The 50,465-nt window shown below is 44.8% G+C and overlaps 2 protein-coding genes across 3 annotated transcripts in view; both read left to right on the top strand.

Annotated features, from left to right (window-relative positions):
• Window positions 1-1,657: 1,657 nt before the first annotated feature.
• LOC112555062 lies at window positions 1,658-19,699 on the top strand. The gene is made up of 11 exons (XM_025223223.1): window positions 1,658-2,203; window positions 9,778-9,983; window positions 10,274-10,467; window positions 10,869-10,942; window positions 11,353-11,398; window positions 11,706-11,777; window positions 12,095-12,213; window positions 12,460-12,699; window positions 13,370-13,467; window positions 13,968-14,400; window positions 15,778-19,699. The coding sequence occupies exons 1-10, from the start codon at window positions 2,068-2,070 to the stop codon at window positions 14,127-14,129; spliced, it is 1,347 nt and encodes a 448-aa protein (XP_025079008.1). The 5' UTR covers window positions 1,658-2,067; the 3' UTR covers window positions 14,130-14,400; window positions 15,778-19,699.
• Window positions 19,700-40,524: 20,825 nt separating this feature from the next.
• LOC112555734 overlaps window positions 40,525-50,465 on the top strand; it is a 14,418-nt gene continuing 4,477 nt past the window's right edge. Inside the window, exons 1-2 of one of the 2 annotated variants that reach the window (XM_025224226.1) lie at window positions 40,525-41,232; window positions 47,632-47,740. The gene's annotated coding sequence lies outside the window, so the exon portion shown is untranslated. The remainder of the gene's footprint in view (window positions 41,233-47,631; window positions 47,741-50,465) is intronic. The other variant, XM_025224227.1, reaches the window with a different exon arrangement.

Here is a 50,465-nt window from a genome sequence, read left to right as displayed (position 1 = left end):
GAAAAGTTCATCTTTATGTTAGCAATCATTTTTACATCGGGTTTTAGTTCTGGCTGTAACCATTGCATTATAATTAAAATCATAAAGTCAAGTTTGAAATATCTGGGTGGACATTTTGTGTTGGACAGGTATTGTGATGATTGCACACTGTTGAGAGTGGTAGCTGTCGTAGTGTCTTGAGATGATTTGTCATCACGACACATTGTGTGACCAGTGATGCAGTGTCTAGAGACGGGCTGTTATTACAGAACATCAGGTGTTATGAAGGTGTCTAAAAATGAGCAGTTTTCTACCTTCTAACACCTCTGTCAACACCTTACAGGTAGCAGGTCCTTGCGACCCTGCATAGCAAGCTATCGGCAGCACACAGACGTGCACCTACAGTATCTCACCTGGCACAGGTGGGTGTTAGCCTACCCCTTATTTTTTAATTTCTCTCTCTCTCACCACCCTTCATAGTCGGACGGCCGCTGAACGACTGTTGTCCCTGGCAACCATGTAAACAACCTTTCCGCGAGTGCTTGTGACGTAGTCTCGCACACCTTGGAAGTGGAGGGTGAAGGGTGGAGGTCGATTTTTTTTTTTTAATGAGGTCATTGGCAGTAATAGCGCGCCCTGCTATGCTCTTTCTAGTGACAGCGCGCTATACCCTCTCACCGGCCATTATCTGCTCTACCTGGGATGTTTAACACCGCCACGACTTGGGTTCCAGAGGAGCGCTGACAACTTGCCCAAGCAATGGCGACCCGGGGTATCTGGCATGGGAGAGACCTGTGGTGAGTGTAGGGCTGACGTGTGCAAGAGTGTGTATGTGTTGCAGTACTTGCCTGTATACTGGTCAGTCAGCACACCTGTGAGCTCACCTGTACTTCTCTCTACCTGCAGAAGACAGTGAGACAGGCGCGTGGCGTGTCGCTCGGGCTGGGACAGGACAACTCAGACGTTGCACAAGGTAATTACAGGTGTGTTTCTTGTTCAACTGCTAGCTGACTGCTACACTGACCAAGTTCACTTCCCTTCAGCACCAATGGCTTGAGTCCATCACCTGCCGACTGGGGCAGGTGTGGGCTTTGGACGCTGTCTTCATATTGTCATGTGAACAATATTTATTTATATACCACCATTATTTGTTAATGTTATGACTGACACAGCTTATACACAAAAGTCCTATAGTCTTATAGTCTCAGAAATAGTGAATTGTGAGTGGTTTACTGTGTCTACAGCAACGAAGACGGAGCTTAGCCTTCTTTCGCCACCTTTAGCCTGTAATGACGACAACACTGCAAATATATTGCGCAACATGTAAAAGAGGATATTATTTATTGAGCACAACATATCAATATATTACTTGATTAAACATCACATATTACATAAACAGAACACCAATGATCAGCTGTTGGGATGTACATGTGCGCTCGCGTGTGTGTATGGATAGCTTGCTTATCAAACAGTGTGTCTGGTCAACAAGTATACACCTGCCCCATCTCCTGTAGTCTTTCTTTCATTTCTCACCCATCTTCCCCCACACCCGACACATTCAAGCTTGGCAACCGATAGTGTTTTTCTTTGTTCAGATTTGCCCATGACTGCCACCACTACAAGATGGACTAGTACTGAGCAAAAATCTTTCTTTTTCATTGATGAAGATGTCACATCACTGCCGTATGGCTGGCTGGCTGGCTTGCCCTGTGATGGAAAGATTCCACCCGGTTCTGTAGGCAGGAGCTGATGTTGGATTGCCCAGAGTCTGTATCCTGTCATTGACGAAGTATAGCTTGAAGATTCCATGTGTTTCTGGACCGTCCAGAGCCTGAAGATTGCTGCTAATGTCGCATTGTCCAGTGCCTGCACAATGGACAGTAATGCTGGAATTTCCAGAGTATAAAGATTGCCGAACTATCCCGCTCTGTGACTTTGCATCCATTGATGTTCAGGTGATAACGGACACCCGTGCTGTTGCTGATGCACCAGTAGAACATCATCGTACCTGCTTACAGAGCGTGTGGCGATGTTTTCCATATGAAAGGTGCGTTTGGTGCATGAGAGCGAGGAGTTTCCGGCTTGAAAATGGACATGACACCGCGACGCACGCAGAGTGCCAAGAAGCCGAGGCTGAGGTTCGTCGACCTCTCGCTGGACGGCGCGGAGCTCGGCAAGAAAGCCGAGTCTGACAACGGGAAATTTCCACTGGGGGGTTATAAAAGTAAGTGAATCATCATCAATCATCATGGATGTGTGGTTGATCATTTTTGCATTGTTTTTCTGTTTATGACATGACAAGTTGTCTACACACCTCTAGGGTCTACCAAAGCTACTTCCGAGGTAGTCTTACCTCTACTTCTAGCTACAGCCTTAAGAATCGTACCTTTAGGATAACAAGCTAAGTATTCACATAAAATACTGTTGTCTTGGTGATTGATAGCTGTTACCCCCGATAACTTTAAGAGAAATGTGAAAGTACTGTCGAAATTCCTCCTTCAATCACAGAAGTGATATGTGATGTCACTGACACTGTCTGCACCTCAGGTGATTATCTGAGTTTGAGACACCCCACTGTCAGTTGTCCCTCCTGCTCTCTGCTCACCTGTCTGCCAGGTTGTTGTACCCCAAAAGCTGGCAGTGTCACTGGTGTGATAGATGTCATGTCACACACTCACATACTGTATGTGACGTGTACGCTTCAGACCCGAGTCCGTTACACAAAGTGCAAGTCACGGGGACACGGGGTACTTATCCAGAGAGTACAGGCAGACATTCCTTATCTCCAAGATACCTTTACCTTCACAGATAAGCGGTGGCGTTTGATACTGCGACACCCCGGGTACATGTAGCGCCAGGTAAAGCCTGAAACACTGGCAGTTATGGACTCGCAGTGGCAGAGACAGTGAACTTGCCTCACTCATTAGTCAAACTTCTTGTCTAACGTGTCACAAGCGAGACACAATAAACTGGTAGACAGAGACAGATGACAGAGAGAGACAGAGACAGCTGGCTGTCTTAGTCCAAACACGGAGTAAGAACACACAAAACATAAAGGTCAGAGGACGTGAGTCATGAAGACGTGAGAGAATAAAGGACAGACGAGATGAAATGAAGGGGTTTGAGACAAGAAGACATGAGGAAGAAAGACATGAGACGTGAGGCAAGGACGTGATTGTGAGACAGGAAGACACGACATGGGACACGGGATTGGATACAGGCAATGAGATGAAGAACATGACATGGCACACGAGGCTATGACAGGTCAGGTTATGACATGTAGCAAGACTTGATACACTAGGTGTGAGACCCGAGGACATGATACATCCGAGATCATGGGGCTCGAGACATGGCATGGCGATGTGTCAGGACACGAGCTTATCTTGTTTGTCTGCCCCCTGAAGATAGTGAGAGGAGGTCTGGCACAGCTGGAGATAGTGAGAGGAGGTCTGGTACAGCTAGTGAGAGGTCTGGCACAGCTGGAGATAGTGAGAGGAGGTCCGGCACTGCTGGAGATAGTGAGAGGAGGTCTGGCACAGCTGGAGACAGTGAGAGGAGGTCTGGCACAGCTGGAGACAGTGAGAGGAGGTCTGGTACAGCTGGAGACAGTGAGAGGTCTGGTACAGCTAGTGAGAGGTCTGGCACAGCTGGAGACAGTGAGAGGTCTGGCACAGCTGGAAATAGTGAGAGGTCTGGCACAGCTGGAGACAGTGAGAGGTCTGGCACAGCTGGAGAAAAATACCTGCTCTTCCTTCTGTTACTGTTATAAAGTCACACCTGGCATCTCAACTTCTCCAGCGGGTAGATTGGCAGGCGGGTGGTTGGAGGTGGTGCAGGTGTGGAGGGGAGGGTAGTGGAAGGCAGCGGGGTTTGGAGGAACTTCTGTGTCCTGCACGCACTGCCTCGCGGACTATTGTGCTCTTATTTGTCCCGAGGGCGGAGACTGGGTCATGGAGGTCAGGGGGATCGCTACTAATCTGTCGAAAGATAAAAAAAAAAGCGAGCGTGGAGCAGGTACCCGAGTTCTATAGAAGTCAACCCGTGTTAAGCGCCCTGACTAAGCGGGTACTGTGTGTGTCAACCAGTGCTCACACCCCACTCTTGTGTGCAAGTCTCGAATTAACCCGTGTTAACCCCTCGAGCAGACGAGAGACTTCACATCGTACAGAAAGCTGAAAATCGAACCGGATACTTAAAGATTTATTTGCCCTTGAACGTGTGCACTCCACGTTAAAATAAATGAATTCTGTGTACGTGTATGTGTATATTAGACTCTGTATATACTTGTAGATAATCCATCATAATGTGCGTATCTGTACATGTCGATCATGATGTGTGTATTTGCGTATGGCTTTCATAAACCAATGTCCATGGCTAACAAAGGGTTAAAGGTTAATCACTTGAGAGAGTCGGTGAAGCCGTTAGCAAAGCTAAGTTCTCAGACCTGTTTGCCTGGCACCATCACCACCAATGTTCCTTCTAACTAGACACTTGCTCCCTCGTTCCCCAAACCTTGCGATCGTTTGGCACTTTTCTTGGGGCCAGATTGTTGTGAGGGAGGTCCTGTCACCTTTCCTCTGACCAGCTTCCTGCCTTGTGAGGTTCACGTGACTGTCATTCCCCAGGTGGGTGAGATGGCAGCACGCCGCGCCATACGGGTATCGAACCGGGTAGTGTGGGCGCATCCTGCGTAGGAAACTATTGGTGTAGCCACCCTTAATGGATGAAGCAAATCAATGAAAAGAAGGATAGCATTACCATCCAACCGACCTTTTGTCTTGGAAACCAAAGGAGCTTCACTCCAGTGCCACAGACAGCTGCCGTTCGTCCCAGGTATCAATATTTTAGCGCCTGTCTAACCTGGGCACACCTCAACAGCTGGGTTCATTTGAGTGCATGTTTTGTTTTTGTTTTTGTTTCTTTTTGCCTTTGTCTCGTGGGCTTTTGTCTGTAAAGGTCTGTGTGAGCATTTGTATTGTGTTTGTGAGAGCCTTAGTTGTGTATACAATTTGCGTCACAAATAATTACAATAACAACAACAACAAACAACAACAACAACAAACAACAACAACAAGAAGGGGTAGAAGGCGGCAACTTGCTTTGTCAAAACCTGTCACGCACTCAAGGAAGAGAAAGGAAAAAATAACCAAACAAACAAGAAGGAAACAAATAAAAAAATAAATAGAAAATAGGGAGCAAACAAAGGTAACGTCAACAGCAACGAGAACAACAACAACGACAAGATTTCCTGTTTTATCAAGGAATATTAAAAAGTATTTTGAGCGAGCCGTCAACAAGTAAACTGCTCTGTGATTCAGTGAAATGTTTGCCACCACCAATGGAAAATCTGAGTTTGGTTTGAAGAACGTGTCTAATGACCTCCTGTGACCTGTCTGGGACGAGGGTGGCACAACGTGTCTAATGACTTCCTGTGACCGGTCTGCGACCCCTGCCCCACAGCAACTTGTTTACGGCTTCGCCCGCTTCGCCGAAGGAGAAGGAAATAAGATTGAAATTTAAGTTAATCATTATATCGTCTATATTTGATGTTCATTTCTCGCCATAAAATATTACAAAATATTGCACTTTGCCATTGAGAGACGGATTGTATTCTGGGTAAACCCTCCCTCCCTCTCTCTCTGTTGTATCTGGTGTGTGTATGTGTGTCCGCTTGTGTGTGCGTGGATGAGGTGAGTGTGTACGCGCTCGTTTGAGGGGAGTGAATTGGGGCAGTGTGTGCAGGTAATCTGTTGGGGCTAAGGGTGTAAGGGTTAATGTGTAGGGGCTAAGACTGAAAGCTTAGATGTAGGTGGTCATGTGACATATTTCTGGATATGTTGGACTTGGCACATTGAATATTCTGAAACTACAATTACTCGCCTTTAGCCAGCAGCCTATCAAAGAACATTTACCGGATTTTTTCTTCATGATCCACGGGGAAAGGAAAGGACATTCACTGAGTGACACTTTTATTTCTGTCACGGAGTCTTTGATTGTATTGACAAGCGGCGAAGGTGTGTGGGTACTAACCTATAAATTAAACAATTAACTAAACCATTCCATTATTCCCTCGTGCACGTCTCAGCTACGGAGGACTTCTTACACCAGCTGCAATGACTTCAAAAGGTTTGATGGGTGTTGGGGCATCATGTTTTGCCAGCTCAACACCCTGGGTGTTAAGAAATCCCACAGCCGCGTGGTACTAAAGGTTGTTTGACAAAAGCCGGCTGAGGTCCTTTTTCTCGTTTTGAGTGGCGGGTGGATCGTGAGAATGCGAGAACTCTCCTTGTGACCAACATAAGTGGTTTGTGTTGTATCAAGACAGCTGAAGTCACACTGTATATTGCAAATAACAAACATAATTTTACTCCAAATGCACGCGTTGCCACAGCGACGACATTGTTGGCGAAGATGTTCATCGCCAGACGAGTGTCAGAGCCACGTCCTCTTCTAAGGACGATCACCGTCGTGCATCTAACAACAACAACGATGCAAGTTATCGGCGCTTGGATAACTCTTTCAACTAGGAGCTGAGTTTAGATATCACAGGCGTGTGAGCCAAGTCCAGAAGTCCAAATTTTATTTGTTGCCAAATTTACGACCATCAGCCAAGAGTCCTTCCCTGGCTTCTCCACCGCAGTGGGCGCCGGTAAAAGATTGGAGAAATGTTTTATAGAGAATCTCTCGGGCTTGTGCACCTGACTTGTTGATGTTTGTGTTGTCTGCTGTTCATGTCTCCTATGGAAACACTTCATGTTCAGTTTCTGGAATAGTCTGCTTCTTTCAGCGGAAAGTTGATGGCCGCCATCTCACGGCCGCCAAGCGATGGACACACACGTCGGAGGGAAGGTTGTAATTCAAGACAGGAGTGGAGTGCAAACAAAGTTTGTATCAACAGACTGCTTGGGTGGAATTTTGTGGCTGCTGAGCCCTGGCCATATCCCCGACAGGCCACCAGTCACCTGCTACACCTTCACCAACGCAAATTGGGAGAATGAAAAATGAACAAAAATGAAAATGAACGATCACTTGCTCAGTAGCTGCTGAACGGGCTGCAAAATATTGTTTTGTGTCCTTTTGTAGCGGCTGGTGCAAGCAAAACTTCAAATTCTAACCTCGCCAATGATTTTGAGCATTCAAAGTGAATTTTTTTTTTCAAACATGACAATAAATACACTGCGCATCCATTCTTCTAACTGAACAGATACACAGAAGACAGATACCATCCATCATTGACAATAACAGATTTGCTAACCATTGGTTTCCAGGATGTTTTTGTGCTGCAAACAATAAATAGTCACAATGAATTAGTATTTGTGTGATATTTGCGGTCCAGCCCGGGTGATTCCAATCGATGCTGTAATAATTGTGTAACAGTTGTGTAATGGATGAAACATGTCCAACAGTGATGTGTTACCACGCATCGTCTCACACATTAATCTAATGTCGGCTTCATCCACATGTTTACTTTGCAGTTTCACTTGCATCCAATCAATACTCAAATATTTTTAGACTCGTACGGAGGAGAAGGGGGAGGAAACAGTTTGTCGATGAGATCAACGGCGGGACGACGTTTTGTCGCCGCTGTTCCACGTGAGGGTCGTACTGCGCATGCGTGCACTGCTAGAGCGTGTCGCTTGAATGCAATAAAGACGGCAAGGTCATAGGTCACAAAATCTTTCTAAAGCCAGAAAAATCGAAGCCTTCCTTTATGCATCTGTCATATTTTTTACTTCCTCGTTTCATTTCTTAGTTGTCAAAAAGTTTCTTTGCCAAGTCGTCCAGACCTTCCTGCGGACTTCTCCAAGCTACCTTTGACCTTTGGCCCCGTCGTTCCATTGGCTGAAGCTTAAATCGGCCACGACCACAACAAGTGACAAATGTTACATCTGGTGGGCAAAAGTTGGGGGTTGACAAGATTAAAAACAATTTTCTGTCGACTCTATGTATGAGATGTGACCTAATGAGTCTCGGTAAGACAAGACAGGGATTGGTTTGTTTATCACGTGGGACAAATTAAAAGTAAATATAAAGAGCGAAAAGGAAAATAAAGTTATCGTTAGAAAAAGACAAAATGAGTGATAACAATAGAATTCAGGCAAACTGCCAACACTTACAATATTTACAAAATGGCGTGTCAGCATTAGCAGGGAAATGTTTTGATGGATGTCAATGTTGACCAGCTTTAATAATGTCGGACATCGATGGATCGGCAGGAAATGGGGTCAAAGTTGTACAGAAATGCAAAACGATGTTCCCACAGAAAGACTAAACAGTGTTTTGAACATCGGTTTTGTGACATCTCTTTTCATCAGTCACCAATAATTTAAACAGGCATTGAAATAATTGCAAAAAAAGTTTGATGATATTACAAGAATAATAATTTGATCCACATTGGGGTATGTCGGTTCGAATCTAGGGACATTTCGTACAAATATCGTTTTATCTGCACACCTATGTTGTTATTTGTTGTTTGATACACCTTGTTTGTGATATCGGGGTACTTTCCATGAGAAAGAAGGGTGGAGGCTCAGGTAAGTGAGGCACGTGCTCAACCAGTGTACAGGTGGCCAGGTGGTTACTTGTGCAAATATTCCCTTTGCTGTGTCGCCAAACTTAGAACAGTGTTGGGTGGAAACAGTTTGACTGTTGTTGTAACTTGAACTCCTCTGACCTTCTTCCAAGGTTAGAATAATTATTTTATTTTCTTACCCTCTCTCTCTCTTCGTGTGGGTGGGTGGGTGTGCGTGTTTTCTTCTTGGCAATGGCTGTCAACCGCAGTCCAATGCAAGTTCTGATACCCACAAAGTGCATGGTGGTTTGGAGGGTTGCGAGCATTTCCAACCCTCAGACTGAGGTGTCTGAACACAAAGGTTACTGGGGCCAGTGAACTCTGCTCACCCCTTGTAATGCACGATTTGGTCTGCTTGGTTACTACAGTCTCGTATTGCTGTTTGTCGCACCCGGGTGCAGGGTACTCAACAATCACAATCATTATCTGTCTCGTGGCATGACAGACTCTCAATAGAACTGTGGGACAGGAGGCCTGCTTGTAACAAACAACTTACAAATATTTACCTCCCTGGCCGCTGCCTACCTGTGTGCAATAGCCAGGCCGTCCACAAGATTGCTATTCGATAAACGAAAAGACACTCTGATTTCTCACCTGCCGATGAACTACACAACCCTGCTACTCATACCTGGCGAACTGCAGCGACCCGTAACTAGGATACATCTCTGTAGTGGGGTGCAGGGGACAGGGACAGGGAACAGGGGGGGGGGAGACAATTAGTTTTACAACATGGAATCCATGCAACAAATTTTTCAGAACCTTAGGGACGCTCGGAGAGTGGCTGCTGGTTGTCAACTCTTCATGTAGTGCCATTCTCACACTTTTGTTCTTCCATTTTTTTGTTATTCACACATTGAGCTAAATATGACCCCTGATATCTCTCTCACACACACATACACTCTCTCTCTCCGTATGAAGAGTGGATTCATGCATCCAGTCTTTCTGTCTAAGAAGCCGACATTAAGACTACATCTGTGTCTATAATGATTGGATGAATGCGTGTTTTTGTCTCTTTGAATAATAGTGATACATCTAGTACTATTTATGATAATAAATCATAATATTTATTGTTATATAAGATATATCCACTGTTTGAGACAATGTTTGCGGTTTTGACTATATACCTCTCTGTGTATGTGTGTGCGCGCGTTCGCCTCCATTTCCACACATTGCCCAAGCTACAAACTTATATAATCTACATTCACGGGCAAATATTTTGTTGGCAGAAAGCAAGCGGTCGCCCATTGGCATCTACTCCTACGACAAGCCACGTGACTACCAACACCAGCTTCGCGAGGACATCGAGCGCCTGTTGGACTCGGAGGTGTTGGAGGTTCACGGGTCGCCCACGTGGACCCTTGAGGCTCACCGCCAACCCACACACTCGGGGGAATCGCCCCTACTTACCAACAAGTACCTGGCCTCTTCAAAGGTAAGTGGGGTTTGAAACTGGAACCAAAGCTAAGGTAATATTTGCTGGAAAGCTGTCACCAGTCCAGGTATACAGGTACATGTAACGAGAATTAACAATAATACATAAATAATAAAATATTGGCTTGCCAACAAGTTGTAGTAAGTCCAAAGCTAGATTTTGCCAACATGTGAAATGAGTTCAGACAGAGGTTTATTCTGAAAGTGTAATCAAGATAAGCAATACAGAACTAAGGCAGACAACTCTAGTGTGCAACTCTCTCCCTGTGCCACTCTCTCTCTCTCCACCAGCACGATGTCATCAACGGGACGGCCAAGTGGAGCAAAGAGTCTCTCAACCCTCGTCGCTGCTCCGCCCCACCCGTGTACCAGGGGGCGCTGTACTATCGGCCCAACAGAGCTCACCAGTACCTCTCCGCCACAGAGTTACGGGACGCTGCAGAGAACGACGTCATCGTTAAATATGGCCGCCCGACACGCACCACGTGAGTCACGAGGGAAGCAGTGAAATGAGAGAGACGGAATGTGAAATAACTAAAGTAGGAGGTAAAATAATGTTTCCATGTTGCTGACACCTCGTGACCTGCTGACACCTTTGTGACCTCCGCAGCTCTCGGTTCCTGGAAGCAGAAATACCTCTCAGACAAATGTAATCTGTTTTTAGCCGCGTCACCTGTATATCTAATGTTGGCAGTCCACTCCATACCTTGATGTTGACTGAGTTGACACGCAAGTTCATTGGCAATAATGAGCCAACAGGTAGCTAGCAGGCTGTTGACTTATGTTATCGCCTTTTTACTTGCAGGGATTGACAGGTTGGTTATTCCAGACTTTGTCCTGCAGGGTCTGACAGTTAAAGTTTCTACTCTCTGTGTTTGTCCTGCAGGTTACTGAGGGCCAGACAGCGATCCAAGACTGGTTCTTTCAACGCATACGAGATTCGCCGAGAGCTGGTGCAAAGTACCTATCAGACCTTCTTGTTCATTGGACTCCTTACCACGCCAAGCACTAGTCTATATACTCTTAAGTTTGGATGTACATTGAACTTATTAGAGACAGAAAGCGAGTATTATTCATGGAAACAACAACTTGCTTTCATTGTCTCGAATTAAAAATTCACAAACGGAAGTTTCCAGTAAAACACAACAGCTTCTGTAGAATTTAGTCGCAGGCTGGTTGAGCTCAAGAAATGTAAATACAATGTTTTGTAATAAGACAGTCACATCAGTAACACAAGGTGTCTGTGGGGAGCAAGTTGTTTTGAGGAAAGGAGCTATACGCAGACGGACTGATGACTGATGACTGATGACTGACATGTCAGCCTGTCACATAATGTCAGCATGTGATGTCCTGTCATTTTTTTCTGGCAGGGATGGAGGAGATCAAGAATGGCAGTATATTCAGCAACCCCAAAGAGTAGGCGACTTTCTCCAATGTCTTCCAGAACATTCAGTCGCAGTCACTCCAGTAGATAACAGTTTAAACTGTTTAAAATTAACGGCTTTGTGTTAGTTCATGAACACATATCTCAAAGTGTAATACACGAACCTACACAGAAATAGCATTACACATGGTCAAAAAACATTAAAAGAATGGAATCAGCAAAACTGTCTAACACCTTCATAGACAGAAGTGAGTGGCTAGCTGGATTACACTTAGGTCATGTCATCGCTGGAAATGTTCTTTGTTTTCACCAAATTCATTGCAACTTGTCTTTTTCCAGTTTTGCGCAGAATCACACGGACATAGATGGAGAACCCTTTCACTATTTTGTGACTGGTGCTCGCTACAACAGGTAGGTCAACATTCAGGATATTCTAAGCTATAAAACAACAGGTACAACAGGTAGGTTGCAAGAAAATGTAATGATATGACAACAGAGGAAGACAACACAACAGAAATGTTTACAATAAACAACATAAAGTTTGCTGGAGTGAAATCCAGGAGGTGATTAGAAAGTTGTCAGTCAACCAAACTGACAAAAGTAATACATCACACCTGGTGAAGTGTGACCTTATGACTCCGCAACCATGCACTAGGTGTCGCTAACATCACTTTGTGCTGTCAGGACCTGCTAGGTGTCGCTAACATCAGTCTGTGTTCACTGTTCAGAGCTCATTGTCTGGATGCCCGCAGCCTGACCCAGTACGGCGTCTACCTGCCGCGGTGCAACCCGCTGGGGTGGTTCGTGCTGGAGCAGCGACTGGCAGAGATGGCGGACGGGTCGCCAGGTAAATCGAACGCTTCTGGGAGTTCCTTAATATTATTTTATTCTATATATCCTCCACCTTTTCTTGCTTGTATCTGGCTCTTAAAGATAAGTAACATGTCCTTGTTAGCTGTTGCCTCCAAGCACCCCCACCAGGGATCTGTATGATGACATGTGATGGAAAGATATCAAATGACGTGCAGATGACTCTGTAATGACACATGGCTTGCCATAGAGATTGTGATGACCTGCGGAATTCCTGTTCCAGACTCGCCTCGTTCTGACGTGGACGAAGGTTCTGCTCCAGTGGTGGCACCATCACGCCCCACCACCGCCCCAGGTTTCGGGAGAAGGGTGGGTCCCGCTACCCCTTCTGCCCCCCGCCAGGCCTGGGGTGACGCTTCATCCTCCATGCACATCGTCGGCGCCGACAACAACACCAAGAAACACGACGAGCATGCGGTCGTCGAAGAAATCATCAAATGGCCACAGCGGGTCAGCGGCAAAGGTCAGGCGCTCTCCTCATCCACCCCTGAGCTAGCATTCTAACTGGGTGGCGGGTCTAAACGTGTAATATTACAATTACATGACACGATTCTATTTACAACTAGTACAACTCTCAAAGCAAGCAAAGGGTTAGAACTGTCACGTCACAACATCAGTCATCTACAACAGCATTAGTTCGTACCCGCCACAAAGCAACAACAGTCAGCAGTGACATCACATCCATACCGCCACACCAGACAGACCCTCAGTCAATTATAATTCCCACTCGCATTTAATCACAAGTTATTCATTCATGCTGACGTTGACTAGTCGCACGGCGGACACAACAAAGGACAGCCTCAGTAGCTGGCTCTGTATGCAGACCAAATGACGGCCCGACGGGACAGAGGGACATGACTGTTTTGAAAATGTCTGCCTAATGTACAGTCTGAAGTACAAAGCGTATTTGTAATAATTTGATAGAATTTCAAACTACAAACACTTCAAATGAGGCTATTTTTAGTCAAAATAACAAAGAAACATTTTGAAACTATTTTGTGACTTGAAACCAAGCATTTTTGCAGATTTCTGTTAAAGAAAATTCATCTGGAGAGGGTTTGTTGGTGAAGATGCAAAGTAAGTAACAGCAGCAGGAAGTCGCTATTAACATTTTTTTCTCTCCATTGGAACAGGAAGTCGTCAGTCACTGGGTTCTAGCAGGGGAGACAACAGCAAGTTGGATTCCAGGCTTCCAAGCGTGCAAGGAACGTCTCTCTCTAAAGTACACAGGGTGAGCTCAACATACTCGGGGTGGAGTAATGTTCTGCATGTAGCATGATACAGAATATAAAGTTTATACTCCGTGGTCAGAAAGTACCCGGGGTGATGTCATTGTAGAATAACCCTCAGTTATTAGCTGACTGCCAGCTTGTCATTCGAAACTACTTTATCTTCACGACCACACATGTGATGTGAGTGTCACAGTGGAAGAACAGCATCATGGTGAGTTTTTGCTCTCGATCCATTGTTACCTCTCAGGTCCAGATTTTAGTTCTATAGCTACAGTCTAGTTCTGTCTATGAAAGAGATGTCAGTCCCGTAGTCAGTTTTGTCTGTGAGGTCTTGTCTTGTCTGTGAAGTCCAACCCCCCTGTTTCCGTCTAGACAGAGAAATATAAGCAGCAAAGATACTCTAGGCCTTAGGGTTGTCGGGTTACTTATCTGCTCCATATTTGATAAGTTTACCGCCGGGTCATCCGAGATATACCTCAGCCTAAACATGTTTTTCCAGATGCAAGGTCCGCAGACGAGAGCCCCTATGACTCCCAGCAGCCTCCTCCTTCTCCTGTGGTGCCGTCAGTCAAAAGTGACTCCGCCCTTCCCGCTGTCAAACCGGAAGTGGACGCTGAGCGGAATGCTGAACCTGATCCACCCGGACCCGAACCCGAGGTGAAGCTGACGTCAGCACCCAAGCGAAGGCCGATACTCGTGGACAGGTCCGTCAACGTGCCCTCCGTCGTGGGCTCCTACCTTGCCGCAGAGGATGACGGGAACGCACAGGAAAGCCAGAACGAGGCTCACAAGCCTGACGTTTCTGTCGCTGATGAAAGCACTGGTGATGGAGAAGGACAAGCGACAACTGGCGACAGGAAAGACGAGAGAGACACTGGGGGTGAAGACAGGGAGGGGAGGCGGTTACCGTGACAGACGGGGCATCAATGGAGGTTAGTCTGTGTGTCTGTGAGTCTGACTGTGTGTGTGGAGAGAGAGAGAGGTGAGGGGGTGAGCGCGCCTGTACTCGTTTGCGAGATCGCAAAATACAGGAAAGTAAGGCTTCTGTCGCATTACTAAGTGGAAGCAACTCCGTCGTTACTGTGTGACAAGCTTTCCTATAGTTGTCTCCCTTCTGTCATATTTTTCTCATGCAAGTTTTGTTTATAGTTACGACTAGCTGTTCCCGCACCTATCGCTCTCGGTAGTCTAATAATTAAAACACTCGCTTATCACCACTACAGTGACATGCACAGGGTTCAAATCTCCTCTCGGGACATTCTCTAAATAATTTTTTTTACGGGTATTCCAGTTTCCTTCCTTCTTTCTTTCACCAGCAGTACGAAATCACTTTTTCTATTAAACCAGCCAAACCAGTTCACACATCTTGTTTATTACAAGAGCAAATAGTCTGTCTTGTAATAACAATAATAATAGAAATCAAAGCAGCAAATGCACACCGCTGTTCCATTTTTAGAGCACATGGTGTAGGGACCAAACATTTTTGCTGCCCATAAAGTTAGTTTGTGGAATGTCTCATTGAAAAGTCATCTTGACTTGACAAACCACAGGAAAGGGAATGACTGCCGATACCCCGACATGACACCAACGTGTCATCATCCTGCGTGTGTCCTCATCCATCGATAGTTCAACATCGACGTAGAGACGAGTGTCAAGGGCACGGAACTCACCACAGGCTGTCGTGCAGAGTTAGCTCCCTTCACGCTGGCAAGCCGAGGGCTATCACTCCAATGATAATATAATAAGCCTGGGGTTTATATAGCGCGTGGTCACGCTCGTGGAGGAGCACGAACGAGACATGGGACAGAATAGAAAGGACGGAAGGATAAACAGCCGTGCAGACAAGTAATAAAATACAAACAGAAGACATAAAGAGGGATCGGCAAACAAACAGTAAAGATCCAGAGTTCGGACATCTACTGAGGAAGACGAGCAGGGGAACAGTTAATGGATGACAAGAAGTGAGAGAAAAAGTTAAAGGATGGACTAGCAATAGGAGTGTGTGTGGGGGTGTGTGCGCATGTATAGTGGAGTAAATATCTAAAATCGTTTTCTATTCTGCTTTAGCAATTAAAGACTCCAAACGAATGATTTCAGTTTATTTTTCTTGAGGATTCGCATAATGATTTCATTGATTAATCCGTTTTCTTTACCTTTCTCTAAATTCAGAATCTTGAACTAAATTCGTTTTATTTATTTATCTATTCACTTCTCTTCTACTTTCTTTCACTTCTCACTATCTCAACCCCTATATTGATCCACCGAGGTTGAAGATAAATGAATAAACTGTTGTTGTCGTCTGCCTCCAGACGAGTGACCAGCTGGTGTCTACGTCCAGCCTCCACAGACCCGCAGACAACGGCAGTGAACACGCCTCACGAGAGGACAGGAGGAGAGTGAAGCCGCTGAAAGACCCGTTAGCCTGACCATTCTACAAGACCAGGGGATGACGTCAGAGGGAGGCACAGGTCAGGAGGTCGTAGGTCAGGAAGACGGGATGAGTGATGGAGAAAGTAAGTTTTTCTTAACTCAGCGTGAGTCTGGTCAAGAGGCAGATGAAGGTGTTTCGACTGTCGTCACTGATGGCCAGGAGGAGAGTCGTGACAGTCCCTGTCACACTACATGTCTGAAGCAGGCTCCAAAAGTTCCAGAAGTCAGAGCAGAAATCGTATGAAGACAGTTACTTTCAGTGACGTGGACATCACGGAGCCGCCTGCAGCCCTCGACAACGACACTCCGTTACATCCGGGTGCTCTGAAGACTGACGAAACTGATGAGGTCACATCGCAATCCGACCAAACCGAGATTAATGAGGAAAACGAGGCCGACGACCTTGAACCTGTTGAAGAAGAGGCCGAGCCCTTGAAGGTGATTGTGATTCACAAGACAGCAAGTCTGTGAAGGAGTCACCGGTGGACATTAGAGACGAAAGGAAGGTGTCAGAGAGAACAGGAGATGAAAGCAACGATGACAGTCAACAAGAAGTTGGTGAGGGACATGAGGGAAAGTTATGATCGTGTGATCATGTTGAGCGTGGTGAACTCTTCACTGTTATTGTGAAATGCAGTGAAATGCAGGTCATGTGTGATGAACTCTTACCTATAATTCAGTGAAAAAGTAAACTCGACTAATGTGTTGTTGCCCACGTGTTGTCTCTGCACATAGTGTCTTCTAATTGTCCACTCACTGGTAAGACTGAGAGTCATTGTCATCATAAAATAAATCCTTAGAGTTGTTTTTGTAACTTCATCATCAGTGTGAAAACTGATTATTGCCCTGTTGACGGACTGAGACCTGACACAGCTGGGAAAAGAAGGGCAGAGAAGGCGAGATGGACACTATCCTTACAAGAAAAATAAAGGCCTCGACCTTCCCCTGCAGTCTCGAGAGACCCCTTTGCACTCCAAGCAATCAAAAGTAGCGGGACTGTGAATTTCCGGTCAAATCTTTCATTGACTTGTGACGGGAAAGTCGGTTAGTGAGCCAGAGATAGACTGCAGTTTGTTCCTTCAGACATCCCCACTGGGGCCGAGTAGACATGTCCTCTGAGTCTGAGCAGCCAAAGGACAGAGAGAAAACAAAACATAACTTCTTATGTCCAGTCGAGCGTCTGGCAGACCAGACGGTGGCAGACGAGAAAGACAAATGTACGAACCTCGCAGAAAACCTAGTTTCTGAGAAAGTCTTGTTTGCCGCCTCGGGAATCGTGAATAGAAAGGAAATGTAGTAGGGAACAGGTTCCTGTAGAACTAGATAAATTCTGGAAATGAAATTATTTCACCTGTAGGTGGGAAAATGCAGCCCATGCAGGCTGTCACGTGGTGTGCGCATGTCACTTGGGTTTTGCGGTCAGCAACTTCCGCTACAGCAAGGTTCGTGCACCTGAAAGGTGCTAAGACAGAACAACCTCCACTTCAACATTCTACCTGCCGTGTCACATCCTGTGTGTCATCTTGCCAGCTGTGTCACAATGTTGTGTGTCACCTTGTGTCATCACACCAGCTGTATCACCCGACTAACTGACATCTACCCAGCCACCGTACTTTCTTCTGATCAGCACTTTCTCTACCCGAGTTACAATAAATTGATTTTTCCCTTGTGATTGCCGCTAGAGGGCGCGCCACTCGACTAAACTCGTGATTTCCGTTTCTTCCCGATTTTAGTGGCGGGGCTGACTTTAGAGAATCTCTATGCCTGGGTCTCAGGCGCTGTAGTCGATATTCCTGATGTAGTTGGGGAAGTTGTAGACATAATGATGCAGTTATGAATTAGCAATGTGCTTTTACGACTCACCAATGCAAGCTCCATTAATTTTTGTGTTGCATTACATCTCCTTCGGAAAAGATAACAGACCGTAAAGGTCAAACGGAAGCTGAGTTCAAGACTGAAAGCGGTAATAATTATACAAAAAGTCGGACTGACTTGAAGGGCTGAGTCATCATGTTTTAAGACTGTACCGATCTTATTCAGGGTGGCTTTGTGGCTGTTGGGAGGTTGTGCAAGCCTTTTGATCTTAGAACAATACAGGATACATTAATATCGACTCCTTCGGAAACATTTTACTTTGGGCGTTGTGACCTTTTAACGGCTTTGGGTGACACGGTGAACTTTTGCAATGGCGGAGAGTGACAGAAGAGTGAGTGTGCAAAAGAACGAGCGATAGTTAGAGTGAAAACAACTCACACTGACCATTGCTGGCCCGACTGACTGTTTGCATAAACAAATTTTTGTTTAATCTGCAACGAGCTACCTTTTTTTTTTTTACTTTAAAAAAGCTTGTTTCTCGACATTTTTCTTCGAGGAGATAAAGTAGTTGCTGTTGTTAAATAAATATATCTCTGTTTCACGCATCTTTATAATTGAACAAAGGAAACAACTTGTCTTTGCTGAGGACAGCGTGGTCGTTGTCACATGGGAACAAACAGGACAACACACTGAAACCTGCGCATGCGCAGAGATTGCATTGTAAGTTTAGTTTGCAAAGAATGTTCTCGATAATCGGCCTTTCATCGCTGACTCGCTGATGAGTTCATTAAAGAGTTGAGAGTGATGACAGTATGTGTGGAGAGCAGAAATCAATGACCGTTGACCGTGTCACATGGTGTCTTCTGCAGTCGTCAACTGACAAATACGAAAAGGCTCACGTGGCGAACTAACCAATGGGAAGACGAAATCTGCGGCAAACTCACCAACGGGAACGCGAGCTGTCAGGAAAAATAAACTGAAAACAGGTTTTTTTTTTTTTAAAAAGTATTGAAGACCTAAGTTTCATTTGTCCATTTTTGTCGAATTTCGCGTGGTGGGAAGGCAGGTGTCTCAGGTCAAGTGTCTCTGCTTACTTTCGGACTTGTACCCGTGGCTGCCTGCTCAAGTCTTTGCGGTCACGTGACGTGAAAAGGGCGGGGAGTGGCCGTAGTGTTGCTCAATGTTTGGATCGGGTAACACGTGCTCCCTGTGCCAGAAGAAAGTCTTGAGTGACAGACGAGAGTTACGGAGGTACAGACCTGACAGACGACTGTCGCAGTTCTAATGTCAAGGCTCGCATCTCGCTCCCCTCGCTCCTCTAGCAATGGCTCGACATCGTCCTGCGTCACGTGGTCTTTATCCACCACCAGCACCACCACCACGTCCTTGCAGACAGCCTACGACATGCACAGCTGTTCGTGATCTGGCATTATTAGTCTGGCCTCCTCCTGCTGGGGTTACATGCAGGGGTCACGTGCATGCATTCACCTCGTGCACTCGGCAACCGTCCTGTGTCCGTGTGACCCGGTGCAACATCTTTCACAGACGATGGAAGGTCTTGACGATGAATTCAATGCAAAACTGCAGAGATTACCGCTGATATTGCAAACACCGCCATTGAACACTTCCCATAAACCTTTGCTAAAGTATGTTCAAACATCTTCTAACAGACAACTTGTAACAGCTTGTAACTCTCAGATAAGACAAACTTTATTTGTTCAAACTGTCTGTGCACTTTCCTCTCGTGCACTTTTGTCAGTATTCGAAGAGCCACGTGGTGTATCTACCATTCACAGTATTGAACACTGTATACAGTATGTGTGTGTGTGTGTGTTAATGTATTCAAAGCTGTACAAAGCATGTGAACAGCAAGGTGAACATGTAAATAATCCTAATGTCACATTCTGATCACGTGTTTGCAAAAATATCTCCTGCTGACCTTGTGTTGACTGTTTTAATAAAATCCGTGAAAATCTTGCTGAAAAAATGTTTTGTCTCGACACAGAATTTAACGTGCTTTTTTGTGTGATTATTCGAGTAGAAAGACTTTTCTCTTTGCGCCGTAGTGCATGTCGGTCTGTGAACGAATCTGTTTTAAAGAGCAGATAACTCTGAACGTGTGCAGCAAGTATAGATTATCTCCCTTCTTACGGCTCGCGTGGCAAGACAGCTCCTGATAATTGCATGTATAATATTTTCCACATTTGTTATAATTAGAAAGTAGATCAATAAATTTTCCGCACGGCCGTTAAATACTGTTTGAGAACATTTTAAAGACTGCAAGTGTGTTTGGTTTGATCAAACAAATTATGCCCTTCACAGGGTAAACAGCTCAAAGAAACATGAGAATACAAACAGCTCAAGGTGCCACATACAAACAATTATTAAGGAGCTGCTTCTTGTCACATGTGATGCGAGGAAAAAATAATAAAAGAAGACAGACAGAATGACAAATGAAAAATCTTTGTTTACGAGGGGAACAGAATAATCAAAATGTCTGGTTTTCTACATCTAGTCCTCTAAGAAGAAGAAATTTAAACATTATCTTATTAAAATAAACAAAGACATCAAAATCACAAAAGAGAAAAACGAGGAGAAATACAAAGATGGAGGCTGATGTCAGTATTGACGGATTAAAAATGTTGTATATCATCCAAACGTAGTGTCCATGGTGTAGTCTTTCATCATACAGATATGTTCAGCAAAGAAAGTTATCCTTCAAATTATTAAAATGTTAAGAAAAAGTACTTAGGAACTGGACAGTTGAACAAAATAAAGATAAAGTATCTGACCCACCACAGGTATGTTGGTCTCTCCATCCATCTTAAACATCTTCCAGTACTGTCGATCCAGTCTACCAGCATCCCTCGCCACAATACACATTTGTCTGCTTGTCTCGCAGGTTTTTCTTGTGCACAAACATTTATTTTCCTGAGTAATACATGCGTGATGTCAGGCCTGGACATGCAGTGCGAGGGGCAGCTATATTCTCATTGTAGTCCAGCCTGCTGGCTGTCTCCACAGCTTTCCTCCCACTTCTTCCCTCTATGGACAGTCCTTGCTTGTTGCCACCCACCCACACACCCGCCCACACCCACACATGTATAGATAAAGAGATAAACATAAATTTCTAACGCATGCACTGATTTAAAATATGTTTGCATGCATAATTTTCTTTTTTTACAGTCAATTAATAAATATTAAACTGCTTCAAACTCAGAGAACAAGCACCGACATTTATCAGGGTGGCCTAGACGCACATACCCGCATAACGAGAGGCATGCAGTCGGCCCCACCAGCACAGGGACTGTCGTGCCGTCGGCCCCATCAGCCGTTATCGACGTCATCAACGCAGGTGGGACAGGTGCGCACCGCCGGTGACGTGGACGATCAGAAAGACGAGAAGCAATCAGCCCTGCACTGCAGCTCCACTGAAGATCAAAGACACTCAGCAGCGCTTACCTCGGCCCACCCACTTTATTCAGAAAAAGCCAACAGAAAATCAGCTCTGATGTTTTTGAGATTGTCCGCACGAGGCGTTGTACCTGTACATGTCACGTGACATTTCATGTCACCATTTCCTCTTTCATTCACGTGCCAAACGCAAGTCACGAGTCGGTGTACCTTTGAGTTCACACCTGTAGTATGCAGGTAAAGGTCACATTCCTGACTCCATTCTTTGACAATCGTTGGATGACATGTTCATCTTTTACAGGGTTTTCAAGGAAGTCAATGAAGAACAGTCGGTTCATTAAGTTAAAAAGTTGTCTTTAAATCCAAGTGTACAGTAAATAGTAATGTAAATAAAGAAAATAAATAGCAATATACATTAGAGCACAGTAGATAAAACAATAATAAAACACTGCTAAATTCAAGTCCCCCCAAGAATTACAGATTAGAGAGAGCTAAGGAAATTTGATATATTTCGGGGTTTATTTTTTTTTTAATCCTAAAGTACACAAAGAAAAATATTAATTAAAATATCTGTAAAACTGCTCATTTTTATGCCTGAAAAATATTAATCAGGTGGTTCAGACGTAGGTATTTTACTTTAATAATTTTATATTAATTCTCATCATTTTAAAGTTTGCCTCTAATATACATATGAGAGGAATGATAAAGATTAAGAAAATAGGTTTTTTTTTTCAACAACCAGAGACCGAGGTGTGGCGAGGTGTGGCGAGGTCTGATTTCAATGACGAGCACAAAGCCACGGCCGGCGTTTTAAGACCTGCCCCGCGTTTTCTTGTGACTTGTTTACACAGGGACGGTTCTCACAAGACTAATTTTTCTCCAATCAGAGCAGGTAGCCATGAAGCTTGGCAAGCGCTAAATTTAACGGCAACAAGCGGCAGCCTGCCAGCTCTGACCGGAAGTGTGAAGGGCGCATGCGCTGTTTTTGTTCCTTCAATCAGGGCCCGGATGAAGCGACTCTCCGCTTCCTTTGCAAATCAATCAAAGGTAGGAGCGGGGTGAATACTTGCTCCTGGAGAACGGGCAGATGCAAATGTTGCCTAACGAATGACCGTGGCCAGAATATTCCCCATCTCCAAATATGGACAACCACCGGCTGCTGCTGTTGTTGTGTGGATCCGTCACGACGGCACCTGATAAAGGTATTCACCCGGATTGGAAGAAATAGTATCTTGCACCAAGCTTTACCTCACTATTAAAAAAGAAATGTTCTCATTATTAGTCTTTATTTACCGAGGACTGACGACTCTCATAGACACAAAAAGTCAGTACTCTGCAAATGAAGTGTTGGGGGGACCCGGGGTTGTTGACGTCTGAGATGTTGCTGCCGTTAGGAAATACTCAATGAAGGTGATTGCTTCACATGAGCCACAGACAAGACGATGAGTCTACCAACAGACATAACAGTCGTCTGGCCTCGACAGTAAACACCTCGCATCAACAGCTCCACCCTTGACAGTCAGAACTGTGGCTGGTTAATTGGTGGTCATCCCGTGAAAACATCATCAACAACATCAGCATCATCAACAGTGCGGTGTCACACTTAAAAATGCAAAGAAACACGAGGATCACCTCATTTTCCTCCTTCTCTCCCTCCTTCACTGAGACAGACGGCGTAGTTCTTCCAAAAAGTCTTTAACATTTTAAGGCAGCTGAGATGTGCTTTGAAAAAAACCTGAACAGCTTCACGGCATCTGGTTGGCTCCTTGTCTGCAATCTATAACTTATAATTATTTTTACAATTATTACCACATTTTAAAAACATCAAAGAAACTGTTTCTGCTTGGTTTCTGCACACTCATAATTTAAACTTTTCCGGTTTTTTTTTTTTTTTTTTTTTTTTAATCTCTTCACCTTCTCTTCCCTCCCAACATGTTGAAGGGTCTATGACCTTATCGCTATGTTCAACCTGTCTTGGAAGCAAAAATAGTTGAAGAGACGAAATCGTTGATGACAAAGTGGAAATAATGATTATCGTGTTGTCGCTGAAAGTCAAAGACATAAGCAGCTTAATTGTTGCCAGGAAACCCATCGACAAAGCTGTTTGTTTGCCTATTATGGCCAAAGTGTCCTCTTAATGAACCGTTGGCGAGTCGTCTCCCCTTGTGGTGGATGCAGATGTTGGGGAGGGGATGTGCACACGTGACCAGTGCAGCATGCAGATAAGAGTAAGGGCCCCTGCAGCCAAGTAGGTCAATAAGGGGGAGACAGTAACGACTCGCACACAAGATTTAAGCGGCCTGCGATTGGTCAATTAAAGGGAAATGTTTCCGCGCGCGGTCATCGTGTGAAGGAGGCGGTCGATGGTTGTCGGCCTTTTGTTGACGTTTTCTGCTCCTCCCTTCCCCCTCCACGATTTCCTCCCGCCTCGTGAGACTGTAACAACCTGGCAGCTTCCGCCACCAGACGCCGGTCAGCACCAGTCATCATCCCACTGGCTGGGGAGGGAATCATTGTAATCAGCCGATAGGTTACAGATGCCAGAAAAAAGTATTTGTGCTTCTGCAAGTGTTTTGTACGACTGACACAAGAAATGTTTGTTTACGACTGACACAAGAAATGTTTTGTGTACGACTGACACAAGATGTGTTTATGCGTTACCTTATGCGGTCTACGTGAGACAACAAGGGTGGACTTGATCCTCTGACCTCTTGTCTACCATCCTGCATCCTGCTTCATTCAGTTTCCTTACTACCACTGTGTCGAGGCGACCTCTGTGACACTACTAGTACGACTGATAGAAGGAATAGTTTGGTAGTGGTAGTGAGTTGTGGTCACTGCATCTTTCCCCTTCTCAACATGAGCAGCTACACTAACCATGAAGACGATTGACCCTATATATTTTTGAGACATTATTTCTATTATCTGTCTATCTATTTTGTTAAGCGCTTTGTGCTGGCATATAAATTATTATTAGGTGAAGTGGGATGATGTGTGTGGTGTGGAATGATGTGGATGGTGTGGAATGAAGTGGGATGGTGGTGTGGAATGTGTCGCAACAACTTCGATCCTTCCCGCTTTCTTTAAACTCTCGCAAAGTTGTTGCTAATTTGAGTACAGAAAGCAGAGAAGAGAAAGATGGGCGAGGGAGTGAGGGGTGGGGTGTGGTTTCAAACCACTCCACTCGTCTCTGTTCGCGTGACTGCTCTCCCCTGCAACAATATGTCCGCCAAGAAGCCAGCGACCAGCAGACCTTGCAGTCGTGACCTCCTGACTCCCGGGCAGCTGCGCAACCATCGAGAATTTCTGAGATGCTTGCTTCTGCGCAAATGTTGAGGCGACTTCGCGTGCGCGGCTGTCAACGTGCACGTGCATCACGTGACGCAGGCTGGCACGCCCTTACATCAACCTGCTCGTCCAGCGTTTGTCTGTCTGCTCGGCTGAACATGCTTGTTTGCATGTGCTTGTACTCTTGGTCTTTGTTCATTAACCAAACTTGGCGAGAAGTGCTTCGTGACGATTCCACTGACCCCAGCATCCGGTACCTTGGTCTCGTGCTTGGACGCAGTTGTCTCCCCTTGACGTAGCGATACCTGATTCGCATTTTGTCCGTTTTAACGTCCTCTTGAGTTTATTTCGCCATATTTCCAGAATCGAACAATTCGATTTTGACCTGGGAAACTTGGAAAGTCTTGTTTGAACTTTGTCTCCAACGGTCAGAAGTGCTCTCAGCTTAAAATTGTCTTTTTTCTGTTGGACAGAACACAGATGGGCGGCTATTCAAGACATCTTTAATGTCGTACACACATCAACAGAGTGACAGCTAATGATGCCAGAACATACAAACAACATCTATGAACCACAAAATTGACGGCCTGATGTCTAATTAAGTCAGAAGATACAGCCAAAAAATAGTAATTAAAAAATCATAAAGGAGAAAGGAGACTGGAGAGTTAACTGACCTCTAACCTTAAGCCTCGTCAGTAAGTTAATAAGTAACCCTGGAAATTAATGACATGGTTAACAAAAAGAATTCTTCGCCCAGGGACAATGAACACCGTGGATTCTGCTATCCTGAGATCAGTTTTCTTCCTTCACCTCTCTTTCATTCATTATTAGTGAAATGTCGCAGACCTATACATCCTCCTCCGCATGATATCTTATCTCATCATGGCAATTCACATTGTGTCATATCAGTATACTGTGCATTACATACATTACATTCGTCACCACATGGTCATCAAAGCGAAGTAAGCAGACATAAATGTAAACAACAGTAGGGACATTTTTCATCTCCTTACAAGAGGAAAGCTGTTGCCTCGAGACCAAGGAGAGGAGGCTGCTGGATTATGTTCAACTCTCTTTGATGCCGATGGCTTTTCTGTTGATTGTTTTGTTCGATTTCCTTCTGTTACTGGTGTTGACTCCTGTGTGATTGCGACTGTTGACAAACCTCGCCGGCTGTTTGACACCTTGCGTGCTTGCCGTGTGCTTGGTGACGTCAGCCAGGTGTGCTGCACCTGTCGTCGCGAGACCGAGGACTGTCGCTGGAAACCTGCGCCTGACAGGAGGAGTGATTCTGGATATCATTTCAAATCATCACATTTTTAACAATTATCTGAGACTGAATGTGTCCTGTGACGTGTGAAGACATATCACATCAGCTAATATCATCAAATATCACATGATATCACAACTACATTTTCTTTCCATCTTCACACGTGAGAGGACAGACCCGCCCACCTAAAGGGAGGTCTTTGTGGCTGTCGTCTGCTCTTTCCGCCTTCTGACCTCTCATTCTGTGAGTCCTTTCATCTCCCGCCACACAACACGAGCGTGAAACGAGGCGCGATACCCACCCGCCATCTTGACGAAGTACAGACCACCCCGAACTGTCCTCCTCTCAATGAGATTTCACCCTAAAACGATTTATTTAACATGATATTGCAGGCTGCTTGATAGTTTACTAAGGAATTTGGTTTCTTCTGGGGAAAAAAACTAAGCAGCTTGGAGAAGATGGAAACCTCAGATGCAGCGATGGACAGTGTGACGTAGCAAAGCGAATCCCTCACACACCCAGCGATCAGTTCCAAGACCTGCCGTGAGGTTTGTCAGTCAGTGTAGTGAGTAAGGCTTTAAAAAAATACAGACGGTATTTGTCACCAACATAGACACCAGAGAACCTCTCGATTATCAGACTGTGGAGAACCAACCCCTCCTGCTCATCATCCCCACCCTGACGTCCAGCAGGGGAGCTAAGCAGCTAAACTGAAGGCTCAAGAGTGGGATGAGGGGTACATCAGAGACTTACATGTAATTGATGGAAAGACGAAATTAGAAATCCAGAAATATTACACGTGTTACACATTTTAACAACAGAGGATTCTGAAATAAATCAATCATACCCAGGAAAAGAAAAAAAAAACCTGATGTTGCTGAATCCTTGTGACAGGGTAAACAACTCCGTGTTGTTCTTCCTCCTTTGATTTTGTCCTACAACAGCAGTTTATAAACAAACATTGGAATGTCGAATAACCGTGTAAACGATGATCAGATCCATAATCTTGCGTATGTGTGTCTTTGTTTGGTTGTTTGTTGTTGTTTTTTTTTTGTCCATGTCTACATTAGTATGAAATTTTCCGTGCACGAGGTGCAGCATCATCGACGACTCGCTCTTGTAACGGTCATTTAACGGTCGGAAAAGCCTGTGTGCCATGCTTCATTAGCTCAGCACCGGTGCCAGACCTTGTTTGTTGCGAGTGATAAGAGACAATTAGCACTAAAGTGGTTTGATGGACTCGTGCACACCACTCGTGTGTCATCCATCTGACAGTAAGTGTGTTCATCTCTGTTTTACAAAGGTTCCGCTGTAAACAACATCTTCTCATTTCTGGCTGCTTCAAAGTATCCAAGCTGCTTTGTGGTTTTTGTTCGCATGCTTCATTATGAGCCTGTTGTACATGTCAGTCCGTCCTCGTACAGTTTTCATCAATATTTATCAGCTGGACTTGTGTTTATTTGTTTATCACATTGCTGTATATTTACAGGGCTTTAACATGTTCATATGTTGATGCAATTTTGTTGCCATCAGCTTAATGAACATGTTCAGATTTTTGAATGATTTTGGTTTAGATTATGTACAAGTGTTTATTCTCCGACTGCACTAGAATGTGATTGTTGTTGTTGTCTCCCCGCTAAACCCTCCCACGCTAAGCCCTCAACACATCTCACACTCACAGAAGATAATCTATTATCGTCAACTTTTTTTCCCACAAGACAAAACAAATCGAGCAAATTTATATCTCCCTTTTCCACTAGAGAACTCCCCGCTGACCATCAGATAGGCGGATGGAATTAAGACAAATCGGAGTTTAAAAAAAAAAAAAAAAGGTTACTTGGTGCTTTCTAAATTAAAAATAAAAACCGGCAGATGTAAACTCGAAGCAAAAAAAAAAAAAAAAAACCAAAAACAAAAAAAACAAATAAAAAACAAAAAAAAAAAAAACCCAAAGAGACAAACAAATGCCAAGGCGGAAAAGTGGTGGCGAGTAGCACACGTGACCTGTAGGAGTAGCGCCCCTTGTGGTGACGTCACCGGCACGACATTTGGCGGCGCTCAGACCTCTCAGACCTCGCTCACATCCTCGTCTTCCCTTTGTGTTTGAGTATCGACGCGCGTGCTGAACTGCTGGCACCAGGAAAGGCTGAAGGTGACAGGACGCTAGGAGAAATGTCATCACGTGTGGTGTTCACAGCCACACACCTTCTGGCACCAAAAATGAATGAAGAAAATAAATAAACGAATGAACGACTAAACACAAGAATGATTGACGGACTTAATCCTTGGCTTCATTAAGGGACTGTTGTTCGTTAATTAATCTTAATTCTTCGGTTAATTAATAGTAAGTCTTGAGTTGATTAATCGTTGGTTAAATAATCTGAGGTCTTTGATTAATTTTAAAAGTCTAATGAGTAATTTTTTTTAATGTTTGAGAAAAGCTAAGAGCAAGACACTTGCGGGCTCGTCTTTATGCCCAATAAAATTTTCTCTTCCGGCTTGTCTGACATGTTTGATATTTGACTTGCGGGATTGTTGTTATTATGATCATTATAAATTCAACGACCTCATTATGCAGTCTCTGATTGTAATACCTACTTCCTCGTCTCATCCTCCAATGATCTGCTCCCCATATCACTTTTTTCGTGAAGGCGATGCTCTCTCTGTGGGTTATTTCTTTCATCAGCCATCTATGATATCAGAGACTCATTGCAAAGAGCATCAGCCCTCGATAAGACGAAACATCAAACACTCGTTTCTTTATGGCGTCTACCTTCAGACCAGGTAGCGCGGACTGGCGTTTAAAGTCGTTGGTATAAAGTTCCAGCCTCATCAGACACGGGAATTACAATCCCGGTTTTTTCTCCTGGCTTTGTTTTCGATCCCTTGAGCAGAAGACATTGAACCCAGGGTGCCTGGTGGTGGTGGTGGTGGTGGCTATGGAGGCTGGTGGGAGAGACTCAAGCCCAGCTGACTAAGTGGTTGTTGTAATCAGCGAGTACGTCTCACTGAGCAGACGGCGCAGCAGAAGACCGAACTTTTTTTTTTTTTCTTCCTTCCTGCCATCCCTTGGTGCGTTCCGGTCATTACTGCAGTGAGGGGCTGGAGAAGACAAAAGAATTTCAACTACCAGACAATTGAAACACATCGCAAGGAAAGTAAATTATCCTTACAGTTCTTAACTATTCGGTTCTGTCTAGGTAAAGACATTTAAAAGAAGGAAAGAAAAAAAAAGCGATTGGAAGAAAAAGTCTCAGACCATCCTTCAAGGTTTTTGACATCGACAGAAGGAAGAAATGGCCGGCAAATATGTGTGAATAGACCTTAAGCCATCCTTAAACGGACAAACATGGAGGAGCTTTTTCTCGAGTTTCAAAGTTTTACATGGCGGTTGTATAAAACACACACACACGGGAGAGAGAGAAAGGAAAAATAATATTCATTTGGCAAAAGACCGGAGCAAACGAGAGAGCGCAAGTGCACTTGTGTGTGTGTGAATGTGTGTGTGTGTGAATGTGTGTGTGTGAATGTGTGTGTTTTCTGACAAACAAGATGTAAAAAAGTTTTCTAATAAATTTAATAGTGTCCGCCATTTGGAGAAAATGTCTGTGAAGACAGGAATGGCTGGAGGTTGATTACCGCCCAAAGCAGGAGTCCTCCCAGCTTTTGCTGATCCCACTTTCCCAAACTTTCGACCGGAAGTGTAATCTATCGAGCCCTCGCGCGCCCCCTGGCGGCCAGAGAGGAAACGAGGGCCGGGAGCTGAAGTCTGGCAGGTGTGACGTCATTATGTCCAGGCTCCGGCCCTCGTTCTACACAAATACACGAACCTACGCACGAGACTAAGGCGCATGGTAATGGACCAATCAAAACACGCCTTTGCTGGGGAGAGAAAACATGGCGTCCGACTCGTGATCAGATTACTGAGCGAACCTTTAGGCCATCCGAGGGCAGAGACAAGGTTAAGGATTAGAGAATTATGGCCCCTGCCTAGTCAATGTGCCCTTTATTCTTTCTATTATCTCTTCTTTTCTTCTTCTTTCGTTCTGCATTTTCTCTCTCTCTTGTCATTTATTTATCTCTCTCAGTTGTGAAAACAGTGGGACTATATTATTTTGACTATGACTGTCGAATCAAGCTCTGTGAAATAAAATAAATGTTGCAGAAGCTACGATCGCTCAATGGCGCTCTTTGTTGTCAGGTTGAACCACTCAATGTTGTGACATTTGTGGTGCTGACTATTGGCTGACATGTTTCCTGCCACCGATTGTTTGTCGATCCTGTGTCTACAAGTGGTTAGCACTCAACAGGAGGATGTGTGTGGTACCAGAAGCTCCAGGGTGCACCGGACTAAATGACTAAATCGTTGTAGCATCGGCAAAATCGCTTTGCTCAGTTCGTTTCCAAGGAGATGCTACTGTTTCCGGAAATAAACAAAGAAACCTCAAAGGTAGAAGATGTTGATCGTCGCCACAACTACAAAATAATCCGTATGACAAACAAGGAAATCGTATCAAGAACTGAGAGACCGATGGTTATGATACCGGAGACATGGAAAAATCATTGACTGCATGTTGTCATTGGGAGTGTGACAGTGGGTGTGACGGGATACGACCTCAGTGGTTTGTGTTTTTATGTCAGCTCAGGTCACACCGCGCACTCACACACACACACATACATACTACACTCACAAGCTAACATTCACTCAATTTATCAATTACCAGCACAAAAAATACGGACAGAGGCTTAGAATGAATACGACGACGACGACGATGATGATGATGATGATGATCATCCTCACCTTCAACGCTTCCTTCGCTCTATCTCAGTGACGTGTGTATTCACGTGGTCTCCTCCCCCTTTTATCCCCCTCAGCTCCATTCACCTTTACGCTCAGCCGCACGAGAAGTTTCTAGAAGCTGCTTGCCACAGTCTGAATGCTCTGCTGCCTTTCAGCCACAGACTGTTTGTTCCACTCACAGACTGTTCTAACGTTGGCGGCCATTTAAATGGTGACGTCACGAGGAAAAGCGAAGAGGGAAAAGAAAAAATGGAAGAGAGAAAAAAAATTGAGAGTGCAGTAGAGACGGAAAGAGAAAAAGAGAGGACAGGAGAGGGACAGAGAGAAGTGAGGCGTGTGACGCAGAATGGTGTGACGTAACAGGATAACGTGATACAGTCAGAAACGTAACAAGGTTGTGACGTCGATAAACGGTCAAATGTAACAGGATAACAAAGATACTCGGACAGATGTAACACGCAAGATCTACAGACGTCACTTCACACTAACACTAACTAGAATGTGTGTGTGTCTGTGTGTTGTGTGTGTGTGTGTGAATATACACAAATAGTTCGTTCACTTATATGTGACATGAGTGACATCACACACTTAGCCACACCACCACAGACGTCTGCTACTTTGCCAAGAATGAAGATAGTGTTCGTCATGCACACAGAGTTACCTCCTCCAACTCTCAGTTTCCTCACCACGATTCTCTTCTCTTTCTCCGACTTCGTCTACTACACCATCTGTTTTTCTTTCATTCATCGCTCAACCCTTTTCATTTTATTCTTCTATCTCTTATCTTTGCTTTCCCTTCTCTTTTTTTAGGGTATGTGCTTCCTGTCCATCTGTCTGCACCCTTAGCTGTCTGCCTCTCCTCTGGTCTTCCTGTCTTTGATTGGCAAGTCTGGCTCTCACACCCCTTGGCCCTCCACCACCACTCCTCTTGTTGCACCTGTCCCTTCTGCTTTTTACTGTTTAGTTGCTTCGGCGATCTTTGTTTCCTCGTAACCAGCTCAGACTAAGGACAACTAGGTGGCGACAGCGTAAATCGCACAGGGGTGGGGTGGATGTGTGGATGTGTGGAGCGGGTGAATAAACAAACCATTGTCCTGGACAAACAGTCGTTAAGTCTTGACCCTCTCCACGTAACCTCCGCTTCTTTCCTCCACTCATGTGCTAAAGTCGCTCTTGCACTGCCCTCTGCCGGCAGACAGGCTCGTTGTATTTTTGCTGTCAGGGGGCGACCACTCCAGGAGTCCGGGGCGAGTTAAATCTCTCTCCATGAGCAAGACAGGAGGACGTCACAGCGCCATCTGCCTGCTGGTGGCCAGCGGGTCCTCACACCAGTTAACCTTTTACAGGCTGGTGAGGCAATCTATCAACTGCTGACACCGGCAAAATAAAGAACCCTCCACGGGCAACTTTTTTATGTTTCTGGCCAAAAAAGCTGATTATTGTTGTCATAAACGTTCCTGGCGGATGCTTGTTTCTAATTTAATTTCGCACGACAGATTTTATGATGTTTAATTTGTCTCGAGAGAACAAAAAATATTTCGACTTCTTGTTTGTAGCAGATGACGACGGACAAGTTTCTAAATGCTTAACCTGCCTGAGGTTTATTCAATCACCTGTCCAGGATGTCTCACAGTGGGATGGCATGAAGATGATTGAAAGGTAGCATCCATGACATGCGCGTGGACATGTGAGGCCTGGGGTCAGCACGCGCACCACACCCTTGTCCAGTTGAACAACAAGATGATGTCAATAAGCTGCTTACTGTTAGTGTTTACTTACTGTTAGTGTTTATAAAATACTATCTGGATACATGACAATTGGAGATGTCAATGAGATATAATCACAGACCGCGAAGGACCAATAATCCAATAATAAATAATCCAGGCACATTAATTCCATTACAGACAGCCATGATGACTGGTGGAGGATGTGCGGTGGATGATGGGATTTGAGAAATTCGTATCTTACTTCATCGTCCTTCGCTTGCACCATCCTGCCACACAAAACAATTTTCTTCAATTAGTCTTGCTATTCCTGTTTCCTATTTTGTCTTGAAGTGTTTCTTGAGCATTTTTTCCTGATGTAGTCGTCGGATCGCACGGTACCCGGCCTCGTACTCACATTTATTTACTGGCGGTGGAACTCAATCTCTGATGCACCCGTTCACCCCTAATAAAGGCGACAGTTTACTTCACGGTGACTTATTTGGTCTATTTTTCACCCAAGATGATGCTGGTGGTTGTGGTGGTGGTGTTATTGTTGTTGGTGATGGTGGCAGCGGTGCTCTGAGAACCTTTGATCAACTTCCTGCTGCAAGAAACTAAACTAAACTTACTTCCATTACCAGCCAAATCTCACGGCGGAGACAAAAATTGCAACCCATCTTTTTTTTCCTGCCATCTAATGGACTAGCACATGGAGAGAGAATTGAAGTCTTTATCAGCTTCTGCATCCAGACACAGGGACCACCAGCCGGACATGAGCATTGTTGAGGAGACGAAACTGTACGATTTGAATTCTCATTAAACCCTCCAAACGCTCGGTTCTTCCTGAGCGAAACTAAAAATAAAATTTTTTCTTGATGTCCAAGTGACTTGGGTGACTGTGGTGATCTTATCGTCACCTGGCGAACTTCTACACCATCCACGTCCTCCCACAAAGCAGGAGCCAGTAGGTCTTTAAACCGTCCTGCTGGCAAATAAAACGTTACTTAAAAAGGACGAGACCGCAGTCTTGGCAAACCCAGACCCCAAGTTGAGGTAATGGGATTAGGTTTGAGTCAGCCACGACGGTCTGGAAGTGTGCAAACAACTGAACGGCTTCACGCTGTCAGACAGAACATCACAGATGAGGATTGAACGAACACATAAGGAAAAATAAGTAGAGAAAGAGAGCGACTAGACGGTTGGACAGTAACTACGTCACTCAGAATGAGAGACAAACATAAAACGAACTAAACTCTAAAGAAGGACGACTTGCAATGAAGTATGGACAGACAGGAAATGTTGGCATGGTTTGGCGCATGCGCGATGACCCGGTCCGACAATAGGTAGAAACTCTAGTCATGTCTTCACGTACGTACCCGACACTTAACGGCAATCTTTGACAATCAGGAATGTGGACTAAGGATTCCGGGAATCAGCAGTCTTGAAGAGCTCTTCACCAGCACCTCGACTATCGATGTTACGTCACGAGGGAAGTGCTCTCCTTGTGACATCATGTGTGCAGGCAGTGCAAGGTGTGTTGGAGACCTCGGCTGCACTCCACACCAGAGTGGCATTGTAGACAGGTGTAGAGAGGTGTAGACAAGGTGTAGACAGGTGTAGACAGGTGTAGAGAGATGTAGACAGGTGTAGAGAGGTGTAGACAAGGTGTAGAGAGATGTAGACAGGTGTAGACAGGTGTAGACAGGTGTAGACAGGTGTAGAGCAAACAAACACACGTGGAGGTGGCCTCGTCACTCTATCCGCAATCATTAGCCGATCTTTCCTTCCGCGTGTCCCCGGACAAGCAAACTCGAAGATTCTAGAGGACCTTGCAGGATCTCTTCAACTCCTGGCAGCGCGTGCATTATTCATCCTCTTGTTTGTCTCTCACCTCTACCGTGTGTATGTTTGCTTACTTGACTGCGCATGCGCCTGCAGGACACTGTGTGCACGTGTGTTTGTGTCACGAGGAGCTGTCCTTTGACCTGTTGTGACGTCACGGATGGTTGGCGGCGTGGTCATTTAGATAAACACAACCTGATAACACACTGGGGAGGGAAGTATAAAAAAAGTTTTGAAAATAAAAACTGTAAATCTGTGTCGAGCATTTACCCAGTCTTCTGTAGATTTAACTTTCTAAATGTTTGGAAAGTTATTAAAAAGTTGTCGACTTTATGTCCATTTAAATACAGAAGAAATAGTTGCAGAGTAAGTGTAAGTAATACTACAGCTGTATGCGGAAGACAATCGATGAAGACATTTTGGAAGAAATGCACTTTGGACGAGAACATCATCCGCGTGGATATGGTATTCTTATTTAAGATCATGTCCTGGCTTTGTCTACTTCCGGTCCGGCGCAGACGAAGGGACTGCCCGGATGACAGGTTTGACGACATGAGTAGACCTGTCGACGATGTCTGCCCCACATTGTGTGTGAAGAGGGGCTCGGGGCTACCCCTCACCCGACAACAAAGCCCTCCAGACAGCCGCAGGTCCACTTCACCCTCCATTTCAGGCAAACTGCAGATGCACGCAGTCTCTGGGATGTGAACACCGCGGCTCTGTAATCCCGATAGGGATGCAGATGGCGCTCCAAGGAAAAAAGGAACTTGAAGGTGATTATAAAATCTTGAATAAAAAATTCCGGTCCAGGTTTGATGACTTTCCTACACGACATCTTGATTGATTCCAGCAACACGACAGGAGGGTCTGTGCCGCGTGCTGGAGGAACCTCGTCAGTGGAGGAGCTGCTGTTAGATGAACATCAAGGGTATCGGTTACACCAGTAGATAAGCACAGACTCTCCAATCACCTCGCGGATAGTTTCTGCCACAAAACAAGACAAAGGAAGTTCTGTAGGTCACAGACGCGGTCATTTCCGGTGCTAGTCTCGAGATGGATGACATGCTATTTTAGAGAGACATTAGCTTATCAGATGAGTGAATGGAGAAAGAAAGAAAAAGGGAGGTGACGTGTAGGTTTTGATTGTCCAGTCATCGTCAAGGAGCAGTTCCTTCTTCTCTCATTAGCGTCTTTCGATGACATCGCTTCTGGGTTATCTGCCCTCAGACACTGGTCCCATTCCTTTCCTCAAGAACATCTACAGTCAAACTATCCCCATGGCTCGACCAAAAGCTATTTTTTTTTTTGTCAGTTTTGTTTTCTTTTCTCAATAATCTTTTTAGTAATACTATCCTGCTGCTGTCGCACCCTACGGAGCTGCAACTACATCAGAATGTTCTCGCTCTGTCGTCACGATCTTCCAGTCGGGTTTCTTGCATACCTCCTGTTGTCTGACATCACTTTACTCACATCTACTGGTCCGGTGAGATCAGCTCACTATTTTATTCATTCCATATCATTATTTTCCCTGTACCCAACTGTTGACTATGTGTTCCGTCCACACTGCTGTCTTACGAGAAGAGAAGTGGGTGGGTTGGTTGGGTTGGGTTAGGGTTTGGGTAGTTGGAGTTGGTTTGGTGGGTTTGTGGGTTGGTTTTTTAGTAGTAAAGGGCTTCCCCCTTGAAGTAATTTCTCACTACTGGGGGACAGGAGGGGAGAATAGACCGGAGTACCTCGACGCCCAGCCATACGAACAGGTGTCACATACAGTGTCCCACACCCTCTCACTACATTGTGACCAGCGAGTTTATTAATTAACACACAGACACACAGACATTGCACGAATACACAGCCATCCCTCAACTAATCATCAATGACAGGAGAGACCACACCCCACGTGACCAGTGACAACCCTAGCCACGCCTCACGAGATACCGTCTCTCACCTGTCCAGCCAGGTGTAACAAGCTCTCGGGTGTGTCCTCTGTCCCGCCGCCAGACGTCACCGTTGTACCTCCACGACAGTCACCACCACCACCCCGGGGGCTAATATCCCTCGCCTCTCTTTGACCACTTGAGGCTCGTCCACCCTACATAATGTTCCCTAAAAGCCTGTACACAAAACTCTTGTAAGTACTTGAGTGGTGGCCGGCTGGGGTCACGTGATCAACCGTAGTCTGTACTTTACTTGTGGGCGATTTTCACCACATGACAGTCTACAACCTTCAGCGTATACCTACCCGTATCCCTCACAGTGTGAAATCACACTTTTCTCTCCTAAAATAAACATCTACAGCATCAGACTTTGAGTCTACCCCCAGGGTGCACTAGTACACACACACACGGTACTCTGCTGGATGCAGAGGTTCAGAAGACACGCAGACAAACATTCTTGCTGAAATATGCAAATTTTATTGATGAGAACATCTGTGGTGGTTTTCTTTGGCGACTTCTGCTCTTCAAAATTCTTTCTACATCGTCTGTGAGAGCACTGTGGAGAGGTAACCACTGCTCAGTGTGGGATGATGCTTTGCTTCTAAGTATTTATTTTATCATTGTTTGTGTGTGTGCTTGTGTGTGTGCTTGTGTGTGTGTTTGTGTGTGTGTGAGTGTGCAGCGTACAGAGCTGCATGTCAAATGAGAGAATCATTCAGCTTTATAAATAATTTATTATGATTAATATTAAGTGAAAAAACAAAAGAAGGAGCAGACGACAGCTAAAAGAAAAAAATGTGTGAACATCGGTAGAGGAAATAAAGAAAGACAGATCCAAGAAACCCAAATGAAGAAGAAAAATACAACAGAAACGCCAGGTATTTGTTGGGTCACATGACTGTCATAAAGGTCGTTTCACTGAAAAGAAGGCGAGCAGGAAGAACAATAATGAAAGCAATATTTCTTGCTACGTTCTCCCTTTCACCTGGTCAATAGCCGCACTCAACACGTCCTCACCGCCATGACACGTCACGTGTCCTCTCTTCTCATAACTTCGTCTTCTTGTTGATGCAACCCTTGCTCACAAGTTTTGTTTTTATAAACATTTACATTGTTTACACAGTAATGTGGTGGTCAGTGATTATGCAGGCGAGCCTCTGAGACGTCACAGTACTACACACTGGGTGAGAGACGTCACACTGGGTGGGAGGTCACATCAGTACACGCCATCAAGATGTTGGACACGTCCAGCACCACTGCCGCGTGTGACAGGCTCAAATGGCGTGTGACCCCAGTACCCCCCTCGCCATCACTACCCCCTCACTGTCGTCACTACCCCCCCCCGCCATCACTACCCCCTCGTGTCGACAGCCAGCACCCTGAGACCCTCCCCACCATCCATTGATCGCCTGACTCCAGCTCAGGGAACCTTCACGTCGTTAAAATAAACCCTCGGTTGCGGTGTTTGGTGTTTTGGTCTCGTAGTTCGATTCCCACAAATGACAAATGGCAAGCAAGCCACTCGCAGAGTCAGCGCTCGGCCATCTTATTGTCACGAGTTCCTGTCGCAGGTTTGTGGACTGTCCGGACTGTCGGCAGGACGCTGAGCACGGGTCAGTCTGTGACATCATCTTTCACCTCCTGCCATGATCTGCAACACGACACACGATCATGTTGTGCTAGGTTGTGATGGCGACAGGAAGTGGGATTCCCTACAGACTGTAGCCAATGAGAATGTCGGGTGCATTGCAAGACCAGGGATTACCCAGTCTAAAAATATCACAAGACCAGCGATTTCATTCCTGTAAATAAATACACAAATGCACATTCTTTTGAAACGTGGAGTTTACCTACGGGTTTTGTTGTTATTGTTGTTGTTGTTGATTTTATTTATTTATTTTTGCCTCTCGTTGTTGTTTATCATTTATAAAGCTTGCATTTATTTCTAGCTTTTCATCAGTGTCCCCGTCTTCCCACCTTTTATCTTGAATCCACCGCACGTGCGTTTCGTGTACTCGGTGTTTATATTCCGTTCACTCTGTCCCAGCGCCACCTATCACATCAATCAAAACAACAAACTTCATTCAGGAACAGAAAATAAAACAATAATGAAAACTTCGTTAGAATATGAGATGGTCTGAGGAAAACTCACAACAACAACGATCTTCACTTTTTAAAACCCGCTGACAATAAATAAATTTAACATCGGCGACAGCGGGACAACTGAGCATGTCATCAGGTGATAATGAGGCACTGATGACGTATGCGAACGAGGCTGGCGGCGGTTTGCCGAGAAAATTGATAAATTGTTTCCGCTGGCAACTGCCTGCTGCGAAGGTAACTCCACCTCGGGTGGCTTCAAGTGCTTTGTACTGATTCATCGGATCTTCTTTCGCAGACAAAATCATTTGGGATCAGCACTGAGGACCTGTGGAGAGCGATTGTGGCAATCAGTGATTATTGATGTCTGCTTATAGGACCTTCTCTCTCTCTTTGCTCTCTCCATCTCTCTCTCTTTCATTCGGGGTGTGTGTGTGTGCTTGTGGTATCAAAAACAATTGGCAGAAGCTCTCATGTTTCTCAGTCGATCAGCCTACCCAAGACGACTGTGTGATGCAGACATCAGGTACCCTGAACAGAGACAATAACTTTGCATAGTTCTCTCCCCTCGCAGAGAGCGTTTGCTTGGGCGCTGACGTCACTGTCTCCGAGTGACCTCCCCTATCAACACTCCTTACACTCCATTGGGCTCAGTGACCCGCAGTGACCTGGCAGGGTCAGCCCGCCGGAAGCCAGAAGCTTGTTGTAGCGTGACTGTGTATTAGCGCCACCTAGCCTGATGTTATTGTCATTGATGGTAAAACATACAGAACGAGAGATCTCATGAGGAGGAACAATGAAAGAGAGAAGAAAGCAGTTAAAAGCTAGAACATAAATAAATAATTGAATAAGACTAGCAACAGGTTCGTTTGTTCACAGAAGTTAAAGAATGACTCTGAACTTGAGGATTATCTACAAACAAGTTCCTTCCTCGCGGTATTGAGGGCACTGGGACACCAGCAAGTGTCCAAGATGTTAATCTGATTATACAGATGAAAACAGATGAGTACCTGTCTGCACTCTGAGTCTCTTCATTGCCATTTTCCAAAGTTCAGAGTTCAAGTTCTTGGTTCAGACACATCCGTTGTGGTGTTCGCGTGTACAGAAGCCAAAGTGTCTGAAGGAAACGAACGTGTCGATGGAATTCCGCTGTGGAAGTCAGGCTTTGTTCTGCAGCAGAAAATTTATAAGAAATGTTAGAATGAAAGGATGTATTTGTATCCACAGCTAGATTTGTAGCCATTGCCAATGCGCAGGCGCAACCGGAAACGCCTAACGTTAACGTCGAGACTCGTTGCATCACGTGACCTGATTCCTTGGGTGTCACGTGTTTTGTTTTATACACTCTGTGCCTTCTGAGTTGTACACACGACCATCTCTATCAGCATCCGGCTTTCTGTGGCATCGCATTTTGACTGCTGATGGCCGTGTGTCACGTGACAGGGAAGTGCTTCTACTTCATGACACTGTCGTGGCACACTTGGTAGTCATAATAGCACACACGACACACACAGTTCTGACACTAAGCTTCTGCCAGTCCCACTAAGTCAAGGATGAAGGGATAGATTGCGACAGATAACCCATCATCAGTTTCAGAAGGATGACTTCACTGTGACCCTGTCCTGACCCTCGGCAAACTGTTGGATTATTATTAATATACTGTCATTACCGCAGCACATGACACTAAAGAGTGACTATGAAATTATTTTTAATCTTTAATGTTGTAGAAGAAAGTGAATTTCTGATTGATTGATTGATTGATTGATTGACAATGATGAGGCGACAAAATGAAAGACTATAGCTCATATTCTAGAGGGTTTATCAGCGGGGAAGGGAGAGGAGATGATGAGAAGGTTCAGGAACCTCCCGACGTTGACGACGAAGGTTTCGTGTACACCAACATACTGACTGGATGATAAGGCTAGGGCAGGACGCCATCTTGCGATTCGAACTCTGTTCACTAGGGACACCTCTACCGTGCGATTGAATCAGCAGCATCGACGACAGCATCAACAACAGCATCGACAAAGACATCGACGACAAGTACATAATTACAATGAGATGTGAGTAGAGAGTCAATTCCATCTACATTCATCTCTTATTTCTCCTACTGGAAAATTAAAAACAAACAGCCCTCGTCCCGTTAGATGTTGCTGGACTATTACAGTAACAAGAGTGTAGGCGGCTATAAATAGACAGCAAGTGGTCATCATCAGCTCGTGTGCACGTGATGGTGGTGGATGGGACAGAAGGACTCAGAGCGTGGACGAGACAGTAAGCCGGGTGGAGTAAAACATTGTGTTTACCGGTTAGTCTACCTACTCCTCCAGCCCCGGCGACACGCAATCCAGCAACAATCGGCTAACGATTTGTCTGAGCAGTAAGCTGGCGCGAGGTGCACCACCACCACCACGACGACCGCGGGCCGCTCGGGGGGTTTGGGGGACCGGGGGCGTCGGGGCTGGGGCTCGGGGGGCGTGCTCGGCTCCTGGGAGGATGAGGAGAGGATGGGGTTGGCGGACGGCCCGCGTGTGTTGCCTGTCTCTCACACAAACGTCAGCAGCGTCAGCCCCTGGCGCCAGCAGGTGTCAGCACAGGAGCGAGGCTGGCGTCTTGGGGCCGCTCTCACCTTGCTGGGCAGTGGACGTCGCTTTCAGCCAATCAGATGGCGCTTTGGAAAGCACGTGAGAGTAAGCGCGGCATAAGAACAATAATAGATCATCTCCCCACCCGCCCACCCAAGTCACCTTCCACCCCACTCCTCTTTCTCGTGTTTATTCTCTCCCCATTTTATTACCTCCCCTCCTTTGCCCAAGTGTGTGGGAGAAATCAAAGACATATATATATGTGGTTGCTTCCCCTCAGCTGCTCATTTCACCAGCACTACGGCCTCCACCACCACGTAGTGCTGAGTTACGGGACTAGCGCTCAGTGCAGCCACAGTCCGTGGTTCCACCCGGGGTCAGCAGTGCTCCACAGCCATCACATGATTCTAAACAACGGTCCAGAGGCTGTCGTTGATCAGGCGTGACTATTTCTCAGCAACATTTCTCGTCAACATTTGTTCTCTCACCCGGGAGGACTCCATCAGTTTCAGGTTTTTTGGGGGGACACCACTCACTCCGCCCTCACCTTTGTTCGTTGCCTCCGACACCTGCTGAGCGGTAAGTAAAGATGTCCAGAGGAAATCTGGGTCTAGTTACATCTTTGTACAAATGAAAAATATTTTAAAACAAGGCTTGTACATATATGCTTAGAGAGTTATGTAAGTAATTGTTGTGACTGAGACGAAGTTGCTGGTGGTTTGATATTGCATGTACATTGAGACATACACACTGACATCATGGAGACTGAAAGGTCGGAAACACACAAACATCATTTCTATAGAATAGAAAAGGTTAATCCCATGTTGAAAATATCTTCTGATTCCCAAATATCTACTTTCCATTCTCTTTTTATTCACTGTATATTTAGCTTCATTTGACTAATGATCTAATTTTAGAAATAAACTAAGGAAAAGCAAAAAGCCGCGATGACAAGTTGGTGGCTCTGACTTCTATGTGTAACAACTTTGTACAGCTGCATTTTAAGCACTGTTAAAACACATTTAAACACAATTAAAACACGTTTTAAAAACAATTGAAACACGTTTTAAAAACAATTAAAACACATTTTAAAAACAATTGAAACACTTTTTAAAAACAATTGAAACACGTTTTAAAAACAATTGAAACACATTTTAAAAACAACTAAAACACGTTTTAAAAACAACTAAAACCACATTCCGTGTAACACGTTAGTGATGACTGGCTCCTGTACAGTTTTTTTTTTTCATTCTTATACGAGCTAGTCTAAATATTGTACCTGTAAATGGTTTTATTTCTGTATATTTATGAAACATTTAATTATTGCCAAAGACATTTGTACCTAGTGGCAAGGTGAGCAGCAACAGTGATCATCGCCTCCGTCGTTACAAGCTTCGTTAGATGGAATGTTTCCTGGGTTTCACGCCTTTTAACTGAAAGAAAACAACAGTCTGTGCACGGAGCAGGCACAAGAACCGAACCTGTCGCGTTTAGACTAAACAGGTTAGAACGACAGTCTTGTGTTTGGTCTTCCTCCCGAAGTCAGGTGTTACAGACAGATGATGTCCCATGTTGCTATTTCTCTTTCTTTTTATAAGAGATATTTCCTCTGTCTTTTTAAGAGACATAAATATTATTTATTTGCACCTACAACATTTCTCTGTCACTGTAACTCTTTTTTCATCGCATCCGTTCTCTGTAACGATCTGTAACACTTTTACAACTGTAACACCTCTATGACGGAAACTAATAGCCACCAGTCTGCTACTTGTACCACAATTCGTGAATTGTGCCAGTAAATATTTTAAAACTATTTATCTGTTCTGTAATGGACCAGTAACTCGTGTATAACTCGTTTGTGGCTAATGACTCTGTGTAATGGTGTCTGGGGCTCATGACAGAAGCCCTCGAGATGAACTCGTAGAGAGGCTGGCGGCCGGTGAAATGACCGGGAAGCGGTAGAAACTGTGAGTTCAACCAGGGTTAGTGCTGACCTCTGCTCCACTCAGGACGAGGCTGGTGTCTGTTAGAAGTCTTCAGCACCCGCTAACGACATTAGAGACAGTCGCCCCCAGTCGCTGTTTGCGCTCTCGTCAACTCCGTCATCTCGGAGGTCAAGACTCTCAAAGGTCAGGTTCAGATGTACAGCAGAGGGCGCTATACACAAATTTGCTAACGAAAAAGTAAAGACCACGTGAATAGATGACTTCTGTCACACGTGGGACATGTTTGTACAAATGGTTCCCTACCCGACGAGGACGAGTCACGTGACAACATTAGTCTTACGTTCCGAGGGCGGGTTTCTCGGGTCTTGACTTGCTGTGTGAACTCCCGATCCTCCTCCCCTTAGAACAGGACAAGTCTGTTCAGGGGTTGGACTGGTCAGTTGACTTTGTGCCGGTGTTAAATAAGGTGGATTGTCTTGTTTACTCGTGTGTGGCGAGGGCAGGGAGTGAAGAGAGGGTGAGATGTTGTCCTTTCTTATCTAATCATTCCTGTTGTTTACTCTGTAAGGTGCTGCCATTACACAGTCTTGTTGTGTAATGTAGTCATTGTATCTCAGCAGTGGTCGGCATTGCTATAAAATCACTTTCTGTTATTTATGCTATTGCGTGGCTTGCACACGGGAGGGACAAGTGTTCACCCAGACATACATGTGTCAGGGAAGAGAAGTCATCCTTTCCAATCCCCTTCTGTCTCTCCCATCCCATCCCCACCCTACGTTCGCTCGTCTTTTAATTTCGCAGAAGATGTCAACCGGAAGTATGTCTATCACATACGTCACCAACATGCAACGGACCTCATTGAGAATTCATGAAAAAGGCCGACATGACCACTGACCCGTGGAGGCTAATGACACACAATCAGCTCCGCCACAGCCACGTCATCTGCTAATCGCTGGCCAATCAGCTGTGAGAGTGCGTGTGCGCGCGCAGTCGGCACATTCTAGTCACGCGCATCTCTGGTTGGAATCCCCCCACACACACACATCCCTCCGCCTGTCCCAGGCAAGTCAACAGGCAAAGTAGCAAACAAACAACAAACAACAAAATAACAAACGAAAATCGACGAAGAAAAAATTAATCACAGAAAAGCAAGAACAGATGAAGATAAAAATTAGCATGAGAGACATAAGGACGGACAGGACATACAGACAGACATAAAGTACAAAGAGGATTGAGTGAGTGAAAGCACGGTAAGTACGCGTGCTGCCCGCGATTTGCATGACAACCGGAGTGCACAAAGGTCACCCAGTCTGCTTTTCGTCTTCAGAGCTGAAGAACCTGTAAACAGGAATGATTTCTGTGGAATTAGTCACGACTGCTTATTACCACAATTTTAGAAATTATTTGCAATAAGCGGGGCCCAGTCTCAGGTGCGTGTAGGTCAGGTGAATTTGTGTATTGTGTGAGGTTGTTGTTGTTGTTGTTGTTGCTGCTGTTGTATTTTACTGAAGCATAAAAACTGGCGTGTATTCTGCAGAATATTGTATTGTATTACAATGGTGGCAGTGTATTATATTGTTATGCCGTCTTCTGAATTCTATTTTGCATGAAGAGGTCATGTGACAAAAGAGATGAAATGTAGGCAAGATAAGGACAGTCAGCAGAACTGTTTAGATAATCAAGAGACAAAGTTATTAGCAGAACTGTTCTCGAACCTGACAGGCAGACTTATCCACGGAGTTGTACAGAGACTGACTGTAGTCCGGCAATGTCCACAGCTGTGGGTACTGAGCGGAGGTAAAACAAACTCGAGTTTGTTCTTTGTGAAAGAAAATTTGTGTAAATCCTAAAACTGAAAGGGATGAAAAGCAGAGTTAGTCGAGATGTTTTTAGTAAAACAATAAAACTGTATCAAGTGTAATTAGTAGAAGTTTGAATCACAGCAATGACAAACGGAACTTCGGCTTTCAGTCTGCAAAGGGAATTCACTTTAACTTCTGAAGAGAGGAAGAAGAGTGTGTGTAGCCCGTTAGTGTGAAGAGTAAACCTGTTGCCGAGATCGAACCAACGGCAAATAATCACAGAAAAAATCGACTGGGTAGACACGCACACAAAGTGTAGGACCAACTACCATCGACAAGACCACGTGATCAGTGCAAACAGAAAATGAACAGAGCTGTCAGCCTCACGTGCTGGCTGAGCTGGGATACCTCCTTCTCTCTCTCTTTCTCTCTTTTGTCTCCGCTCTGTATCCTCTATGTATCCTCTCTATATCCTGTCTGTACCCGCTTTGCAACGTCACAGTTCAGACTGTGGCGCAGTAACGGCCCTTGACGCACAACAGCGCCCCCCAGTAACTGAATCCTTGGGACAAGGGGCAAGGGGCTGAGAACTACTTCTCTCGGTGCTAATCTGGTTTCACTGGGCTGTCGACTCGCAGTCAGTCCCTACAAGGGTCTCTTGGGCGGTAATCACAAGACTCGAACCTCAATCTGATCAGACTAACACACAGCCCCATTCTCTTCTCCACCCCTACCCTCGATGCCGCAGCCCCACTCACACATTAGACTTGAGACGGTCAGGCCTTATTAACATCAACCAGTGGCATCTTTTTTTCTTCCTTTTTCGTGTTTTGTTTCCTTTTTTTTCTTTTCTTTTTTTTTGTTTCCTTTTTTTTCTTTTGTTTATTTGTTTGTTTGTTAGCTCGTTTTTTTCTTCGTGTTCATGTGTGTGTGGGTTTGGCTGAGGAGGCAAGAATGTGAACGATGTTCACTGTCAGTATGGAGTCTGCCCTCACCCTCACCCTCACCCTCCAGACCCGAGCATCACCGAGGTCAAGGTAACTAGGGTTCAAGCACAGCATCAGTCAAACAAGAACAGAGGTGGGAGGTCTCTCCAACTAATTTTCAGGAACCCCAAGAACAAAACTTGATCACCGCAGTTTTAACCTTCAAGATCTGTTACTCACTGATAATCAGATAAGTGAGTCGGCTTTCCTCGCATTTTTCCTTTCATCTCCTCAGACACGAGTAGCCGAGCGTTGAGAGGGCGCTGGAGAGCTCTTCAGTCTCGTCTAATTAAAAGGAAGTTTCAGCAGGGACAAACTTTTTTTTTCACTTCCACTTACTTTATTTTACCTCGCTGTCAATTTTATTTTCTCAAGATCCTCCGAACAGCAGTTGATGTTAAAAAAGCTTCTGTCTCTACTTGTAGCGAGCACAAGTAAGCAGTTTCTCCTAACGAGCGGACATTTTGTAACTTTTCTCTTGTTCTGCCCCCAAGAGGCCTTGTGTGTCCGCTTCTTCTTTCTTTTGCTCTGTATTTGCTGTCACCATTAACTCAGCTTTAGTAGGAGGAACAAAACAAATCTCATAAATCAAAACATCATTATCGGATGTTATCTACATCGCTTTCATTGCCATGGAAAACATCAGCAGGCTTAATCATTGATGAATTTACCAGAAGCCCTATGACTAGTCCGTATTGCAAGCATCCCCAGTTCTGTTTGTCAGTAATCGTTGGAATGACAGAAAGTGCATACTGTGTATATTGCAGTATTAAAATATTTTAGTCTCAAAGTGTTGCTCAGACGGAGTCATGTAGTCATGAGGAGGAGGCTCGGTGGACTGAAGGTTCATCTCCTGACTGTGGAGCAGACGGTCACTGATTGCAGTCCGGCTCCGGTCTCTGGCTGCAAGACTCTCATCCTGCCCACCAGCAGCTGCTTGCCACAAACGGGGGACATGATTATATCAGGGGGAGGTAATGACGGTTGGGCTTCGACATTTCTTCACGCCGTGTCCTTAGACACGATGAACCACCTACAATTCACAGCGTCTACCGTGACTCTTGACCTTTGTGATGACGTATTCGTGAAGTACACAGTGTGTCCCGCCAAACTTTTCCGACTCCATCATCCCGAGAGATCCATTTGATGACTATAGATATAGATAATAACAGATAATCAAAACTCAAACTAAACAAAAGTGTAGCTAAACATTTCTGCACACTGCCCTAATTATGTTGAACATTTACAGGTCATTGCACTTTGACCTTAAGCGTTCAAAAAATACTGTTGTTCACCGGTTCTTTAAAAAAACTGAAACCGTTGGTGAATTCAAGATGAAAACATCAGAAAAATCTCAGGACGAGCAGAAATCAAAGGCGAGGACGTCCACACATAAAAATGCACAGAAAACAAAGTCATTAAATATTATGCTCAGTTCAACAAAGTATTTTCTTTCTTTCCTGTTATTAACAAGATTTTGTAGAACACAGGTCTGACAAGAAAAGCTACGTTTGAAGATTTTGTGACAACCACACAACTCAACAAGAATTGTTTTTTTCAGACTATCTCTCTCTCTCCATCCATACTTATATACCAGCAGAAGCGTAAAAAATTTAATACTTTTTTTAAAATTTGGGGGAAGATAAAGAGTTTGCCCTGCAGGAACCAACCGTCAGGAGGAAAAATCTCATTTGCTGGTCAAGTGGGAGTGTGTAGGAGCGATGCTGCTCAGTCACACGTCTTGTCCCTTGTGACCCCGTTATGACACGTGACATGTAATACATGAATGTCTCCACCACCTTATGACACGTGACATGTACTACACGTGACATGTAATACAGGAATATCTCCGCCATCTTAAGACACGTGACACGTCCATGTCTTCACTGTCATCTATTGTCTCATCGTGGCACTGAGATTCATCATCACTACAGACCAAAGCGCTGAGATGAATACGCGCTGACAGAAAAAAATAGTCTCAAACTCATCATCGACATACACTGGTAGAACAAATTCCACTGAAATAAATCAGCCAACATTAAAATAGATCACCACATACTTAATATAAATTAACCTGAAATAAATCTCACACCGACAAAGATTTCTTCTCATTGGTAATGGACACTTACATTTAACCCCTCGCTATCGGAGCGCACAGAACTTAAGCTCTTGCACACTGTTGTCGTTATTGTTATTATTGTTGTTATTGTTATTGTTAATGTTATTGTTATTGATGTTTTGCAGACGGTCAGTACATGACAAGGGAGGCCACCATGACGTCATGGATTCCGTGGATGGGCGCATGGCAGCGGGACACAACTTTAGTCCTGTGTGTTCTCCTTGTTTTAGTCAGGTTAGTGTAGTGTCTTGTGAGTTTACTTTCGTTCTGTGTGTTGTTGTTTGTTAGTGATGTAACACTGTTGTCCTTGTCGTCCTGTGTGCTTTAGTCACGTGTCACACAGTGTGTGCTGGAGCCATCATTGCTTCTAAACGCTCTCCAACCTAGTTGGGCACTTTCATTCTCGATGGGCAAAAGGTTGAGCAGGTTGAGGTGATCTAGCAGGTGGCAAGTCCGTTACAAGTCGACCTTATCTATCCCACACCAGATCATTTATTCAAAGAACAAACTCCCGAGTAGCCCGAGCTCGTTTCGCTTGATGTCCAGGCTGAGGCTAGGACGATATTGTACAGTTGCTTCATCCGCGGTCTGCTCACCTGTTTTCTTACCTGGGTCTGGGTCTGTCAACAAACATCGTGACCGACCAAAGAACATCGTCCCACTGTCAGGCAAAGTGATCAACGTAGAGTGGCGCCATCTACATGTCTTACTGCTACAACACCAACTTCTACTCTCATCAAGGATTTGTTTATGCACGGACTGACACACTAAGCTATTGCTGTCTTGTCCTCGTGACTACGTGACTACGTGCTCTCCGCGTGCTTGAAGTTCACGTGCTCGAGATTTCACGTGAGGTCACACACACGCACTTGATGACTCCTTTACTTCTCCTCCTCTCCAGATTTCCTTCTATACCTTCAACAAATCACGTGACTCTCTACCGGCTTTAATTTCGTCTTCTGGACTTATTAAAGCCGATCACTCAAGCCAATTAATGCGGAGTTAAGCTTCCTTCCTGTGGTAGCCAGCTACGCCCCACGTCAAGCCGTAGGAGACACGTAGTGCAGGAGACAACCAACAGTTGCCATGTTACTTGGACACCAGAACGAGGCGTGTAAGCGCAGTTCAGCGTTAAGTCCTGCGACGTAAAGCCCACGTAGCGACATTTGATTTCCTTCTAATCACGTGGTGTACGTTAAGTCACGAGTCACGTGACATTTTTAAATTAGCTCACGGAGATTACTATGCCATACTTAAGCTGTAGGTCAGTAGGTGCGTGTTTGTCATTTTGTAGCCATGATTAAACTTGTGTCTGTAGGTTCATATCTCTCCTTCAACTCGTTCAATCTTTATTAATTTACTTTTCCTTTCTTTTCTTCCTGCCTTCATTTTTGTTTAAAGAGCTCTGGCTTAATGTAACTTTGTCAAGCTCTGCCTTCTAACAATTATTCTCCTTAAATTAAGTTTTGAAGTTAACCTTTAATGTTTCTCGTTTCAATTGTTTCGGTGGTTTCTGCTACACCTGATGCTACTAGATGTCTCGGACTTTCAAAAAATAAATAAATAAAAATAAATAAATAAAAAAATAAGAGAAGACAATTCACAGAAAGTTTTCAAAGCAATTCCGTCACAAAGAAGACCACGTGACAAGCGGAAGCGTTTCTAACTTACACGAGAGCTCTTCATTGTAAGATTTCCACATGTTTATGCCCCTTGGTCTGTAATTGTCGCCCTTGCCGCCAGTGTTTGTCGCCGTGTGCGCCGCCATAATGGTATGAACATGGCCTTAATGCGGGTGTTACCCAGGCACGAAGAGTTCTGGCGGAAAAGATTGAAAATGTGGAATTTTTTTAACGGTGAGAGAGGTTTGGTGAGGCGAGGACAAGGTGGTCAGCACTTTGCTGACAAACAACGCCGCCTGGCGGGCATGACCATTACACAGAAAGCGTCCCAAGGCTTGAGTATTTTCAAATTTCAATATTTCTTGTTGTTTTGTTGTTTGTTGGCTGCTTCTATATCATTTTCGTCAATTTTCCGGTTCTTTTTTTTTTTTTTTTTTTTTTTGATTGTTGGGGACACGGAACATTGCATGCCGGGACTGCATCTATACTTTGATTTTCTTGATGTGTCAGCTGCTGAAGATTTCGATAATTTGAGGCCAGGAACCAATCGGACCTGACGATATTTTTTGAATCATAGAAAGTGTCAGAGGAGAAAATTGCCTGCAGGCAAATTAAAAATGATAAGCCGCTTGGTGGTGTTCGAGTCGCGTGCTTGTCACAAACAATAATTACCATATATTAGTCTTCTGGAAACCTTCCGGAAAGTTCTGCCTCCTACACTCTCTCATCGCCTTTTACCCTGTCAGTTGGAGAAGCAAGATGGCCGCTTGTTAGAGGACTGGTACCCGATCCTGGACACACCCGTTGTTGTTTTTCACTACCAACTTTATTTATCTGTAGAACAGGGTGGATGTTACTAGAGCAGGCGAACCGGTTGCATGAAACTCGAAAGGTTTGATGTCAGCCCTTAGTTTGAGTAAACAAACACGATCAACCCTGATCCAGCAGCCGTGTTTTGGTAAACAAGCAACATCGTTTTTTGAATATTTAAAACTGGTTTTACATTTCAGTGAAGAATACATCATCCATAACCTGCGAAACGATCTTCGGGGTTTGCCGGCTATCTGATGTCTGATGAATTATGTAATAGTAACATTGGTAGACAAACAATTTCCTGATAAGGTTGATAAATATTTTTTATTTGTTTTATAACTACAGAGTGAATGTTTTAGTCTCCAAACATATTTATAAACGATGGTGGCGATAGAGAAGTTTGCATCTGTAGTTACTGATGATGGTCTGACAAGGCAACAGAAACCTGTTTATCTCTTTAATGTGATCAGCTTAATTTCTTTTTAAAGGTATGGAAACCTAATTAACTATTTCAATTATTTAAG

Source organism: Pomacea canaliculata, linkage group LG14, assembly GCF_003073045.1.
Source record: "Pomacea canaliculata isolate SZHN2017 linkage group LG14, ASM307304v1, whole genome shotgun sequence".
NCBI classification, from domain to species: domain Eukaryota; kingdom Metazoa; phylum Mollusca; class Gastropoda; order Architaenioglossa; family Ampullariidae; genus Pomacea; species Pomacea canaliculata.
Note: the sequence above shows the minus strand (reverse complement) of the source record. Positions and strands in the feature narration are given on the sequence as shown.

Coding starts and splice junctions, on each gene's coding strand:
- LOC112555062 (XM_025223223.1), top strand. CDS start 2,068: ATGGACATGACACCGCGACGCACGCAGAGTGCCAAGAAGCCGAGGCTG. Junction 10,943..11,352: donor TCGCCGAGAGCTGGTGCAAA/GTACCTATCAGA, acceptor TTTTTCTGGCAG/GGATGGAGGAGATCAAGAAT. Junction 13,468..13,967: donor CTCTCTCTAAAGTACACAGG/GTGAGCTCAACA, acceptor ATGTTTTTCCAG/ATGCAAGGTCCGCAGACGAG.